At 45.2% G+C, this 52204-nt stretch overlaps 17 non-coding genes across 17 annotated transcripts; all 17 read right to left on the bottom strand.

Moving 5' to 3' along the window:
• Window positions 1–444: 444 nt before the first annotated feature.
• On the bottom strand, window positions 445–608 carry LOC147080839 (U1 spliceosomal RNA). The gene has a single exon (XR_015077029.1). It is a non-coding gene; the product is annotated as a U1 spliceosomal RNA (small nuclear RNA).
• A 3010-nt stretch (window positions 609–3618) lies between these two features.
• Window positions 3619–3782, bottom strand: LOC147080838 (U1 spliceosomal RNA). The gene has a single exon (XR_015077025.1). It is a non-coding gene; the product is annotated as a U1 spliceosomal RNA (small nuclear RNA).
• A 3012-nt stretch (window positions 3783–6794) lies between these two features.
• On the bottom strand, window positions 6795–6958 carry LOC147080837 (U1 spliceosomal RNA). Its single transcript, XR_015077018.1, has one exon. It is a non-coding gene; the product is annotated as a U1 spliceosomal RNA (small nuclear RNA).
• A 2992-nt stretch (window positions 6959–9950) lies between these two features.
• On the bottom strand, window positions 9951–10114 carry LOC147080836 (U1 spliceosomal RNA). The gene has a single exon (XR_015077024.1). It is a non-coding gene; the product is annotated as a U1 spliceosomal RNA (small nuclear RNA).
• A 3009-nt stretch (window positions 10115–13123) lies between these two features.
• On the bottom strand, window positions 13124–13287 carry LOC147080835 (U1 spliceosomal RNA). Its single transcript, XR_015077023.1, has one exon. It is a non-coding gene; the product is annotated as a U1 spliceosomal RNA (small nuclear RNA).
• Window positions 13288–16296: 3009 nt separating this feature from the next.
• LOC147080834 (U1 spliceosomal RNA) lies at window positions 16297–16460 on the bottom strand. Its single transcript, XR_015077022.1, has one exon. It is a non-coding gene; the product is annotated as a U1 spliceosomal RNA (small nuclear RNA).
• A 3009-nt stretch (window positions 16461–19469) lies between these two features.
• LOC147080833 (U1 spliceosomal RNA) lies at window positions 19470–19633 on the bottom strand. The gene has a single exon (XR_015077021.1). It is a non-coding gene; the product is annotated as a U1 spliceosomal RNA (small nuclear RNA).
• Window positions 19634–22644: 3011 nt separating this feature from the next.
• On the bottom strand, window positions 22645–22808 carry LOC147080832 (U1 spliceosomal RNA). The gene has a single exon (XR_015077020.1). It is a non-coding gene; the product is annotated as a U1 spliceosomal RNA (small nuclear RNA).
• A 3009-nt stretch (window positions 22809–25817) lies between these two features.
• Window positions 25818–25981, bottom strand: LOC147080831 (U1 spliceosomal RNA). The gene has a single exon (XR_015077019.1). It is a non-coding gene; the product is annotated as a U1 spliceosomal RNA (small nuclear RNA).
• A 2990-nt stretch (window positions 25982–28971) lies between these two features.
• Window positions 28972–29135, bottom strand: LOC147080830 (U1 spliceosomal RNA). The gene has a single exon (XR_015077034.1). It is a non-coding gene; the product is annotated as a U1 spliceosomal RNA (small nuclear RNA).
• Window positions 29136–32142: 3007 nt separating this feature from the next.
• LOC147080829 (U1 spliceosomal RNA) lies at window positions 32143–32306 on the bottom strand. The gene has a single exon (XR_015077030.1). It is a non-coding gene; the product is annotated as a U1 spliceosomal RNA (small nuclear RNA).
• Window positions 32307–35296: 2990 nt separating this feature from the next.
• Window positions 35297–35460, bottom strand: LOC147080828 (U1 spliceosomal RNA). The gene has a single exon (XR_015077033.1). It is a non-coding gene; the product is annotated as a U1 spliceosomal RNA (small nuclear RNA).
• Window positions 35461–38450: 2990 nt separating this feature from the next.
• Window positions 38451–38614, bottom strand: LOC147080827 (U1 spliceosomal RNA). Its single transcript, XR_015077032.1, has one exon. It is a non-coding gene; the product is annotated as a U1 spliceosomal RNA (small nuclear RNA).
• A 2990-nt stretch (window positions 38615–41604) lies between these two features.
• On the bottom strand, window positions 41605–41768 carry LOC147080826 (U1 spliceosomal RNA). The gene has a single exon (XR_015077028.1). It is a non-coding gene; the product is annotated as a U1 spliceosomal RNA (small nuclear RNA).
• Window positions 41769–44758: 2990 nt separating this feature from the next.
• Window positions 44759–44922, bottom strand: LOC147080825 (U1 spliceosomal RNA). The gene has a single exon (XR_015077027.1). It is a non-coding gene; the product is annotated as a U1 spliceosomal RNA (small nuclear RNA).
• A 2990-nt stretch (window positions 44923–47912) lies between these two features.
• LOC147080824 (U1 spliceosomal RNA) lies at window positions 47913–48076 on the bottom strand. The gene has a single exon (XR_015077031.1). It is a non-coding gene; the product is annotated as a U1 spliceosomal RNA (small nuclear RNA).
• A 2989-nt stretch (window positions 48077–51065) lies between these two features.
• Window positions 51066–51229, bottom strand: LOC147080823 (U1 spliceosomal RNA). Its single transcript, XR_015077026.1, has one exon. It is a non-coding gene; the product is annotated as a U1 spliceosomal RNA (small nuclear RNA).
• Between the last annotated feature and the right edge of the window lie 975 nt (window positions 51230–52204).

Raw genomic sequence — 52204 nt, 5'->3', positions numbered from 1 at the left:
GGAGTAGGATTAATTGGATAGCCCTTTGAAAGAGCCGGCAGAGACACGATGGGCCGAATGGCCTGGTTGTGTGCTGTATGATTGTTTCTGTAGTGAATAAGGTTGAACATTTTGCCAAAGTGCAGAGTTGGCATGCAGCTTTGAAACATTTTTTGTATGCTGTGTATAATTGTTGATTTTTTGTGGAAAATGTGTAATTTCTTAGTAGTAAGGATGAATATAACTGTGAGTGTAAAGATGAAATGAAATGTGAGCGTTAGGATGGGTTATGATGCGATTTGAATAGGCCATTATGCAGAGTTATATTGTGTCACAGCTCCCTGTGTTGGGAATAAAGCGCAGTTAGAATTGAAAACAAAGCAAACGATATATATATATAACGGTATCTTTGACAGTTTAGTTGAAAAGAGAATGCTGTTGAAATTCTATTTTTTATTGTAAAGCCAGGGGAGAGCGCGAACGCAGTCCCCCACTACCACAAATTTTGCAGTCGAGTATCCCGCATTTGGGGACATCGCAGGCGTCAGCACACCCGAAGTGCAATGGGCTAGCCTCGTCCTGGGAGAACCACCTTCTTGATCATGGTCTCTCCCCTGCCAGGTAAGTATGCTTTCCAGCTGCACACACTGCCTCGCCACATCATTCACTGCCTCTTACCGTCTCAACGACTCCTTTTTTTAAATCACAATGTCCCTTCATTCAGAAAGTGCTGCTGTTTTCTCATGTCGATTCTGCTAAAATATTGCAATATATAATGATATACCCTTTGACAAAACGCTGCAATAATACAGAGCCGGCCATGCATATTTGCATATTGCCCTTAAAAGGAAACGAACGCTCCCTCAGTAACTGTCCTTCAGGCCACGGAAAGTTTTCTGGAAATAAATCTCTCCTTATATTTATTGCATCTGAAGTAAATGTTTGTCATATCTTCATATGAACAATAATTCGGAATCTGATGTCTTTGAAAAAGCAATTTTCAAGTTTTGCCCATAAAGACCGATAAGAGACATAGTGAGGTTCTGGCCCATCAAGTCTTCATCACTTGTCACATTCACTCACTGTGGTTGAAATATTTCACCAACAAACCCACCTTCATTTCTTTAAGCGGGTTTCACATTTTTTGTCTTATAATAGTCCTGTGAAGGGCCTTGGGACGTTTTTACTACGTTAAAGACGCTATATAAAGACAAGTTGTTGTTGGTGTTGTTGTTGTTTTTGTTTGCAATCTTTCTCACTCTTTTCAGTATGATCATTGTCCTCATAGTGAGTAAATGATATAAGGAAAAGCCACATTAAGAGCTTAAACGCGGAGCTGGGAATTAAATGTTCCTTAATGTTGTTATATGTAAGGGAGACACTGGAAATATTGAGGTACTCGAGCCAACGGTGCAGCAATCCTAACTTCCTCCAGCATGGTCAGTGCTTCCAGTAAGACTTTCTCCTGTTCCGTTTCAGTCATGCCGTAAATCAAAATGATGTCCTGTGGCAGGGAATATCACCAGGACCTTCTAAGAACCGTGGCATTTTCCTTTGCAAACAACATGAGAGGGCTGTCCTACGATGAGAGATTGTGTAGAATGGGCCTATACTCTCGGCAGTTTAGAAGAATGAGAGGTGATCTCATTGAAACATGCAAGATTCTGAAGGGGGTTGGCAGGGTAGATACTGAGAGGTTGTTTCCCCTGGCTGGAGTGTCTAGAACTAGGGGGCATAGTCCCAGGATAAGGGGTAGGCCATTTAAGACCGAGATGAGGAGGAATTTCTTCACTCAGAAGGTTGTGAACCTTTGGAGTTCTCTGCCCCAGAGGGCTGTGAATGCCGAGTCTTTGGGTATATTCAAGGCTGAGATTGATAGATTTTTGGACTCTAGGGTTATGGAGATCGAGCGGGAAAGTGGAGTTGAGGTCGATGACCGGCCATGATCTTATTGAATGGCGGAGCCGGCTCGAGGGGCCGCATGGCCTACTCCTGCTCTTATTTCTTATTTCTTAACCACATGCCGTCATCCACAAATAAAGAAGTAACAGAAAGGGTTACTTCTCCAAGAACTCTGCTGCCCGTATCCTAAGTCGCACCAAGTCCCATTTACCCATCACCCCCTGTGCTCGCTGACCTGCATTGGCTCATGGTCCAGCAACGCCTCGATTTTTAAATTCTCTTGTTTTCAAATCCCTCCACGGCATCGCCCCCCCCCTTTCCCTGTAACCTCCTCCAGCCCTGCAACCAATGCACTCTTTAAAGCCGCGTGGAAACGCAGAGCGCTGCAGGTCCCGCGCATCCGGTGAGCCGGCTTTTGAATAGAAAAAACGTGCACGTGCTGAATTTTGAATGGGCCGCACAGCCCGTTGACGGGGCGTGCGGGCCAAAGAAACAAATTAGAGGGACCGTTGCCTACAACCCTCCGAGGTCATATAATAGAACGATTGCAGCACAGAGGGAGGCCATTCGGCCCGTCGAGCCCGTGCCGACTCTCTGCAAGAGCACTTCAGCTAGTCCCACCCCCCTGCCTTTTCCCCGTAGCCCTGCAAATTCTTTTCTTTCAGGTACTTACCCAATTCTCTTCTGAAAGCCACAATTGAATTTGTCTCCAGCACCCTTTCAAGCAGTGATTTCCAGATGCTAACCGCTCGCTGCGTAAGAACATTTTCCCTCATGTCGCCTTTGATCTCTGTGATCATGCAATTTGGGCGTCTTGCGTATCCCCTACTTTATTCGCTCCGCCGGTGGCGGGCGTGCTTTCAGCTGCCTAGGCCCTAAACTCTGGAATTCCCTCCCGAAACCTCTCCGCCTCTCTCTCTCTCCTCCTTTCAGACGCTCCTTAAAACCTACCTTTTCGAGCAAGCTTTTGGTCATCTGTCCTAATATCTCCTTGTGCGGCTGGGTGTCAAATTTAGTTTGCTAACACTCCTGTGGAGTGCCTTGGGACGTTTCACTATGTTAAAGACGCTATATAAATACAAGATGATGAGTAAATAAGGATAAACTGTTTCCAGTGTCGGAAGGGTCAGTAACCAGGAGACACAGATTGAAGAAAATTTGCAAAAGAAGCAGAGGCGACAGTAGGATGTTTCCCCGCCTTCCCCACCCCAGCTCGAGGTGACCTAAGGTAAAAAGGTAATTTGGATAATATTTGAAGGTAAAATAATTGCAGGGCTTTGGTGAAAGAAGAGAGGAGTAGGATTAATTGGATAGCCCTTTGAAAGAGCCGGCAGAGACACGATGGGCCGAATGGCCTGGTTGTGTGCTGTATGATTGTTTCTGTAGTGAATAAGGTTGAACATTTTGCCAAAGTGCAGAGTTGGCATGCAGCTTTGAAACATTTTTTGTATGCTGTGTATAATTGTTGATTTTTTGTGGAAAATGTGTAATTTCTTAGTAGTAAGGATGAATATAACTGTGAGTGTAAAGATGAAATGAAATGTGAGCGTTAGGATGGGTTATGATGCGATTTGAATAGGCCATTATGCAGAGTTATATTGTGTCACAGCTCCCTGTGTTGGGAATAAAGCGCAGTTAGAATTGAAAACAAAGCAAACGATATATATATATAACGGTATCTTTGACAGTTTAGTTGAAAAGAGAATGCTGTTGAAATTCTATTTTTTATTGTAAAGCCAGGGGAGAGCGCGAACGCAGTCCCCCACTACCACAAATTTTGCAGTCGAGTATCCCGCATTTGGGGACATCGCAGGCGTCAGCACACCCGAAGTGCAATGGGCTAGCCTCGTCCTGGGAGAACCACCTTCTTGATCATGGTGTCTCCCCTGCCAGGTAAGTATGCTTTCCAGCTGCACACACTGCCTCGCCACATCATTCACTGCCTCTTACCGTCTCAACGACTCCTTTTTTTAAATCACAATGTCCCTTCATTCAGAAAGTGCTGCTGTTTTCTCATGTCGATTCTGCTAAAATATTGCAATATATAATGATATACCCTTTGACAAAACGCTGCAATAATACAGAGCCGGCCATGCATATTTGCATATTGCCCTTAAAAGGAAACGAACGCTCCCTCAGTAACTGTCCTTCAGGCCACGGAAAGTTTTCTGGAAATAAATCTCTCCTTATATTTATTGCATCTGAAGTAAATGTTTGTCATATCTTCATATGAACAATAATTCGGAATCTGATGTCTTTGAAAAAGCAATTTTCAAGTTTTGCCCATAAAGACCGATAAGAGACATAGTGAGGTTCTGGCCCATCAAGTCTTCATCACTTGTCACATTCACTCACTGTGGTTGAAATATTTCACCAACAAACCCACCTTCATTTCTTTAAGCGGGTTTCACATTTTTTGTCTTATAATAGTCCTGTGAAGGGCCTTGGGACGTTTTTACTACGTTAAAGACGCTATATAAAGACAAGTTGTTGTTGGTGTTGTTGTTGTTTTTGTTTGCAATCTTTCTCACTCTTTTCAGTATGATCATTGTCCTCATAGTGAGTAAATGATATAAGGAAAAGCCACATTAAGAGCTTAAACGCGGAGCTGGGAATTAAATGTTCCTTAATGTTGTTATATGTAAGGGAGACACTGGAAATATTGAGGTACTCGAGCCAACGGTGCAGCAATCCTAACTTCCTCCAGCATGGTCAGTGCTTCCAGTAAGACTTTCTCCTGTTCCGTTTCAGTCATGCCGTAAATCAAAATGATGTCCTGTGGCAGGGAATATCACCAGGACCTTCTAAGAACCATGGCATTTTCCTTTGCAAACAACATGAGAGGGCTGTCCTACGATGAGAGATTGTGTAGAATGGGCCTATACTCTCGGCAGTTTAGAAGAATGAGAGGTGATCTCATTGAAACATGCAAGATTCTGAAGGGGGTTGGCAGGGTAGATACTGAGAGGTTGTTTCCCCTGGCTGGAGTGTCTAGAACTAGGGGGCATAGTCCCAGGATAAGGGGTAGGCCATTTAAGACCGAGATGAGGAGGAATTTCTTCACTCAGAAGGTTGTGAACCTTTGGAGTTCTCTGCCCCAGAGGGCTGTGAATGCCGAGTCTTTGGGTATATTCAAGGCTGAGATTGATAGATTTTTGGACTCTAGGGTTATGGAGATCGAGCGGGAAAGTGGAGTTGAGGTCGATGACCGGCCATGATCTTATTGAATGGCGGAGCCGGCTCGAGGGGCCGCATGGCCTACTCCTGCTCTTATTTCTTATTTCTTAACCACATGCCGTCATCCACAAATAAAGAAGTAACAGAAAGGGTTACTTCTCCAAGAACTCTGCTGCCCGTATCCTAAGTCGCACCAAGTCCCATTTACCCATCACCCCCTGTGCTCGCTGACCTGCATTGGCTCATGGTCCAGCAACGCCTCGATTTTTAAATTCTCTTGTTTTCAAATCCCTCCACGGCATCGCCCCCCCCCCTTTCCCTGTAACCTCCTCCAGCCCTGCAACCAATGCACTCTTTAAAGCCGCGTGGAAACGCAGAGCGCTGCAGGTCCCGCGCATCCGGTGAGCCGGCTTTTGAATAGAAAAAACGTGCACGTGCTGAATTTTGAATGGGCCGCACAGCCCGTTGACGGGGCGTGCGGGCCAAAGAAACAAATTAGAGGGACCGTTGCCTACAACCCTCCGAGGTCATATAATAGAACGATTGCAGCACAGAGGGAGGCCATTCGGCCCGTCGAGCCCGTGCCGACTCTCTGCAAGAGCACTTCAGCTAGTCCCACCCCCCTGCCTTTTCCCCGTAGCCCTGCAAATTCTTTTCTTTCAGGTACTTACCCAATTCTCTTCTGAAAGCCACAATTGAATTTGTCTCCAGCACCCTTTCAAGCAGTGATTTCCAGATGCTAACCGCTCGCTGCGTAAGAACATTTTCCCTCATGTCGCCTTTGATCTCTGTGATCATGCAATTTGGGCGTCTTGCGTATCCCCTACTTTATTCGCTCCGCCGGTGGCGGGCGTGCTTTCAGCTGCCTAGGCCCTAAACTCTGGAATTCCCTCCCGAAACCTCTCCGCCTCTCTCTCTCTCCTCCTTTCAGACGCTCCTTAAAACCTACCTTTTCGAGCAAGCTTTTGGTCATCTGTCCTAATATCTCCTTGTGCGGCTGGGTGTCAAATTTAGTTTGCTAACACTCCTGTGGAGTGCCTTGGGACGTTTCACTATGTTAAAGACGCTATATAAATACAAGATGATGAGTAAATAAGGATAAACTGTTTCCAGTGTCGGAAGGGTCAGTAACCAGGAGACACAGATTGAAGAAAATTTGCAAAAGAAGCAGAGGCGACAGTAGGATGTTTCCCCGCCTTCCCCACCCCAGCTCGAGGTGACCTAAGGTAAAAAGGTAATTTGGATAATATTTGAAGGTAAAATAATTGCAGGGCTTTGGTGAAAGAAGAGAGGAGTAGGATTAATTGGATAGCCCTTTGAAAGAGCCGGCAGAGACACGATGGGCCGAATGGCCTGGTTGTGTGCTGTATGATTGTTTCTGTAGTGAATAAGGTTGAACATTTTGCCAAAGTGCAGAGTTGGCATGCAGCTTTGAAACATTTTTTGTATGCGGTGTATAATTGTTGATTTTTTTGTGGAAAATGTGTAATTTCTTAGTAGTAAGGATGAATATAACTGTGAGTGTAAAGATGAAATGAAATGTGAGCGTTAGGATGGGTTATGATGCGATTTGAATAGGCCATTATGCAGAGTTGTATTGTGTCACAGCTCCCTGTGTTGGGAATAAAGCGCAGTTAGAATTGAAAACAAAGCAAACGATATATATATATAACGGTATCTTTGACAGTTTAGTTGAAAAGAGAATGCTGTTGAAATTCTATTTTTTATTGTAAAGCCAGGGGAGAGCGCGAACGCAGTCCCCCACTACCACAAATTTTGCAGTCGAGTATCCCGCATTTGGGGACATCGCAGGCGTCAGCACACCCGAAGTGCAATGGGCTAGCCTCGTCCTGGGAGAACCACCTTCTTGATCATGGTCTCTCCCCTGCCAGGTAAGTATGCTTTCCAGCTGCACACACTGCCTCGCCACATCATTCACTGCCTCTTACCGTCTCAACGACTCCTTTTTTTAAATCACAATGTCCCTTCATTCAGAAAGTGCTGCTGTTTTCTCATGTCGATTCTGCTAAAATATTGCAATATATAATGATATACCCTTTGACAAAACGCTGCAATAATACAGAGCCGGCCATGCATATTTGCATATTGCCCTTAAAAGGAAACGAACGCTCCCTCAGTAACTGTCCTTCAGGCCACGGAAAGTTTTCTGGAAATAAATCTCTCCTTATATTTATTGCATCTGAAGTAAATGTTTGTCATATCTTCATATGAACAATAATTCGGAATCTGATGTCTTTGAAAAAGCAATTTTCAAGTTTTGCCCATAAAGACCGATAAGAGACATAGTGAGGTTCTGGCCCATCAAGTCTTCATCACTTGTCACATTCACTCACTGTGGTTGAAATATTTCACCAACAAACCCACCTTCATTTCTTTAAGCGGGTTTCACATTTTTTGTCTTATAATAGTCCTGTGAAGGGCCTTGGGACGTTTTTACTACGTTAAAGACGCTATATAAAGACAAGTTGTTGTTGGTGTTGTTGTTGTTTTTGTTTGCAATCTTTCTCACTCTTTTCAGTATGATCATTGTCCTCATAGTGAGTAAATGATATAAGGAAAAGCCACATTAAGAGCTTAAACGCGGAGCTGGGAATTAAATGTTCCTTAATGTTGTTATATGTAAGGGAGACACTGGAAATATTGAGGTACTCGAGCCAACGGTGCAGCAATCCTAACTTCCTCCAGCATGGTCAGTGCTTCCAGTAAGACTTTCTCCTGTTCCGTTTCAGTCATGCCGTAAATCAAAATGATGTCCTGTGGCAGGGAATATCACCAGGACCTTCTAAGAACCGTGGCATTTTCCTTTGCAAACAACATGAGAGGGCTGTCCTACGATGAGAGATTGTGTAGAATGGGCCTATACTCTCGGCAGTTTAGAAGAATGAGAGGTGATCTCATTGAAGGGGGTTGGCAGGGTAGATACTGAGAGGTTGTTTCCCCTGGCTGGAGTGTCTAGAACTAGGGGGCATAGTCTCAGGATAAGGGGTAGGCCATTTAAGACCGAGATGAGGAGGAATTTCTTCACTCAGAAGGTTGTGAACCTTTGGAGTTCTCTGCCCCAGAGGGCTGTGAATGCCGAGTCTTTGGGTATATTCAAGGCTGAGATTGATAGATTTTTGGACTCTAGGGTTATGGAGATCGAGCGGGAAAGTGGAGTTGAGGTCGATGACCGGCCATGATCTTATTGAATGGCGGAGCCGGCTCGAGGGGCCGCATGGCCTACTCCTGCTCTTATTTCTTATTTCTTAACCACATGCCGTCATCCACAAATAAAGAAGTAACAGAAAGGGTTACTTCTCCAAGAACTCTGCTGCCCGTATCCTAAGTCGCACCAAGTCCCATTTACCCATCACCCCCTGTGCTCGCTGACCTGCATTGGCTCATCGTCCAGCAACACCTCGATTTTTAAATTCTCTTGTTTTCAAATCCCTCCACGGCATCGCCCCCCCCTTTCCCTGTAACCTCCTCCAGCCCTGCAACCAATGCACTCTTTAAAGCCGCGTGGAAACGCAGAGCGCTGCAGGTCCCGCGCATCCGGTGAGCCGGCTTTTGAATAGAAAAAACGTGCACGTGCTGAATTTTGAATGGGCCGCACAGCCCGTTGACGGGGCGTGCGGGCCAAAGAAACAAATTAGAGGGACCGTTGCCTACAACCCTCCGAGGTCATATAATAGAACGATTGCAGCACAGAGGGAGGCCATTCGGCCCGTCGAGCCCGTGCTGACTCTCTGCAAGAGCACTTCAGCTAGTCCCACCCCCCTGCCTTTTCCCCGTAGCCCTGCAAATTCTTTTCTTTCAGGTACTTACCCAATTCTCTTCTGAAAGCCACAATTGAATTTGTCTCCAGCACCCTTTCAAGCAGTGATTTCCAGATGCTAACCGCTCGCTGCGTAAGAACATTTTCCCTCATGTCGCCTTTGATCTCTGTGATCATGCAATTTGGGCGTCTTGCGTATCCCCTACTTTATTCGCTCCGCCGGTGGCGGGCGTGCTTTCAGCTGCCTAGGCCCTAAACTCTGGAATTCCCTCCCGAAACCTCTCCGCCTCTCTCTCTCTCCTCCTTTCAGACGCTCCTTAAAACCTACCTTTTCGAGCAAGCTTTTGGTCATCTGTCCTAATATCTCCTTGTGCGGCTGGGTGTCAAATTTAGTTTGCTAACACTCCTGTGGAGTGCCTTGGGACGTTTCACTATGTTAAAGACGCTATATAAATACAAGATGATGAGTAAATAAGGATAAACTGTTTCCAGTGTCGGAAGGGTCAGTAACCAGGAGACACAGATTGAAGAAAATTTGCAAAAGAAGCAGAGGCGACAGTAGGATGTTTCCCCGCCTTCCCCACCCCAGCTCGAGGTGACCTAAGGTAAAAAGGTAATTTGGATAATATTTGAAGGTAAAATAATTGCAGGGCTTTGGTGAAAGAAGAGAGGAGTAGGATTAATTGGATAGCCCTTTGAAAGAGCCGGCAGAGACACGATGGGCCGAATGGCCTGGTTGTGTGCTGTATGATTGTTTCTGTAGTGAATAAGGTTGAACATTTTGCCAAAGTGCAGAGTTGGCATGCAGCTTTGAAACATTTTTTGTATGCTGTGTATAATTGTTGATTTTTTGTGGAAAATGTGTAATTTCTTAGTAGTAAGGATGAATATAACTGTGAGTGTAAAGATGAAATGAAATGTGAGCGTTAGGATGGGTTATGATGCGATTTGAATAGGCCATTATGCAGAGTTATATTGTGTCACAGCTCCCTGTGTTGGGAATAAAGCGCAGTTAGAATTGAAAACAAAGCAAACGATATATATATATAACGGTATCTTTGACAGTTTAGTTGAAAAGAGAATGCTGTTGAAATTCTATTTTTTATTGTAAAGCCAGGGGAGAGCGCGAACGCAGTCCCCCACTACCACAAATTTTGCAGTCGAGTATCCCGCATTTGGGGACATCGCAGGCGTCAGCACACCCGAAGTGCAATGGGCTAGCCTCGTCCTGGGAGAACCACCTTCTTGATCATGGTGTCTCCCCTGCCAGGTAAGTATGCTTTCCAGCTGCACACACTGCCTCGCCACATCATTCACTGCCTCTTACCGTCTCAACGACTCCTTTTTTTAAATCACAATGTCCCTTCATTCAGAAAGTGCTGCTGTTTTCTCATGTCGATTCTGCTAAAATATTGCAATATATAATGATATACCCTTTGACAAAACGCTGCAATAATACAGAGCCGGCCATGCATATTTGCATATTGCCCTTAAAAGGAAACGAACGCTCCCTCAGTAACTGTCCTTCAGGCCACGGAAAGTTTTCTGGAAATAAATCTCTCCTTATATTTATTGCATCTGAAGTAAATGTTTGTCATATCTTCATATGAACAATAATTCGGAATCTGATGTCTTTGAAAAAGCAATTTTCAAGTTTTGCCCATAAAGACCGATAAGAGACATAGTGAGGTTCTGGCCCATCAAGTCTTCATCACTTGTCACATTCACTCACTGTGGTTGAAATATTTCACCAACAAACCCACCTTCATTTCTTTAAGCGGGTTTCACATTTTTTGTCTTATAATAGTCCTGTGAAGGGCCTTGGGACGTTTTTACTACGTTAAAGACGCTATATAAAGACAAGTTGTTGTTGGTGTTGTTGTTGTTTTTGTTTGCAATCTTTCTCACTCTTTTCAGTATGATCATTGTCCTCATAGTGAGTAAATGATATAAGGAAAAGCCACATTAAGAGCTTAAACGCGGAGCTGGGAATTAAATGTTCCTTAATGTTGTTATATGTAAGGGTGACACTGGAAATATTGAGGTACTCGAGCCAACGGTGCAGCAATCCTAACTTCCTCCAGCATGGTCAGTGCTTCCAGTAAGACTTTCTCCTGTTCCGTTTCAGTCATGCCGTAAATCAAAATGATGTCCTGTGGCAGGGAATATCACCAGGACCTTCTAAGAACCGTGGCATTTTCCTTTGCAAACAACATGAGAGGGCTGTCCTACGATGAGAGATTGTGTAGAATGGGCCTATACTCTCGGCAGTTTAGAAGAATGAGAGGTGATCTCATTGAAACATGCAAGATTCTGAAGGGGGTTGGCAGGGTAGATACTGAGAGGTTGTTTCCCCTGGCTGGAGTGTCTAGAACTAGGGGGCATAGTCCCAGGATAAGGGGTAGGCCATTTAAGACCGAGATGAGGAGGAATTTCTTCACTCAGAAGGTTGTGAACCTTTGGAGTTCTCTGCCCCAGAGGGCTGTGAATGCCGAGTCTTTGGGTATATTCAAGGCTGAGATTGATAGATTTTTGGACTCTAGGGTTATGGAGATCGAGCGGGAAAGTGGAGTTGAGGTCGATGACCGGCCATGATCTTATTGAATGGCGGAGCCGGCTCGAGGGGCCGCATGGCCTACTCCTGCTCTTATTTCTTATTTCTTAACCACATGCCGTCATCCACAAATAAAGAAGTAACAGAAAGGGTTACTTCTCCAAGAACTCTGCTGCCCGTATCCTAAGTCGCACCAAGTCCCATTTACCCATCACCCCCTGTGCTCGCTGACCTGCATTGGCTCATGGTCCAGCAACGCCTCGATTTTTAAATTCTCTTGTTTTCAAATCCCTCCACGGCATCGCCCCCCCCTTTCCCTGTAACCTCCTCCAGCCCTGCAACCAATGCACTCTTTAAAGCCGCGTGGAAACGCAGAGCGCTGCAGGTCCCGCGCATCCGGTGAGCCGGCTTTTGAATAGAAAAAACGTGCACGTGCTGAATTTTGAATGGGCCGCACAGCCCGTTGACGGGGCGTGCGGGCCAAAGAAACAAATTAGAGGGACCGTTGCCTACAACCCTCCGAGGTCATATAATAGAACGATTGCAGCACAGAGGGAGGCCATTCGGCCCGTCGAGCCCGTGCCGACTCTCTGCAAGAGCACTTCAGCTAGTCCCACCCCCCTGCCTTTTCCCCGTAGCCCTGCAAATTCTTTTCTTTCAGGTACTTACCCAATTCTCTTCTGAAAGCCACAATTGAATTTGTCTCCAGCACCCTTTCAAGCAGTGATTTCCAGATGCTAACCGCTCGCTGCGTAAGAACATTTTCCCTCATGTCGCCTTTGATCTCTGTGATCATGCAATTTGGGCGTCTTGCGTATCCCCTACTTTATTCGCTCCGCCGGTGGCGGGCGTGCTTTCAGCTGCCTAGGCCCTAAACTCTGGAATTCCCTCCCGAAACCTCTCCGCCTCTCTCTCTCTCCTCCTTTCAGACGCTCCTTAAAACCTACCTTTTCGAGCAAGCTTTTGGTCATCTGTCCTAATATCTCCTTGTGCGGCTGGGTGTCAAATTTAGTTTGCTAACACTCCTGTGGAGTGCCTTGGGACGTTTCACTATGTTAAAGACGCTATATAAATACAAGATGATGAGTAAATAAGGATAAACTGTTTCCAGTGTCGGAAGGGTCAGTAACCAGGAGACACAGATTGAAGAAAATTTGCAAAAGAAGCAGAGGCGACAGTAGGATGTTTCCCCGCCTTCCCCACCCCAGCTCGAGGTGACCTAAGGTAAAAAGGTAATTTGGATAATATTTGAAGGTAAAATAATTGCAGGGCTTTGGTGAAAGAAGAGAGGAGTAGGATTAATTGGATAGCCCTTTGAAAGAGCCGGCAGAGACACGATGGGCCGAATGGCCTGGTTGTGTGCTGTATGATTGTTTCTGTAGTGAATAAGGTTGAACATTTTGCCAAAGTGCAGAGTTGGCATGCAGCTTTGAAACATTTTTTGTATGCTGTGTATAATTGTTGATTTTTTGTGGAAAATGTGTAATTTCTTAGTAGTAAGGATGAATATAACTGTGAGTGTAAAGATGAAATGAAATGTGAGCGTTAGGATGGGTTATGATGCGATTTGAATAGGCCATTATGCAGAGTTGTATTGTGTCACAGCTCCCTGTGTTGGGAATAAAGCGCAGTTAGAATTGAAAACAAAGCAAACGATATATATATATAACGGTATCTTTGACAGTTTAGTTGAAAAGAGAATGCTGTTGAAATTCTATTTTTTATTGTAAAGCCAGGGGAGAGCGCGAACGCAGTCCCCCACTACCACAAATTTTGCAGTCGAGTATCCCGCATTTGGGGACATCGCAGGCGTCAGCACACCCGAAGTGCAATGGGCTAGCCTCGTCCTGGGAGAACCACCTTCTTGATCATGGTGTCTCCCCTGCCAGGTAAGTATGCTTTCCAGCTGCACACACTGCCTCGCCACATCATTCACTGCCTCTTACCGTCTCAACGACTCCTTTTTTTAAATCACAATGTCCCTTCATTCAGAAAGTGCTGCTGTTTTCTCATGTCGATTCTGCTAAAATATTGCAATATATAATGATATACCCTTTGACAAAACGCTGCAATAATACAGAGCCGGCCATGCATATTTGCATATTGCCCTTAAAAGGAAACGAACGCTCCCTCAGTAACTGTCCTTCAGGCCACGGAAAGTTTTCTGGAAATAAATCTCTCCTTATATTTATTGCATCTGAAGTAAATGTTTGTCATATCTTCATATGAACAATAATTCGGAATCTGATGTCTTTGAAAAAGCAATTTTCAAGTTTTGCCCATAAAGACCGATAAGAGACATAGTGAGGTTCTGGCCCATCAAGTCTTCATCACTTGTCACATTCACTCACTGTGGTTGAAATATTTCACCAACAAACCCACCTTCATTTCTTTAAGCGGGTTTCACATTTTTTGTCTTATAATAGTCCTGTGAAGGGCCTTGGGACGTTTTTACTACGTTAAAGACGCTATATAAAGACAAGTTGTTGTTGGTGTTGTTGTTGTTTTTGTTTGCAATCTTTCTCACTCTTTTCAGTATGATCATTGTCCTCATAGTGAGTAAATGATATAAGGAAAAGCCACATTAAGAGCTTAAACGCGGAGCTGGGAATTAAATGTTCCTTAATGTTGTTATATGTAAGGGAGACACTGGAAATATTGAGGTACTCGAGCCAACGGTGCAGCAATCCTAACTTCCTCCAGCATGGTCAGTGCTTCCAGTAAGACTTTCTCCTGTTCCGTTTCAGTCATGCCGTAAATCAAAATGATGTCCTGTGGCAGGGAATATCACCAGGACCTTCTAAGAACCATGGCATTTTCCTTTGCAAACAACATGAGAGGGCTGTCCTACGATGAGAGATTGTGTAGAATGGGCCTATACTCTCGGCAGTTTAGAAGAATGAGAGGTGATCTCATTGAAACATGCAAGATTCTGAAGGGGGTTGGCAGGGTAGATACTGAGAGGTTGTTTCCCCTGGCTGGAGTGTCTAGAACTAGGGGGCATAGTCCCAGGATAAGGGGTAGGCCATTTAAGACCGAGATGAGGAGGAATTTCTTCACTCAGAAGGTTGTGAACCTTTGGAGTTCTCTGCCCCAGAGGGCTGTGAATGCCGAGTCTTTGGGTATATTCAAGGCTGAGATTGATAGATTTTTGGACTCTAGGGTTATGGAGATCGAGCGGGAAAGTGGAGTTGAGGTCGATGACCGGCCATGATCTTATTGAATGGCGGAGCCGGCTCGAGGGGCCGCATGGCCTACTCCTGCTCTTATTTCTTATTTCTTAACCACATGCCGTCATCCACAAATAAAGAAGTAACAGAAAGGGTTACTTCTCCAAGAACTCTGCTGCCCGTATCCTAAGTCGCACCAAGTCCCATTTACCCATCACCCCCTGTGCTCGCTGACCTGCATTGGCTCATGGTCCAGCAACGCCTCGATTTTTAAATTCTCTTGTTTTCAAATCCCTCCACGGCATCGCCCCCCCCCCTTTCCCTGTAACCTCCTCCAGCCCTGCAACCAATGCACTCTTTAAAGCCGCGTGGAAACGCAGAGCGCTGCAGGTCCCGCGCATCCGGTGAGCCGGCTTTTGAATAGAAAAAACGTGCACGTGCTGAATTTTGAATGGGCCGCACAGCCCGTTGACGGGGCGTGCGGGCCAAAGAAACAAATTAGAGGGACCGTTGCCTACAACCCTCCGAGGTCATATAATAGAACGATTGCAGCACAGAGGGAGGCCATTCGGCCCGTCGAGCCCGTGCCGACTCTCTGCAAGAGCACTTCAGCTAGTCCCACCCCCCTGCCTTTTCCCCGTAGCCCTGCAAATTCTTTTCTTTCAGGTACTTACCCAATTCTCTTCTGAAAGCCACAATTGAATTTGTCTCCAGCACCCTTTCAAGCAGTGATTTCCAGATGCTAACCGCTCGCTGCGTAAGAACATTTTCCCTCATGTCGCCTTTGATCTCTGTGATCATGCAATTTGGGCGTCTTGCGTATCCCCTACTTTATTCGCTCCGCCGGTGGCGGGCGTGCTTTCAGCTGCCTAGGCCCTAAACTCTGGAATTCCCTCCCGAAACCTCTCCGCCTCTCTCTCTCTCCTCCTTTCAGACGCTCCTTAAAACCTACCTTTTCGAGCAAGCTTTTGGTCATCTGTCCTAATATCTCCTTGTGCGGCTGGGTGTCAAATTTAGTTTGCTAACACTCCTGTGGAGTGCCTTGGGACGTTTCACTATGTTAAAGACGCTATATAAATACAAGATGATGAGTAAATAAGGATAAACTGTTTCCAGTGTCGGAAGGGTCAGTAACCAGGAGACACAGATTGAAGAAAATTTGCAAAAGAAGCAGAGGCGACAGTAGGATGTTTCCCCGCCTTCCCCACCCCAGCTCGAGGTGACCTAAGGTAAAAAGGTAATTTGGATAATATTTGAAGGTAAAATAATTGCAGGGCTTTGGTGAAAGAAGAGAGGAGTAGGATTAATTGGATAGCCCTTTGAAAGAGCCGGCAGAGACACGATGGGCCGAATGGCCTGGTTGTGTGCTGTATGATTGTTTCTGTAGTGAATAAGGTTGAACATTTTGCCAAAGTGCAGAGTTGGCATGCAGCTTTGAAACATTTTTTGTATGCGGTGTATAATTGTTGATTTTTTGTGGAAAATGTGTAATTTCTTAGTAGTAAGGATGAATATAACTGTGAGTGTAAAGATGAAATGAAATGTGAGCGTTAGGATGGGTTATGATGCGATTTGAATAGGCCATTATGCAGAGTTGTATTGTGTCACAGCTCCCTGTGTTGGGAATAAAGCGCAGTTAGAATTGAAAACAAAGCAAACGATATATATAACGGTATATATTTGACAGCTTAGTTGAAAAGAGAATGCTGTTGAAATTCTATTTTTTATTGTAAAGCCAGGGGAGAGCGCGAACGCAGTCCCCCACTACCACAAATTTTGCAGTCGAGTATCCCGCATTTGGGGACATCGCAGGCGTCAGCACACCCGAAGTGCAATGGGCTAGCCTCGTCCTGGGAGAACCACCTTCTTGATCATGGTGTCTCCCCTGCCAGGTAAGTATGCTTTCCAGCTGCACACACTGCCTCGCCACATCATTCACTGCCTCTTACCGTCTCAACGACTCCTTTTTTAAAATCACAATGTCCCTTCATTCAGAAAGTGCTGCTGTTTTCTCATGTCGATTCTGCTAAAATATTGCAATATATAATGATATACCCTTTGACAAAACGCTGCAATAATACAGAGCCGGCCATGCATATTTGCAAATTGCCCTTAAAAGGAAACGAATGCTCCCTCAGTAACTGTCCTTCAGGCCACGGAAAGTTTTCTGGAAATAAATCTCTCCTTATATTTATTGCATCTGAAGTAAATGTTTGTCATATCTTCATATGAACAATAATTCGGAATCTGATGTCTTTGAAAAAGCAATTTTCAAGTTTTGCCCATAAAGACCGATAAGAGACATAGTGAGGTTCTGGCCCATCAAGTCTTCATCACTTGTCACATTCACTCACTGTGGTTGAAATATTTCACCAACAAACCCACCTTCATTTCTTTAAGCGGGTTTCACATTTTTTGTCTTATAATAGTCCTGTGAAGGGCCTTGGGACGTTTTTACTACGTTAAAGACGCTATATAAAGACAAGTTGTTGTTGGTGTTGTTGTTGTTTTTGTTTGCAATCTTTCTCACTCTTTTCAGTATGATCATTGTCCTCATAGTGAGTAAATGATATAAGGAAAAGCCACATTAAGAGCTTAAACGCGGAGCTGGGAATTAAATGTTCCTTAATGTTGTTATATGTAAGGGAGACACTGGAAATATTGAGGTACTCGAGCCAACGGTGCAGCAATCCTAACTTCCTCCAGCATGGTCAGTGCTTCCAGTAAGACTTTCTCCTGTTCCGTTTCAGTCATGCCGTAAATCAAAATGATGTCCTGTGGCAGGGAATATCACCAGGACCTTCTAAGAACCGTGGCATTTTCCTTTGCAAACAACATGAGAGGGCTGTCCTACGATGAGAGATTGTGTAGAATGGGCCTATACTCTCGGCAGTTTAGAAGAATGAGAGGTGATCTCATTGAAACATGCAAGATTCTGAAGGGGGTTGGCAGGGTAGATACTGAGAGGTTGTTTCCCCTGGCTGGAGTGTCTAGAACTAGGGGGCATAGTCCCAGGATAAGGGGTAGGCCATTTAAGACCGAGATGAGGAGGAATTTCTTCACTCAGAAGGTTGTGAACCTTTGGAGTTCTCTGCCCCAGAGGGCTGTGAATGCCGAGTCTTTGGGTATATTCAAGGCTGAGATTGATAGATTTTTGGACTCTAGGGTTATGGAGATCGAGCGGGAAAGTGGAGTTGAGGTCGATGACCGGCCATGATCTTATTGAATGGCGGAGCCGGCTCGAGGGGCCGCATGGCCTACTCCTGCTCTTATTTCTTATTTCTTAACCACATGCCGTCATCCACAAATAAAGAAGTAACAGAAAGGGTTACTTCTCCAAGAACTCTGCTGCCCGTATCCTAAGTCGCACCAAGTCCCATTTACCCATCACCCCCTGTGCTCGCTGACCTGCATTGGCTCATCGTCCAGCAACACCTCGATTTTTAAATTCTCTTGTTTTCAAATCCCTCCACGGCATCGCCCCCCCCTTTCCCTGTAACCTCCTCCAGCCCTGCAACCAATGCACTCTTTAAAGCCGCGTGGAAACGCAGAGCGCTGCAGGTCCCGCGCATCCGGTGAGCCGGCTTTTGAATAGAAAAAACGTGCACGTGCTGAATTTTGAATGGGCCGCACAGCCCGTTGACGGGGCGTGCGGGCCAAAGAAACAAATTAGAGGGACCGTTGCCTACAACCCTCCGAGGTCATATAATAGAACGATTGCAGCACAGAGGGAGGCCATTCGGCCCGTCGAGCCCGTGCTGACTCTCTGCAAGAGCACTTCAGCTAGTCCCACCCCCCTGCCTTTTCCCCGTAGCCCTGCAAATTCTTTTCTTTCAGGTACTTACCCAATTCTCTTCTGAAAGCCACAATTGAATTTGTCTCCAGCACCCTTTCAAGCAGTGATTTCCAGATGCTAACCGCTCGCTGCGTAAGAACATTTTCCCTCATGTCGCCTTTGATCTCTGTGATCATGCAATTTGGGCGTCTTGCGTATCCCCTACTTTATTCGCTCCGCCGGTGGCGGGCGTGCTTTCAGCTGCCTAGGCCCTAAACTCTGGAATTCCCTCCCGAAACCTCTCCGCCTCTCTCTCTCTCCTCCTTTCAGACGCTCCTTAAAACCTACCTTTTCGAGCAAGCTTTTGGTCATCTGTCCTAATATCTCCTTGTGCGGCTGGGTGTCAAATTTAGTTTGCTAACACTCCTGTGGAGTGCCTTGGGACGTTTCACTATGTTAAAGACGCTATATAAATACAAGATGATGAGTAAATAAGGATAAACTGTTTCCAGTGTCGGAAGGGTCAGTAACCAGGAGACACAGATTGAAGAAAATTTGCAAAAGAAGCAGAGGCGACAGTAGGATGTTTCCCCGCCTTCCCCACCCCAGCTCGAGGTGACCTAAGGTAAAAAGGTAATTTGGATAATATTTGAAGGTAAAATAATTGCAGGGCTTTGGTGAAAGAAGAGAGGAGTAGGATTAATTGGATAGCCCTTTGAAAGAGCCGGCAGAGACACGATGGGCCGAATGGCCTGGTTGTGTGCTGTATGATTGTTTCTGTAGTGAATAAGGTTGAACATTTTGCCAAAGTGCAGAGTTGGCATGCAGCTTTGAAACATTTTTTGTATGCTGTGTATAATTGTTGATTTTTTGTGGAAAATGTGTAATTTCTTAGTAGTAAGGATGAATATAACTGTGAGTGTAAAGATGAAATGAAATGTGAGCGTTAGGATGGGTTATGATGCGATTTGAATAGGCCATTATGCAGAGTTATATTGTGTCACAGCTCCCTGTGTTGGGAATAAAGCGCAGTTAGAATTGAAAACAAAGCAAACGATATATATATATAACGGTATCTTTGACAGTTTAGTTGAAAAGAGAATGCTGTTGAAATTCTATTTTTTATTGTAAAGCCAGGGGAGAGCGCGAACGCAGTCCCCCACTACCACAAATTTTGCAGTCGAGTATCCCGCATTTGGGGACATCGCAGGCGTCAGCACACCCGAAGTGCAATGGGCTAGCCTCGTCCTGGGAGAACCACCTTCTTGATCATGGTGTCTCCCCTGCCAGGTAAGTATGCTTTCCAGCTGCACACACTGCCTCGCCACATCATTCACTGCCTCTTACCGTCTCAACGACTCCTTTTTTTAAATCACAATGTCCCTTCATTCAGAAAGTGCTGCTGTTTTCTCATGTCGATTCTGCTAAAATATTGCAATATATAATGATATACCCTTTGACAAAACGCTGCAATAATACAGAGCCGGCCATGCATATTTGCATATTGCCCTTAAAAGGAAACGAACGCTCCCTCAGTAACTGTCCTTCAGGCCACGGAAAGTTTTCTGGAAATAAATCTCTCCTTATATTTATTGCATCTGAAGTAAATGTTTGTCATATCTTCATATGAACAATAATTCGGAATCTGATGTCTTTGAAAAAGCAATTTTCAAGTTTTGCCCATAAAGACCGATAAGAGACATAGTGAGGTTCTGGCCCATCAAGTCTTCATCACTTGTCACATTCACTCACTGTGGTTGAAATATTTCACCAACAAACCCACCTTCATTTCTTTAAGCGGGTTTCACATTTTTTGTCTTATAATAGTCCTGTGAAGGGCCTTGGGACGTTTTTACTACGTTAAAGACGCTATATAAAGACAAGTTGTTGTTGGTGTTGTTGTTGTTTTTGTTTGCAATCTTTCTCACTCTTTTCAGTATGATCATTGTCCTCATAGTGAGTAAATGATATAAGGAAAAGCCACATTAAGAGCTTAAACGCGGAGCTGGGAATTAAATGTTCCTTAATGTTGTTATATGTAAGGGAGACACTGGAAATATTGAGGTACTCGAGCCAACGGTGCAGCAATCCTAACTTCCTCCAGCATGGTCAGTGCTTCCAGTAAGACTTTCTCCTGTTCCGTTTCAGTCATGCCGTAAATCAAAATGATGTCCTGTGGCAGGGAATATCACCAGGACCTTCTAAGAACCGTGGCATTTTCCTTTGCAAACAACATGAGAGGGCTGTCCTACGATGAGAGATTGTGTAGAATGGGCCTATACTCTCGGCAGTTTAGAAGAATGAGAGGTGATCTCATTGAAACATGCAAGATTCTGAAGGGGGTTGGCAGGGTAGATACTGAGAGGTTGTTTCCCCTGGCTGGAGTGTCTAGAACTAGGGGGCATAGTCCCAGGATAAGGGGTAGGCCATTTAAGACCGAGATGAGGAGGAATTTCTTCACTCAGAAGGTTGTGAACCTTTGGAGTTCTCTGCCCCAGAGGGCTGTGAATGCCGAGTCTTTGGGTATATTCAAGGCTGAGATTGATAGATTTTTGGACTCTAGGGTTATGGAGATCGAGCGGGAAAGTGGAGTTGAGGTCGATGACCGGCCATGATCTTATTGAATGGCGGAGCCGGCTCGAGGGGCCGCATGGCCTACTCCTGCTCTTATTTCTTATTTCTTAACCACATGCCGTCATCCACAAATAAAGAAGTAACAGAAAGGGTTACTTCTCCAAGAACTCTGCTGCCCGTATCCTAAGTCGCACCAAGTCCCATTTACCCATCACCCCCTGTGCTCGCTGACCTGCATTGGCTCATGGTCCAGCAACGCCTCGATTTTTAAATTCTCTTGTTTTCAAATCCCTCCACGGCATCGCCCCCCCCCCTTTCCCTGTAACCTCCTCCAGCCCTGCAACCAATGCACTCTTTAAAGCCGCGTGGAAACGCAGAGCGCTGCAGGTCCCGCGCATCCGGTGAGCCGGCTTTTGAATAGAAAAAACGTGCACGTGCTGAATTTTGAATGGGCCGCACAGCCCGTTGACGGGGCGTGCGGGCCAAAGAAACAAATTAGAGGGACCGTTGCCTACAACCCTCCGAGGTCATATAATAGAACGATTGCAGCACAGAGGGAGGCCATTCGGCCCGTCGAGCCCGTGCTGACTCTCTGCAAGAGCACTTCAGCTAGTCCCACCCCCCTGCCTTTTCCCCGTAGCCCTGCAAATTCTTTTCTTTCAGGTACTTACCCAATTCTCTTCTGAAAGCCACAATTGAATTTGTCTCCAGCACCCTTTCAAGCAGTGATTTCCAGATGCTAACCGCTCGCTGCGTAAGAACATTTTCCCTCATGTCGCCTTTGATCTCTGTGATCATGCAATTTGGGCGTCTTGCGTATCCCCTACTTTATTCGCTCCGCCGGTGGCGGGCGTGCTTTCAGCTGCCTAGGCCCTAAACTCTGGAATTCCCTCCCGAAACCTCTCCGCCTCTCTCTCTCTCCTCCTTTCAGACGCTCCTTAAAACCTACCTTTTCGAGCAAGCTTTTGGTCATCTGTCCTAATATCTCCTTGTGCGGCTGGGTGTCAAATTTAGTTTGCTAACACTCCTGTGGAGTGCCTTGGGACGTTTCACTATGTTAAAGACGCTATATAAATACAAGATGATGAGTAAATAAGGATAAACTGTTTCCAGTGTCGGAAGGGTCAGTAACCAGGAGACACAGATTGAAGAAAATTTGCAAAAGAAGCAGAGGCGACAGTAGGATGTTTCCCCGCCTTCCCCACCCCAGCTCGAGGTGACCTAAGGTAAAAAGGTAATTTGGATAATATTTGAAGGTAAAATAATTGCAGGGCTTTGGTGAAAGAAGAGAGGAGTAGGATTAATTGGATAGCCCTTTGAAAGAGCCGGCAGAGACACGATGGGCCGAATGGCCTGGTTGTGTGCTGTATGATTGTTTCTGTAGTGAATAAGGTTGAACATTTTGCCAAAGTGCAGAGTTGGCATGCAGCTTTGAAACATTTTTTGTATGCTGTGTATAATTGTTGATTTTTTGTGGAAAATGTGTAATTTCTTAGTAGTAAGGATGAATATAACTGTGAGTGTAAAGATGAAATGAAATGTGAGCGTTAGGATGGGTTATGATGCGATTTGAATAGGCCATTATGCAGAGTTATATTGTGTCACAGCTCCCTGTGTTGGGAATAAAGCGCAGTTAGAATTGAAAACAAAGCAAACGATATATATATATAACGGTATCTTTGACAGTTTAGTTGAAAAGAGAATGCTGTTGAAATTCTATTTTTTATTGTAAAGCCAGGGGAGAGCGCGAACGCAGTCCCCCACTACCACAAATTTTGCAGTCGAGTATCCCGCATTTGGGGACATCGCAGGCGTCAGCACACCCGAAGTGCAATGGGCTAGCCTCGTCCTGGGAGAACCACCTTCTTGATCATGGTGTCTCCCCTGCCAGGTAAGTATGCTTTCCAGCTGCACACACTGCCTCGCCACATCATTCACTGCCTCTTACCGTCTCAACGACTCCTTTTTTTAAATCACAATGTCCCTTCATTCAGAAAGTGCTGCTGTTTTCTCATGTCGATTCTGCTAAAATATTGCAATATATAATGATATACCCTTTGACAAAACGCTGCAATAATACAGAGCCGGCCATGCATATTTGCATATTGCCCTTAAAAGGAAACGAACGCTCCCTCAGTAACTGTCCTTCAGGCCACGGAAAGTTTTCTGGAAATAAATCTCTCCTTATATTTATTGCATCTGAAGTAAATGTTTGTCATATCTTCATATGAACAATAATTCGGAATCTGATGTCTTTGAAAAAGCAATTTTCAAGTTTTGCCCATAAAGACCGATAAGAGACATAGTGAGGTTCTGGCCCATCAAGTCTTCATCACTTGTCACATTCACTCACTGTGGTTGAAATATTTCACCAACAAACCCACCTTCATTTCTTTAAGCGGGTTTCACATTTTTTGTCTTATAATAGTCCTGTGAAGGGCCTTGGGACGTTTTTACTACGTTAAAGACGCTATATAAAGACAAGTTGTTGTTGGTGTTGTTGTTGTTTTTGTTTGCAATCTTTCTCACTCTTTTCAGTATGATCATTGTCCTCATAGTGAGTAAATGATATAAGGAAAAGCCACATTAAGAGCTTAAACGCGGAGCTGGGAATTAAATGTTCCTTAATGTTGTTATATGTAAGGGAGACACTGGAAATATTGAGGTACTCGAGCCAACGGTGCAGCAATCCTAACTTCCTCCAGCATGGTCAGTGCTTCCAGTAAGACTTTCTCCTGTTCCGTTTCAGTCATGCCGTAAATCAAAATGATGTCCTGTGGCAGGGAATATCACCAGGACCTTCTAAGAACCGTGGCATTTTCCTTTGCAAACAACATGAGAGGGCTGTCCTACGATGAGAGATTGTGTAGAATGGGCCTATACTCTCGGCAGTTTAGAAGAATGAGAGGTGATCTCATTGAAACATGCAAGATTCTGAAGGGGGTTGGCAGGGTAGATACTGAGAGGTTGTTTCCCCTGGCTGGAGTGTCTAGAACTAGGGGGCATAGTCCCAGGATAAGGGGTAGGCCATTTAAGACCGAGATGAGGAGGAATTTCTTCACTCAGAAGGTTGTGAACCTTTGGAGTTCTCTGCCCCAGAGGGCTGTGAATGCCGAGTCTTTGGGTATATTCAAGGCTGAGATTGATAGATTTTTGGACTCTAGGGTTATGGAGATCGAGCGGGAAAGTGGAGTTGAGGTCGATGACCGGCCATGATCTTATTGAATGGCGGAGCCGGCTCGAGGGGCCGCATGGCCTACTCCTGCTCTTATTTCTTATTTCTTAACCACATGCCGTCATCCACAAATAAAGAAGTAACAGAAAGGGTTACTTCTCCAAGAACTCTGCTGCCCGTATCCTAAGTCGCACCAAGTCCCATTTACCCATCACCCCCTGTGCTCGCTGACCTGCATTGGCTCATGGTCCAGCAACGCCTCGATTTTTAAATTCTCTTGTTTTCAAATCCCTCCACGGCATCGCCCCCCCCCCTTTCCCTGTAACCTCCTCCAGCCCTGCAACCAATGCACTCTTTAAAGCCGCGTGGAAACGCAGAGCGCTGCAGGTCCCGCGCATCCGGTGAGCCGGCTTTTGAATAGAAAAAACGTGCACGTGCTGAATTTTGAATGGGCCGCACAGCCCGTTGACGGGGCGTGCGGGCCAAAGAAACAAATTAGAGGGACCGTTGCCTACAACCCTCCGAGGTCATATAATAGAACGATTGCAGCACAGAGGGAGGCCATTCGGCCCGTCGAGCCCGTGCCGACTCTCTGCAAGAGCACTTCAGCTAGTCCCACCCCCCTGCCTTTTCCCCGTAGCCCTGCAAATTCTTTTCTTTCAGGTACTTACCCAATTCTCTTCTGAAAGCCACAATTGAATTTGTCTCCAGCACCCTTTCAAGCAGTGATTTCCAGATGCTAACCGCTCGCTGCGTAAGAACATTTTCCCTCATGTCGCCTTTGATCTCTGTGATCATGCAATTTGGGCGTCTTGCGTATCCCCTACTTTATTCGCTCCGCCGGTGGCGGGCGTGCTTTCAGCTGCCTAGGCCCTAAACTCTGGAATTCCCTCCCGAAACCTCTCCGCCTCTCTCTCTCTCCTCCTTTCAGACGCTCCTTAAAACCTACCTTTTCGAGCAAGCTTTTGGTCATCTGTCCTAATATCTCCTTGTGCGGCTGGGTGTCAAATTTAGTTTGCTAACACTCCTGTGGAGTGCCTTGGGACGTTTCACTATGTTAAAGACGCTATATAAATACAAGATGATGAGTAAATAAGGATAAACTGTTTCCAGTGTCGGAAGGGTCAGTAACCAGGAGACACAGATTGAAGAAAATTTGCAAAAGAAGCAGAGGCGACAGTAGGATGTTTCCCCGCCTTCCCCACCCCAGCTCGAGGTGACCTAAGGTAAAAAGGTAATTTGGATAATATTTGAAGGTAAAATAATTGCAGGGCTTTGGTGAAAGAAGAGAGGAGTAGGATTAATTGGATAGCCCTTTGAAAGAGCCGGCAGAGACACGATGGGCCGAATGGCCTGGTTGTGTGCTGTATGATTGTTTCTGTAGTGAATAAGGTTGAACATTTTGCCAAAGTGCAGAGTTGGCATGCAGCTTTGAAACATTTTTTGTATGCGGTGTATAATTGTTGATTTTTTGTGGAAAATGTGTAATTTCTTAGTAGTAAGGATGAATATAACTGTGAGTGTAAAGATGAAATGAAATGTGAGCGTTAGGATGGGTTATGATGCGATTTGAATAGGCCATTATGCAGAGTTGTATTGTGTCACAGCTCCCTGTGTTGGGAATAAAGCGCAGTTAGAATTGAAAACAAAGCAAACGATATATATAACGGTATATATTTGACAGCTTAGTTGAAAAGAGAATGCTGTTGAAATTCTATTTTTTATTGTAAAGCCAGGGGAGAGCGCGAACGCAGTCCCCCACTACCACAAATTTTGCAGTCGAGTATCCCGCATTTGGGGACATCGCAGGCGTCAGCACACCCGAAGTGCAATGGGCTAGCCTCGTCCTGGGAGAACCACCTTCTTGATCATGGTGTCTCCCCTGCCAGGTAAGTATGCTTTCCAGCTGCACACACTGCCTCGCCACATCATTCACTGCCTCTTACCGTCTCAACGACTCCTTTTTTAAAATCACAATGTCCCTTCATTCAGAAAGTGCTGCTGTTTTCTCATGTCGATTCTGCTAAAATATTGCAATATATAATGATATACCCTTTGACAAAACGCTGCAATAATACAGAGCCGGCCATGCATATTTGCAAATTGCCCTTAAAAGGAAACGAACGCTCCCTCAGTAACTGTCCTTCAGGCCACGGAAAGTTTTCTGGAAATAAATCTCTCCTTATATTTATTGCATCTGAAGTAAATGTTTGTCATATCTTCATATGAACAATAATTCGGAATCTGATGTCTTTGAAAAAGCAATTTTCAAGTTTTGCCCATAAAGACCGATAAGAGACATAGTGAGGTTCTGGCCCATCAAGTCTTCATCACTTGTCACATTCACTCACTGTGGTTGAAATATTTCACCAACAAACCCACCTTCATTTCTTTAAGCGGGTTTCACATTTTTTGTCTTATAATAGTCCTGTGAAGGGCCTTGGGACGTTTTTACTACGTTAAAGACGCTATATAAAGACAAGTTGTTGTTGGTGTTGTTGTTGTTTTTGTTTGCAATCTTTCTCACTCTTTTCAGTATGATCATTGTCCTCATAGTGAGTAAATGATATAAGGAAAAGCCACATTAAGAGCTTAAACGCGGAGCTGGGAATTAAATGTTCCTTAATGTTGTTATATGTAAGGGAGACACTGGAAATATTGAGGTACTCGAGCCAACGGTGCAGCAATCCTAACTTCCTCCAGCATGGTCAGTGCTTCCAGTAAGACTTTCTCCTGTTCCGTTTCAGTCATGCCGTAAATCAAAATGATGTCCTGTGGCAGGGAATATCACCAGGACCTTCTAAGAACCGTGGCATTTTCCTTTGCAAACAACATGAGAGGGCTGTCCTACGATGAGAGATTGTGTAGAATGGGCCTATACTCTCGGCAGTTTAGAAGAATGAGAGGTGATCTCATTGAAGGGGGTTGGCAGGGTAGATACTGAGAGGTTGTTTCCCCTGGCTGGAGTGTCTAGAACTAGGGGGCATAGTCTCAGGATAAGGGGTAGGCCATTTAAGACCGAGATGAGGAGGAATTTCTTCACTCAGAAGGTTGTGAACCTTTGGAGTTCTCTGCCCCAGAGGGCTGTGAATGCCGAGTCTTTGGGTATATTCAAGGCTGAGATTGATAGATTTTTGGACTCTAGGGTTATGGAGATCGAGCGGGAAAGTGGAGTTGAGGTCGATGACCGGCCATGATCTTATTGAATGGCGGAGCCGGCTCGAGGGGCCGCATGGCCTACTCCTGCTCTTATTTCTTATTTCTTAACCACATGCCGTCATCCACAAATAAAGAAGTAACAGAAAGGGTTACTTCTCCAAGAACTCTGCTGCCCGTATCCTAAGTCGCACCAAGTCCCATTTACCCATCACCCCCTGTGCTCGCTGACCTGCATTGGCTCATGGTCCAGCAACGCCTTGATTTTTAAATTCTCTTGTTTTCAAATCCCTCCACGGCATCGCCCCCCCCTTTCCCTGTAACCTCCTCCAGCCCTGCAACCAATGCACTCTTTAAAGCCGCGTGGAAACGCAGAGCGCTGCAGGTCCCGCGCATCCGGTGAGCCGGCTTTTGAATAGAAAAAACGTGCACGTGCTGAATTTTGAATGGGCCGCACAGCCCGTTGACGGGGCGTGCGGGCCAAAGAAACAAATTAGAGGGACCGTTGCCTACAACCCTCCGAGGTCATATAATAGAACGATTGCAGCACAGAGGGAGGCCATTCGGCCCGTCGAGCCCGTGCCGACTCTCTGCAAGAGCACTTCAGCTAGTCCCACCCCCCTGCCTTTTCCCCGTAGCCCTGCAAATTCTTTTCTTTCAGGTACTTACCCAATTCTCTTCTGAAAGCCACAATTGAATTTGTCTCCAGCACCCTTTCAAGCAGTGATTTCCAGATGCTAACCGCTCGCTGCGTAAGAACATTTTCCCTCATGTCGCCTTTGATCTCTGTGATCATGCAATTTGGGCGTCTTGCGTATCCCCTACTTTATTCGCTCCGCCGGTGGCGGGCGTGCTTTCAGCTGCCTAGGCCCTAAACTCTGGAATTCCCTCCCGAAACCTCTCCGCCTCTCTCTCTCTCCTCCTTTCAGACGCTCCTTAAAACCTACCTTTTCGAGCAAGCTTTTGGTCATCTGTCCTAATATCTCCTTGTGCGGCTGGGTGTCAAATTTAGTTTGCTAACACTCCTGTGGAGTGCCTTGGGACGTTTCACTATGTTAAAGACGCTATATAAATACAAGATGATGAGTAAATAAGGATAAACTGTTTCCAGTGTCGGAAGGGTCAGTAACCAGGAGACACAGATTGAAGAAAATTTGCAAAAGAAGCAGAGGCGACAGTAGGATGTTTCCCCGCCTTCCCCACCCCAGCTCGAGGTGACCTAAGGTAAAAAGGTAATTTGGATAATATTTGAAGGTAAAATAATTGCAGGGCTTTGGTGAAAGAAGAGAGGAGTAGGATTAATTGGATAGCCCTTTGAAAGAGCCGGCAGAGACACGATGGGCCGAATGGCCTGGTTGTGTGCTGTATGATTGTTTCTGTAGTTAATAAGGTTGAACATTTTGCCAAAGTGCAGAGTTGGCATGCAGCTTTGAAACATTTTTTGTATGCGGTGTATAATTGTTGATCTTTTGTGGAAAATGTGTAATTTCTTAGTAGTAAGGATGAATATAACTGTGAGTGTAAAGATGAAATGAAATGTGAGCGTTAGGATGGGTTATGATGCGATTTGAATAGGCCATTATGCAGAGTTGTATTGTGTCACAGCTCCCTGTGTTGGGAATAAAGCGCAGTTAGAATTGAAAACAAAGCAAACGATATATATATAACGGTATCTTTGACAGCTTAGTTGAAAAGAGAATGCTGTTGAAATTCTATTTTTTATTGTAAAGCCAGGGGAGAGCGCGAACGCAGTCCCCCACTACCACAAATTTTGCAGTCGAGTATCCCGCATTTGGGGACATCGCAGGCGTCAGCACACCCGAAGTGCAATGGGCTAGCCTCGTCCTGGGAGAACCACCTTCTTGATCATGGTGTCTCCCCTGCCAGGTAAGTATGCTTTCTAGCTGCACACACTGCCTCGCCACATCATTCACTGCCTCTTACCGTCTCAACGACTCCTTTTTTTAAATCACAATGTCCCTTCATTCAGAAAGTGCTGCTGTTTTCTCATGTCGATACTGCTAAAATATTGCAATATATAATGATATACCCTTTGACAAAACGCTGCAATAATACAGAGCCGGCCATGCATATTTGCAAATTGCCCTTAAAAGGAAACGAACGCTCCCTCAGTAACTGTCCTTCAGGCCACGGAAAGTTTTCTGGAAATAAATCTCTCCTTATATTTATTGCATCTGAAGTAAATGTTTGTCATATCTTCATATGAACAATAATTCGGAATCTGATGTCTTTGAAAAAGCAATTTTCAAGTTTTGCCCATAAAGACCGATAAGAGACATAGTGAGGTTCTGGCCCATCAAGTCTTCATCACTTGTCACATTCACTCACTGTGGTTGAAATATTTCACCAACAAACCCACCTTCATTTCTTTAAGCGGGTTTCACATTTTTTGTCTTATAATAGTCCTGTGAAGGGCCTTGGGACGTTTTTACTACGTTAAAGACGCTATATAAAGACAAGTTGTTGTTGGTGTTGTTGTTGTTTTTGTTTGCAATCTTTCTCACTCTTTTCAGTATGATCATTGTCCTCATAGTGAGTAAATGATATAAGGAAAAGCCACATTAAGAGCTTAAACGCGGAGCTGGGAATTAAATGTTCCTTAATGTTGTTATATGTAAGGGAGACACTGGAAATATTGAGGTACTCGAGCCAACGGTGCAGCAATCCTAATTTCCTCCAGCATGGTCAGTGCTTCCAGTAAGACTTTCTCCTGTTCCGTTTCAGTCATGCCGTAAATCAAAATGATGTCCTGTGGCAGGGAATATCACCAGGACCTTCTAAGAACCGTGGCATTTTCCTTTGCAAACAACATGAGAGGGCTGTCCTACGATGAGAGATTGTGTACAATGGGCCTATACTCTCGGCAGTTTAGAAGAATGAGAGGTGATCTCATTGAAACATGCAAGATTCTGAAGGGGGTTGGCAGGGTAGATACTGAGAGGTTGTTTCCCCTGGCTGGAGTGTCTAGAACTAGGGGGCATAGTCTCAGGATAAGGGGTAGGCCATTTAAGACCGAGATGAGGAGGAATTTCTTCACTCAGAAGCTTGTGAACCTTTGGAGTTCTCTGCCCCAGAGGGCTGTGAATGCCGAGTCTTTGGGTATATTCAAGGCTGAGATTGATAGATTTTTGGACTCTAGGGTTATGGAGATCGAGCGGGAAAGTGGAGTTGAGGTCGATGACCGGCCATGATCTTATTGAATGGCGGAGCCGGCTCGAGGGGCCGCATGGCCTACTCCTGCTCTTATTTCTTATTTCTTAACCACATGCCGTCATCCACAAATAAAGAAGTAACAGAAAGGGTTACTTCTCCAAGAACTCTGCTGCCCGTATCCTAAGTCGCACCAAGTCCCATTTACCCATCACCCCCTGTGCTCGCTGACCTGCATTGGCTCATGGTCCAGCAACGCCTCGATTTTTAAATTCTCTTGTTTTCAAATCCCTCCACGGCATCGCCCCCCCCTTTCCCTGTAACCTCCTCCAGCCCTGCAACCAATGCACTCTTTAAAGCCGCGTGGAAACGCAGAGCGCTGCAGGTCCCGCGCATCCGGTGAGCCGGCTTTTGAATAGAAAAAACGTGCACGTGCTGAATTTTGAATGGGCCGCACAGCCCGTTGACGGGGCGTGCGGGCCAAAGAAACAAATTAGAGGGACCGTTGCCTACAACCCTCCGAGGTCATATAATAGAACGATTGCAGCACAGAGGGAGGCCATTCGGCCCGTCGAGCCCGTGCCGACTCTCTGCAAGAGCACTTCAGCTAGTCCCACCCCCCTGCCTTTTCCCCGTAGCCCTGCAAATTCTTTTCTTTCAGGTACTTACCCAATTCTCTTCTGAAAGCCACAATTGAATTTGTCTCCAGCACCCTTTCAAGCAGTGATTTCCAGATGCTAACCGCTCGCTGCGTAAGAACATTTTCCCTCATGTCGCCTTTGATCTCTGTGATCATGCAATTTGGGCGTCTTGCGTATCCCCTACTTTATTCGCTCCGCCGGTGGCGGGCGTGCTTTCAGCTGCCTAGGCCCTAAACTCTGGAATTCCCTCCCGAAACCTCTCCGCCTCTCTCTCTCTCCTCCTTTCAGACGCTCCTTAAAACCTACCTTTTCGAGCAAGCTTTTGGTCATCTGTCCTAATATCTCCTTGTGCGGCTGGGTGTCAAATTTAGTTTGCTAACACTCCTGTGGAGTGCCTTGGGACGTTTCACTATGTTAAAGACGCTATATAAATACAAGATGATGAGTAAATAAGGATAAACTGTTTCCAGTGTCGGAAGGGTCAGTAACCAGGAGACACAGATTGAAGAAAATTTGCAAAAGAAGCAGAGGTGACAGTAGGATGTTTCCCCGCCTTCCCCACCCCAGCTCGAGGTGACCTAAGGTAAAAAGGTAATTTGGATAATATTTGAAGGTAAAATAATTGCAGGGCTTTGGTGAAAGAAGAGAGGAGTAGGATTAATTGGATAGCCCTTTGAAAGAGCCGGCAGAGACACGATGGGCCGAATGGCCTGGTTGTGTGCTGTATGATTGTTTCTGTAGTGAATAAGGTTGAACATTTTGCCAAAGTGCAGAGTTGGCATGCAGCTTTGAAACATTTTTTGTATGCGGTGTATAATTGTTGATTTTTTGTGGAAAATGTGTAATTTCTTAGTAGTAAGGATGAATATAACTGTGAGTGTAAAGATGAAATGAAATGTGAGCGTTAGGATGGGTTATGATGCGATTTGAATAGGCCATTATGCAGAGTTGTATTGTGTCACAGCTCCCTGTGTTGGGAATAAAGCGCAGTTAGAATTGAAAACAAAGCAAACGATATATATATAACGGTATCTTTGACAGCTTAGTTGAAAAGAGAATGCTGTTGAAATTCTATTTTTTATTGTAAAGCCAGGGGAGAGCGCGAACGCAGTCCCCCACTACCACAAACTTTGCAGTCGAGTATCCCGCATTTGGGGACATCGCAGGCGTCAGCACACCCGAAGTGCAATGGGCTAGCCTCGTCCTGGGAGAACCACCTTCTTGATCATGGTGTCTCCCCTGCCAGGTAAGTATGCTTTCCAGCTGCACACACTGCCTCGCCACATCATTCACTGCCTCTTACCGTCTCAACGACTCCTTTTTTAAAATCACAATGTCCCTTCATTCAGAAAGTGCTGCTGTTTTCTCATGTCGATTCTGCTAAAATATTGCAATATATAATGATATACCCTTTGACAAAACGCTGCAATAATACAGAGCCGGCCATGCATATTTGCATATTGCCCTTAAAAGGAAACGATCGCTCCCTCAGTAACTGTCCTTCAGGCCACGGAAAGTTTTCTGGAAATAAATCTCTCCTTATATTTATTGCATCTGAAGTAAATGTTTGTCATATCTTCATATGAACAATAATTCGGAATCTGATGTCTTTGAAAAAGCAATTTTCAAGTTTTGCCCATAAAGACCGATAAGAGACATAGTGAGGTTCTGGCCCATCAAGTCTTCATCACTTGTCACATTCACTCACTGTGGTTGAAATATTTCACCAACAAACCCACCTTCATTTCTTTAAGCGGGTTTCACATTTTTTGTCTTATAATAGTCCTGTGAAGGGCCTTGGGACGTTTTTACTACGTTAAAGACGCTATATAAAGACAAGTTGTTGTTGGTGTTGTTGTTGTTTTTGTTTGCAATCTTTCTCACTCTTTTCAGTATGATCATTGTCCTCATAGTGAGTAAATGATATAAGGAAAAGCCACATTAAGAGCTTAAACGCGGAGCTGGGAATTAAATGTTCCTTAATGTTGTTATATGTAAGGGAGACACTGGAAATATTGAGGTACTCGAGCCAACGGTGCAGCAATCCTAACTTCCTCCAGCATGGTCAGTGCTTCCAGTAAGACTTTCTCCTGTTCCGTTTCAGTCATGCCGTAAATCAAAATGATGTCCTGTGGCAGGGAATATCACCAGGACCTTCTAAGAACCGTGGCATTTTCCTTTGCAAACAACATGAGAGGGCTGTCCTACGATGAGAGATTGTGTACAATGGGCCTATACTCTCGGCAGTTTAGAAGAATGAGAGGTGATCTCATTGAAGGGGGTTGGCAGGGTAGATACTGAGAGGTTGTTTCCCCTGGCTGGAGTGTCTAGAACTAGGGGGCATAGTCTCAGGATAAGGGGTAGGCCATTTAAGACCGAGATGAGGAGGAATTTCTTCACTCAGAAGGTTGTGAACCTTTGGAGTTCTCTGCCCCAGAGGGCTGTGAATGCCGAGTCTTTGGGTATATTCAAGGCTGAGATTGATAGATTTTTGGACTCTAGGGTTATGGAGATCGAGCGGGAAAGTGGAGTTGAGGTCGATGACCGGCCATGATCTTATTGAATGGCGGAGCCGGCTCGAGGGGCCGCATGGCCTACTCCTGCTCTTATTTCTTATTTCTTAACCACATGCCGTCATCCACAAATAAAGAAGTAACAGAAAGGGTTACTTCTCCAAGAACTCTGCTGCCCGTATCCTAAGTCGCACCAAGTCCCATTTACCCATCACCCCCTGTGCTCGCTGACCTGCATTGGCTCATGGTCCAGCAACGCCTCGATTTTTAAATTCTCTTGTTTTCAAATCCCTCCACGGCATCGCCCCCCCCTTTCCCTGTAACCTCCTCCAGCCCTGCAACCAATGCACTCTTTAAAGCCGCGTGGAAACGCAGAGCGCTGCAGGTCCCGCGCATCCGGTGAGCCGGCTTTTGAATAGAAAAAACGTGCACGTGCTGAATTTTGAATGGGCCGCACAGCCCGTTGACGGGGCGTGCGGGCCAAAGAAACAAATTAGAGGGACCGTTGCCTACAACCCTCCGAGGTCATATAATAGAACGATTGCAGCACAGAGGGAGGCCATTCGGCCCGTCGAGCCCGTGCCGACTCTCTGCAAGAGCACTTCAGCTAGTCCCACCCCCCTGCCTTTTCCCCGTAGCCCTGCAAATTCTTTTCTTTCAGGTACTTACCCAATTCTCTTCTGAAAGCCACAATTGAATTTGTCTCCAGCACCCTTTCAAGCAGTGATTTCCAGATGCTAACCGCTCGCTGCGTAAGAACATTTTCCCTCATGTCGCCTTTGATCTCTGTGATCATGCAATTTGGGCGTCTTGCGTATCCCCTACTTTATTCGCTCCGCCGGTGGCGGGCGTGCTTTCAGCTGCCTAGGCCCTAAACTCTGGAATTCCCTCCCGAAACCTCTCCGCCTCTCTCTCTCTCCTCCTTTCAGACGCTCCTTAAAACCTACCTTTTCGAGCAAGCTTTTGGTCATCTGTCCTAATATCTCCTTGTGCGGCTGGGTGTCAAATTTAGTTTGCTAACACTCCTGTGGAGTGCCTTGGGACGTTTCACTATGTTAAAGACGCTATATAAATACAAGATGATGAGTAAATAAGGATAAACTGTTTCCAGTGTCGGAAGGGTCAGTAACCAGGAGACACAGATTGAAGAAAATTTGCAAAAGAAGCAGAGGTGACAGTAGGATGTTTCCCCGCCTTCCCCACCCCAGCTCGAGGTGACCTAAGGTAAAAAGGTAATTTGGATAATATTTGAAGGTAAAATAATTGCAGGGCTTTGGTGAAAGAAGAGAGGAGTAGGATTAATTGGATAGCCCTTTGAAAGAGCCGGCAGAGACACGATGGGCCGAATGGCCTGGTTGTGTGCTGTATGATTGTTTCTGTAGTGAATAAGGTTGAACATTTTGCCAAAGTGCAGAGTTGGCATGCAGCTTTGAAACATTTTTTGTATGCGGTGTATAATTGTTGATTTTTTGTGGAAAATGTGTAATTTCTTAGTAGTAAGGATGAATATAACTGTGAGTGTAAAGATGAAATGAAATGTGAGCGTTAGGATGGGTTATGATGCGATTTGAATAGGCCATTATGCAGAGTTGTATTGTGTCACAGCTCCCTGTGTTGGGAATAAAGCGCAGTTAGAATTGAAAACAAAGCAAACGATATATATATAACGGTATCTTTGACAGCTTAGTTGAAAAGAGAATGCTGTTGAAATTCTATTTTTTATTGTAAAGCCAGGGGAGAGCGCGAACGCAGTCCCCCACTACCACAAATTTTGCAGTCGAGTATCCCGCATTTGGGGACATCGCAGGCGTCAGCACACCCGAAGTGCAATGGGCTAGCCTCGTCCTGGGAGAACCACCTTCTTGATCATGGTGTCTCCCCTGCCAGGTAAGTATGCTTTCCAGCTGCACACACTGCCTCGCCACATCATTCACTGCCTCTTACCGTCTCAACGACTCCTTTTTTAAAATCACAATGTCCCTTCATTCAGAAAGTGCTGCTGTTTTCTCATGTCGATTCTGCTAAAATATTGCAATATATAATGATATACCCTTTGACAAAACGCTGCAATAATACAGAGCCGGCCATGCATATTTGCATATTGTCCTTAAAAGGAAACGAACGCTCCCTCAGTAACTTTCCTTCAGGCCACGGAAAGTTTTCTGGAAATAAATCTCTCCTTATATTTATTGCATCTGAAGTAAATGTTTGTCATATCTTCATATGAACAATAATTCGGAATCTGATGTCTTTGAAAAAGCAATTTTCAAGTTTTGCCCATAAAGACCGATAAGAGACATAGTGAGGTTCTGGCCCATCAAGTCTTCATCACTTGTCACATTCACTCACTGTGGTTGAAATATTTCACCAACAAACCCACCTTCATTTCTTTAAGCGGGTTTCACATTTTTTGTCTTATAATAGTCCTGTGAAGGGCCTTGGGACGTTTTTACTACGTTAAAGACGCTATATAAAGACAAGTTGTTGTTGGTGTTGTTGTTGTTTTTGTTTGCAATCTTTCTCACTCTTTTCAGTATGATCATTGTCCTCATAGTGAGTAAATGATATAAGGAAAAGCCACATTAAGAGCTTAAACGCGGAGCTGGGAATTAAATGTTCCTTAATGTTGTTATATGTAAGGGAGACACTGGAAATATTGAGGTACTCGAGCCAACGGTGCAGCAATCCTAACTTCCTCCAGCATGGTCAGTGCTTCCAGTAAGACTTTCTCCTGTTCCGTTTCAGTCATGCCGTAAATCAAAATGATGTCCTGTGGCAGGGAATATCACCAGGACCTTCTAAGAACCGTGGCATTTTCCTTTGCAAACAACATGAGAGGGCTGTCCTACGATGAGAGATTGTGTACAATGGGCCTATACTCTCGGCAGTTTAGAAGAATGAGAGGTGATCTCATTGAAGGGGGTTGGCAGGGTAGATACTGAGAGGTTGTTTCCCCTGGCTGGAGTGTCTAGAACTAGGGGGCATAGTCTCAGGATAAGGGGTAGGCCATTTAAGACCGAGATGAGGAGGAATTTCTTCACTCAGAAGGTTGTGAACCTTTGGAGTTCTCTGCCCCAGAGGGCTGTGAATGCCGAGTCTTTGGGTATATTCAAGGCTGAGATTGATAGATTTTTGGACTCTAGGGTTATGGAGATCGAGCGGGAAAGTGGAGTTGAGGTCGATGACCGGCCATGATCTTATTGAATGGCGGAGCCGGCTCGAGGGGCCGCATGGCCTACTCCTGCTCTTATTTCTTATTTCTTAACCACATGCCGTCATCCACAAATAAAGAAGTAACAGAAAGGGTTACTTCTCCAAGAACTCTGCTGCCCGTATCCTAAGTCGCACCAAGTCCCATTTACCCATCACCCCCTGTGCTCGCTGACCTGCATTGGCTCATGGTCCAGCAACGCCTCGATTTTTAAATTCTCTTGTTTTCAAATCCCTCCACGGCATCGCCCCCCCCTTTCCCTGTAACCTCCTCCAGCCCTGCAACCAATGCACTCTTTAAAGCCGCGTGGAAACGCAGAGCGCTGCAGGTCCCGCGCATCCGGTGAGCCGGCTTTTGAATAGAAAAAACGTGCACGTGCTGAATTTTGAATGGGCCGCACAGCCCGTTGACGGGGCGTGCGGGCCAAAGAAACAAATTAGAGGGACCGTTGCCTACAACCCTCCGAGGTCATATAATAGAACGATTGCAGCACAGAGGGAGGCCATTCGGCCCGTCGAGCCCGTGCCGACTCTCTGCAAGAGCACTTCAGCTAGTCCCACCCCCCTGCCTTTTCCCCGTAGCCCTGCAAATTCTTTTCTTTCAGGTACTTACCCAATTCTCTTCTGAAAGCCACAATTGAATTTGTCTCCAGCACCCTTTCAAGCAGTGATTTCCAGATGCTAACCGCTCGCTGCGTAAGAACATTTTCCCTCATGTCGCCTTTGATCTCTGTGATCATGCAATTTGGGCGTCTTGCGTATCCCCTACTTTATTCACTCCGCCGGTGGCGGGCGTGCTTTCAGCTGCCTAGGCCCTAAACTCTGGAATTCCCTCCCGAAACCTCTCCGCCTCTCTCTCTCTCCTCCTTTCAGACGCTCCTTAAAACCTACCTTTTCGAGCAAGCTTTTGGTCATCTGTCCTAATATCTCCTTGTGCGGCTGGGTGTCAAATTTAGTTTGCTAACACTCCTGTGGAGTGCCTTGGGACGTTTCACTATGTTAAAGACGCTATATAAATACAAGATGATGAGTAAATAAGGATAAACTGTTTCCAGTGTCGGAAGGGTCAGTAACCAGGAGACACAGATTGAAGAAAATTTGCAAAAGAAGCAGAGGTGACAGTAGGATGTTTCCCCGCCTTCCCCACCCCAGCTCGAGGTGACCTAAGGTAAAAAGGTAATTTGGATAATATTTGAAGGTAAAATAATTGCAGGGCTTTGGTGAAAGAAGAGAGGAGTAGGATTAATTGGATAGCCCTTTGAAAGAGCCGGCAGAGACACGATGGGCCGAATGGCCTGGTTGTGTGCTGTATGATTGTTTCTGTAGTGAATAAGGTTGAACATTTTGCCAAAGTGCAGAGTTGGCATGCAGCTTTGAAACATTTTTTGTATGCGGTGTATAATTGTTGATTTTTTGTGGAAAATGTGTAATTTCTTAGTAGTAAGGATGAATATAACTGTGAGTGTAAAGATGAAATGAAATGTGAGCGTTAGGATGGGTTATGATGCGATTTGAATAGGCCATTATGCAGAGTTGTATTGTGTCACAGCTCCCTGTGTTGGGAATAAAGCGCAGTTAGAATTGAAAACAAAGCAAACGATATATATATAACGGTATCTTTGACAGCTTAGTTGAAAAGAGAATGCTGTTGAAATTCTATTTTTTATTGTAAAGCCAGGGGAGAGCGCGAACGCAGTCCCCCACTACCACAAATTTTGCAGTCGAGTATCCCGCATTTGGGGACATCGCAGGCGTCAGCACACCCGAAGTGCAATGGGCTAGCCTCGTCCTGGGAGAACCACCTTCTTGATCATGGTGTCTCCCCTGCCAGGTAAGTATGCTTTCCAGCTGCACACACTGCCTCGCCACATCATTCACTGCCTCTTACCGTCTCAACGACTCCTTTTTTAAAATCACAATGTCCCTTCATTCAGAAAGTGCTGCTGTTTTCTCATGTCGATTCTGCTAAAATATTGCAATATATAATGATATACCCTTTGACAAAACGCTGCAATAATACAGAGCCGGCCATGCATATTTGCATATTGTCCTTAAAAGGAAACGAACGCTCCCTCAGTAACTTTCCTTCAGGCCACGGAAAGTTTTCTGGAAATAAATCTCTCCTTATATTTATTGCATCTGAAGTAAATGTTTGTCATATCTTCATATGAACAATAATTCGGAATCTGATGTCTTTGAAAAAGCAATTTTCAAGTTTTGCCCATAAAGACCGATAAGAGACATAGTGAGGTTCTGGCCCATCAAGTCTTCATCACTTGTCACATTCACTCACTGTGGTTGAAATATTTCACCAACAAACCCACCTTCATTTCTTTAAGCGGGTTTCACATTTTTTGTCTTATAATAGTCCTGTGAAGGGCCTTGGGACGTTTTTACTACGTTAAAGACGCTATATAAAGACAAGTTGTTGTTGGTGTTGTTGTTGTTTTTGTTTGCAATCTTTCTCACTCTTTTCAGTATGATCATTGTCCTCATAGTGAGTAAATGATATAAGGAAAAGCCACATTAAGAGCTTAAACGCGGAGCTGGGAATTAAATGTTCCTTAATGTTGTTATATGTAAGGGAGACACTGGAAATATTGAGGTACTCGAGCCAACGGTGCAGCAATCCTAACTTCCTCCAGCATGGTCAGTGCTTCCAGTAAGACTTTCTCCTGTTCCGTTTCAGTCATGCCGTAAATCAAAATGATGTCCTGTGGCAGGGAATATCACCAGGACCTTCTAAGAACCGTGGCATTTTCCTTTGCAAACAACATGAGAGGGCTGTCCTACGATGAGAGATTGTGTACAATGGGCCTATACTCTCGGCAGTTTAGAAGAATGAGAGGTGATCTCATTGAAGGGGGTTGGCAGGGTAGATACTGAGAGGTTGTTTCCCCTGGCTGGAGTGTCTAGAACTAGGGGGCATAGTCTCAGGATAAGGGGTAGGCCATTTAAGACCGAGATGAGGAGGAATTTCTTCACTCAGAAGGTTGTGAACCTTTGGAGTTCTCTGCCCCAGAGGGCTGTGAATGCCGAGTCTTTGGGTATATTCAAGGCTGAGATTGATAGATTTTTGGACTCTAGGGTTATGGAGATCGAGCGGGAAAGTGGAGTTGAGGTCGATGACCGGCCATGATCTTATTGAATGGCGGAGCCGGCTCGAGGGGCCGCATGGCCTACTCCTGCTCTTATTTCTTATTTCTTAACCACATGCCGTCATCCACAAATAAAGAAGTAACAGAAAGGGTTACTTCTCCAAGAACTCTGCTGCCCGTATCCTAAGTCGCACCAAGTCCCATTTACCCATCACCCCCTGTGCTCGCTGACCTGCATTGGCTCATGGTCCAGCAACGCCTCGATTTTTAAATTCTCTTGTTTTCAAATCCCTCCACGGCATCGCCCCCCCCTTTCCCTGTAACCTCCTCCAGCCCTGCAACCAATGCACTCTTTAAAGCCGCGTGGAAACGCAGAGCGCTGCAGGTCCCGCGCATCCGGTGAGCCGGCTTTTGAATAGAAAAAACGTGCACGTGCTGAATTTTGAATGGGCCGCACAGCCCGTTGACGGGGCGTGCGGGCCAAAGAAACAAATTAGAGGGACCGTTGCCTACAACCCTCCGAGGTCATATAATAGAACGATTGCAGCACAGAGGGAGGCCATTCGGCCCGTCGAGCCCGTGCCGACTCTCTGCAAGAGCACTTCAGCTAGTCCCACCCCCCTGCCTTTTCCCCGTAGCCCTGCAAATTCTTTTCTTTCAGGTACTTACCCAATTCTCTTCTGAAAGCCACAATTGAATTTGTCTCCAGCACCCTTTCAAGCAGTGATTTCCAGATGCTAACCGCTCGCTGCGTAAGAACATTTTCCCTCATGTCGCCTTTGATCTCTGTGATCATGCAATTTGGGCGTCTTGCGTATCCCCTACTTTATTCGCTCCGCCGGTGGCGGGCGTGCTTTCAGCTGCCTAGGCCCTAAACTCTGGAATTCCCTCCCGAAACCTCTCCGCCTCTCTCTCTCTCCTCCTTTCAGACGCTCCTTAAAACCTACCTTTTCGAGCAAGCTTTTGGTCATCTGTCCTAATATCTCCTTGTGCGGCTGGGTGTCAAATTTAGTTTGCTAACACTCCTGTGGAGTGCCTTGGGACGTTTCACTATGTTAAAGACGCTATATAAATACAAGATGATGAGTAAATAAGGATAAACTGTTTCCAGTGTCGGAAGGGTCAGTAACCAGGAGACACAGATTGAAGAAAATTTGCAAAAGAAGCAGAGGTGACAGTAGGATGTTTCCCCGCCTTCCCCACCCCAGCTCGAGGTGACCTAAGGTAAAAAGGTAATTTGGATAATATTTGAAGGTAAAATAATTGCAGGGCTTTGGTGAAAGAAGAGAGGAGTAGGATTAATTGGATAGCCCTTTGAAAGAGCCGGCAGAGACACGATGGGCCGAATGGCCTGGTTGTGTGCTGTATGATTGTTTCTGTAGTGAATAAGGTTGAACATTTTGCCAAAGTGCAGAGTTGGCATGCAGCTTTGAAACATTTTTTGTATGCGGTGTATAATTGTTGATTTTTTGTGGAAAATGTGTAATTTCTTAGTAGTAAGGATGAATATAACTGTGAGTGTAAAGATGAAATGAAATGTGAGCGTTAGGATGGGTTATGATGCGATTTGAATAGGCCATTATGCAGAGTTGTATTGTGTCACAGCTCCCTGTGTTGGGAATAAAGCGCAGTTAGAATTGAAAACAAAGCAAACGATATATATATAACGGTATCTTTGACAGCTTAGTTGAAAAGAGAATGCTGTTGAAATTCTATTTTTTATTGTAAAGCCAGGGGAGAGCGCGAACGCAGTCCCCCACTACCACAAATTTTGCAGTCGAGTATCCCGCATTTGGGGACATCGCAGGCGTCAGCACACCCGAAGTACAATGGGCTAGCCTCGTCCTGGGAGAACCACCTTCTTGATCATGGTGTCTCCCCTGCCAGGTAAGTATGCTTTCCAGCTGCACACACTGCCTCGCCACATCATTCACTGCCTCTTACCGTCTCAACGACTCCTTTTTTAAAATCACAATGTCCCTTCATTCAGAAAGTGCTGCTGTTTTCTCATGTCGATTCTGCTAAAATATTGCAATATATAATGATATACCCTTTGACAAAACGCTGCAATAATACAGAGCCGGCCATGCATATTTGCATATTGTCCTTAAAAGGAAACGAACGCTCCCTCAGTAACTTTCCTTCAGGCCACGGAAAGTTTTCTGGAAATAAATCTCTCCTTATATTTATTGCATCTGAAGTAAATGTTTGTCATATCTTCATATGAACAATAATTCGGAATCTGATGTCTTTGAAAAAGCAATTTTCAAGTTTTGCCCATAAAGACCGATAAGAGACATAGTGAGGTTCTGGCCCATCAAGTCTTCATCACTTGTCACATTCACTCACTGTGGTTGAAATATTTCACCAACAAACCCACCTTCATTTCTTTAAGCGGGTTTCACATTTTTTGTCTTATAATAGTCCTGTGAAGGGCCTTGGGACGTTTTTACTACGTTAAAGACGCTATATAAAGACAAGTTGTTGTTGGTGTTGTTGTTGTTTTTGTTTGCAATCTTTCTCACTCTTTTCAGTATGATCATTGTCCTCATAGTGAGTAAATGATATAAGGAAAAGCCACATTAAGAGCTTAAACGCGGAGCTGGGAATTAAATGTTCCTTAATGTTGTTATATGTAAGGGAGACACTGGAAATATTGAGGTACTCGAGCCAACGGTGCAGCAATCCTAACTTCCTCCAGCATGGTCAGTGCTTCCAGTAAGACTTTCTCCTGTTCCGTTTCAGTCATGCCGTAAATCAAAATGATGTCCTGTGGCAGGGAATATCACCAGGACCTTCTAAGAACCGTGGCATTTTCCTTTGCAAACAACATGAGAGGGCTGTCCTACGATGAGAGATTGTGTAGAATGGGCCTATACTCTCGGCAGTTTAGAAGAATGAGAGGTGATCTCATTGAAGGGGGTTGGCAGGGTAGATACTGAGAGGTTGTTTCCCCTGGCTGGAGTGTCTAGAACTAGGGGGCATAGTCTCAGGATAAGGGGTAGGCCATTTAAGACCGAGATGAGGAGGAATTTCTTCACTCAGAAGGTTGTGAACCTTTGGAGTTCTCTGCCCCAGAGGGCTGTGAATGCCGAGTCTTTGGGTATATTCAAGGCTGAGATTGATAGATTTTTGGACTCTAGGGTTATGGAGATCGAGCGGGAAAGTGGAGTTGAGGTCGATGACCGGCCATGATCTTATTGAATGGCGGAGCCGGCTCGAGGGGCCGCATGGCCTACTCCTGCTCTTATTTCTTATTTCTTAACCACATGCCGTCATCCACAAATAAAGAAGTAACAGAAAGGGTTACTTCTCCAAGAACTCTGCTGCCCGTATCCTAAGTCGCACCAAGTCCCATTTACCCATCACCCCCTGTGCTCGCTGACCTGCATTGGCTCATGGTCCAGCAACGCCTCGATTTTTAAATTCTCTTGTTTTCAAATCCCTCCACGGCATCGCCCCCCCCTTTCCCTGTAACCTCCTCCAGCCCTGCAACCAATGCACTCTTTAAAGCCGCGTGGAAACGCAGAGCGCTGCAGGTCCCGCGCATCCGGTGAGCCGGCTTTTGAATAGAAAAAACGTGCACGTGCTGAATTTTGAATGGGCCGCACAGCCCGTTGACGGGGCGTGCGGGCCAAAGAAACAAATTAGAGGGACCGTTGCCTACAACCCTCCGAGGTCATATAATAGAACGATTGCAGCACAGAGGGAGGCCATTCGGCCCGTCGAGCCCGTGCCGACTCTCTGCAAGAGCACTTCAGCTAGTCCCACCCCCCTGCCTTTTCCCCGTAGCCCTGCAAATTCTTTTCTTTCAGGTACTTACCCAATTCTCTTCTGAAAGCCACAATTGAATTTGTCTCCAGCACCCTTTCAAGCAGTGATTTCCAGATGCTAACCGCTCGCTGCGTAAGAACATTTTCCCTCATGTCGCCTTTGATCTCTGTGATCATGCAATTTGGGCGTCTTGCGTATCCCCTACTTTATTCGCTCCGCCGGTGGCGGGCGTGCTTTCAGCTGCCTAGGCCCTAAACTCTGGAATTCCCTCCCGAAACCTCTCCGCCTCTCTCTCTCTCCTCCTTTCAGACGCTCCTTAAAACCTACCTTTTCGAGCAAGCTTTTGGTCATCTGTCCTAATATCTCCTTGTGCGGCTGGGTGTCAAATTTAGTTTGCTAACACTCCTGTGGAGTGCCTTGGGACGTTTCACTATGTTAAAGACGCTATATAAATACAAGATGATGAGTAAATAAGGATAAACTGTTTCCAGTGTCGGAAGGGTCAGTAACCAGGAGACACAGATTGAAGAAAATTTGCAAAAGAAGCAGAGGCGACAGTAGGATGTTTCCCCGCCTTCCCCACCCCAGCTCGAGGTGACCTAAGGTAAAAAGGTAATTTGGATAATATTTGAAGGTAAAATAATTGCAGGGCTTTGGTGAAAGAAGAGAGGAGTAGGATTAATTGGATAGCCCTTTGAAAGAGCCGGCAGAGACACGATGGGCCGAATGGCCTGGTTGTGTGCTGTATGATTGTTTCTGTAGTGAATAAGGTTGAACATTTTGCCAAAGTGCAGAGTTGGCATGCAGCTTTGAAACATTTTTTGTATGCGGTGTATAATTGTTGATTTTTTGTGGAAAATGTGTAATTTCTTAGTAGTAAGGATGAATATAACTGTGAGTGTAAAGATGAAATGAAATGTGAGCGTTAGGATGGGTTATGATGCGATTTGAATAGGCCATTATGCAGAGTTGTATTGTGTCACAGCTCCCTGTATTGGGAATAAAGCGCAGTTAGAATTGAAAACAAAGCAAACGATATATATAACGGTATATATTTGACAGCTTAGTTGAAAAGAGAATGCTGTTGAAATTCTATTTTTTATTGTAAAGCCAGGGGAGAGCGCGAACGCAGTCCCCCACTACCACAAATTTTGCAGTCGAGTATCCCGCATTTGGGGACATCGCAGGCGTCAGCACACCCGCAGTGCAATGGGCTAGCCTCGTCCTGGGAGAACCACCTTCTTGATCATGGTGTCTCCCCTGCCAGGTAAGTATGCTTTCCAGCTGCACACACTGCCTCGCCACATCATTCACTGCCTCTTACCGTCTCAACGACTCCTTTTTTAAAATCACAATGTCCCTTCATTCAGAAAGTGCTGCTGTTTTCTCATGTCGATTCTGCTAAAATATTGCAATATATAATGATATACCCTTTGACAAAACGCTGCAATAATACAGAGCCGGCCATGCATATGTGCATATTGCCCTTAAAAGGAAACGAACGCTCCCTCAGTAACTGTCCTTCAGGCCACGGAAAGTTTTCTGGAAATAAATCTCTCCTTATATTTATTGCATCTGAAGTAAATGTTTGTCATATCTTCATATGAACAATAATTCGGAATCTGATGTCTTTGAAAAAGCAATTTTCAAGTTTTGCCCATAAAGACCGATAAGAGACATAGTGAGGTTCTGGCCCATCAAGTCTTCATCACTTGTCACATTCACTCACTGTGGTTGAAATATTTCACCAACAAACCCACCTTCATTTCTTTAAGCGGGTTTCACATTTTTTGTCTTATAATAGTCCTGTGAAGGGCCTTGGGACGTTTTTACTACGTTAAAGACGCTATATAAAGACAAGTTGTTGTTGGTGTTGTTGTTGTTTTTGTTTGCAATCTTTCTCACTCTTTTCAGTATGATCATTGTCCTCATAGTGAGTAAATGATATAAGGAAAAGCCACATTAAGAGCTTAAACGCGGAGCTGGGAATTAAATGTTCCTTAATGTTGTTATATGTAAGGGAGACACTGGAAATATTGAGGTACTCGAGCCAACGGTGCAGCAATCCTAACTTCCTCCAGCATGGTCAGTGCTTCCAGTAAGACTTTCTCCTGTTCCGTTTCAGTCATGCCGTAAATCAAAATGATGTCCTGTGGCAGGGAATATCACCAGGACCTTCTAAGAACCGTGGCATTTTCCTTTGCAAACAACATGAGAGGGCTGTCCTACGATGAGAGATTGTGTAGAATGGGCCTATACTCTCGGCAGTTTAGAAGAATGAGAGGTGATCTCATTGAAGGGGGTTGGCAGGGTAGATACTGAGAGGTTGTTTCCCCTGGCTGGAGTGTCTAGAACTAGGGGGCATAGTCTCAGGATAAGGGGTAGGCCATTTAAGACCGAGATGAGGAGGAATTTCTTCACTCAGAAGGTTGTGAACCTTTGGAGTTCTCTGCCCCAGAGGGCTGTGAATGCCGAGTCTTTGGGTATATTCAAGGCTGAGATTGATAGATTTTTGGACTCTAGGGTTATGGAGATCGAGCGGGAAAGTGGAGTTGAGGTCGATGACCGGCCATGATCTTATTGAATGGCGGAGCCGGCTCGAGGGGCCGCATGGCCTACTCCTGCTCTTATTTCTTATTTCTTAACCACATGCCGTCATCCACAAATAAAGAAGTAACAGAAAGGGTTACTTCTCCAAGAACTCTGCTGCCCGTATCCTAAGTCGCACCAAGTCCCATTTACCCATCACCCCCTGTGCTCGCTGACCTGCATTGGCTCATGGTCCAGCAACGCCTCGATTTTTAAATTCTCTTGTTTTCAAATCCCTCCACGGCATCGCCCCCCCCTTTCCCTGTAACCTCCTCCAGCCCTGCAACCAATGCACTCTTTAAAGCCGCGTGGAAACGCAGAGCGCTGCAGGTCCCGCGCATCCGGTGAGCCGGCTTTTGAATAGAAAAAACGTGCACGTGCTGAATTTTGAATGGGCCGCACAGCCCGTTGACGGGGCGTGCGGGCCAAAGAAACAAATTAGAGGGACCGTTGCCTACAACCCTCCGAGGTCATATAATAGAACGATTGCAGCACAGAGGGAGGCCATTCGGCCCGTCGAGCCCGTGCCGACTCTCTGCAAGAGCACTTCAGCTAGTCCCACCCCCCTGCCTTTTCCCCGTAGCCCTGCAAATTCTTTTCTTTCAGGTACTTACCCAATTCTCTTCTGAAAGCCACAATTGAATTTGTCTCCAGCACCCTTTCAAGCAGTGATTTCCAGATGCTAACCGCTCGCTGCGTAAGAACATTTTCCCTCATGTCGCCTTTGATCTCTGTGATCATGCAATTTGGGCGTCTTGCGTATCCCCTACTTTATTCGCTCCGCCGGTGGCGGGCGTGCTTTCAGCTGCCTAGGCCCTAAACTCTGGAATTCCCTCCCGAAACCTCTCCGCCTCTCTCTCTCTCCTCCTTTCAGACGCTCCTTAAAACCTACCTTTTCGAGCAAGCTTTTGGTCATCTGTCCTAATATCTCCTTGTGCGGCTGGGTGTCAAATTTAGTTTGCTAACACTCCTGTGGAGTGCCTTGGGACGTTTCACTATGTTAAAGACGCTATATAAATACAAGATGATGAGTAAATAAGGATAAACTGTTTCCAGTGTCGGAAGGGTCAGTAACCAGGAGACACAGATTGAAGAAAATTTGCAAAAGAAGCAGAGGCGACAGTAGGATGTTTCCCCGCCTTCCCCACCCCAGCTCGAGGTGACCTAAGGTAAAAAGGTAATTTGGATAATATTTGAAGGTAAAATAATTGCAGGGCTTTGGTGAAAGAAGAGAGGAGTAGGATTAATTGGATAGCCCTTTGAAAGAGCCGGCAGAGACACGATGGGCCGAATGGCCTGGTTGTGTGCTGTATGATTGTTTCTGTAGTGAATAAGGTTGAACATTTTGCCAAAGTGCAGAGTTGGCATGCAGCTTTGAAACATTTTTTGTATGCGGTGTATAATTGTTGATTTTTTGTGGAAAATGTGTAATTTCTTAGTAGTAAGGATGAATATAACTGTGAGTGTAAAGATGAAATGAAATGTGAGCGTTAGGATGGGTTATGATGCGATTTGAATAGGCCATTATGCAGAGTTGTATTGTGTCACAGCTCCCTGTGTTGGGAATAAAGCGCAGTTAGAATTGAAAACAAAGCAAACGATATATATAACGGTATATATTTGACAGCTTAGTTGAAAAGAGAATGCTGTTGAAATTCTATTTTTTATTGTAAAGCCAGGGGAGAGCACGAACGCAGTCCCCCACTACCACAAATTTTGCAGTCGAGTATCCCGCATTTGGGGACATCGCAGGCGTCAGCACACCCGCTGTGCAATGGGCTAGCCTCGTCCTGGGAGAACCACCTTCTTGATCATGGTCTCTCCCCTGCCAGGTAAGTATGCTTTCCAGCTGCACACACTGCCTCGCCACATCATTCACTGCCTCTTACCGTCTCAACGACTCCTTTTTTAAAATCACAATGTCCCTTCATTCAGAAAGTGCTGCTGTTTTCTCATGTCGATTCTGCTAAAATATTGCAATATATAATGATATACCCTTTGACAAAACGCTGCAATAATACAGAGCCGGCCATGCATATGTGCATATTGCCCTTAAAAGGAAACGAACGCTCCCTCAGTAACTGTCCTTCAGGCCACGGAAAGTTTTCTGGAAATAAATCTCTCCTTATATTTATTGCATCTGAAGTAAATGTTTGTCATATCTTCATATGAACAATAATTCAGAATCTGATGTCTTTGAAAAAGCAATTTTCAAGTTTTGCCCATAAAGACCGATAAGAGACATAGTGAGGTTCTGGCCCATCAAGTCTTCATCACTTGTCACATTCACTCACTGTGGTTGAAATATTTCACCAACAAACCCACCTTCATTTCTTTAAGCGGGTTTCACATTTTTTGTCTTATAATAGTCCTGTGAAGGGCCTTGGGACGTTTTTACTACGTTAAAGACGCTATATAAAGACAAGTTGTTGTTGGTGTTGTTGTTGTTTTTGTTTGCAATCTTTCTCACTCTTTTCAGTATGATCATTGTCCTCATAGTGAGTAAATGATATAAGGAAAAGCCACATTAAGAGCTTAAACGCGGAGCTGGGAATTAAATGTTCCTTAATGTTGTTATATGTAAGGGAGACACTGGAAATATTGAGGTACTCGAGCCAACGGTGCAGCAATCCTAACTTCCTCCAGCATGGTCAGTGCTTCCAGTAAGACTTTCTCCTGTTCCGTTTCAGTCATGCCGTAAATCAAAATGATGTCCTGTGGCAGGGAATATCACCAGGACCTTCTAAGAACCGTGGCATTTTCCTTTGCAAACAACATGAGAGGGCTGTCCTACGATGAGAGATTGTGTAGAATGGGCCTATACTCTCGGCAGTTTAGAAGAATGAGAGGTGATCTCATTGAAGGGGGTTGGCAGGGTAGATACTGAGAGGTTGTTTCCCCTGGCTGGAGTGTCTAGAACTAGGGGGCATAGTCTCAGGATAAGGGGTAGGCCATTTAAGACCGAGATGAGGAGGAATTTCTTCACTCAGAAGGTTGTGAACCTTTGGAGTTCTCTGCCCCAGAGGGCTGTGAATGCCGAGTCTTTGGGTATATTCAAGGCTGAGATTGATAGATTTTTGGACTCTAGGGTTATGGAGATCGAGCGGGAAAGTGGAGTTGAGGTCGATGACCGGCCATGATCTTATTGAATGGCGGAGCCGGCTCGAGGGGCCGCATGGCCTACTCCTGCTCTTATTTCTTATTTCTTAACCACATGCCGTCATCCACAAATAAAGAAGTAACAGAAAGGGTTACTTCTCCAAGAACTCTGCTGCCCGTATCCTAAGTCGCACCAAGTCCCATTTACCCATCACCCCCTGTGCTCGCTGACCTGCATTGGCTCATGGTCCAGCAACGCCTCGATTTTTAAATTCTCTTGTTTTCAAATCCCTCCACGGCATCGCCCCCCCCTTTCCCTGTAACCTCCTCCAGCCCTGCAACCAATGCACTCTTTAAAGCCGCGTGGAAACGCAGAGCGCTGCAGGTCCCGCGCATCCGGTGAGCCGGCTTTTGAATAGAAAAAACGTGCACGTGCTGAATTTTGAATGGGCCGCACAGCCCGTTGACGGGGCGTGCGGGCCAAAGAAACAAATTAGAGGGACCGTTGCCTACAACCCTCCGAGGTCATATAATAGAACGATTGCAGCACAGAGGGAGGCCATTCGGCCCGTCGAGCCCGTGCCGACTCTCTGCAAGAGCACTTCAGCTAGTCCCACCCCCCTGCCTTTTCCCCGTAGCCCTGCAAATTCTTTTCTTTCAGGTACTTACCCAATTCTCTTCTGAAAGCCACAATTGAATTTCTCTCCAGCACCCTTTCAAGCAGTGATTTCCAGATGCTAACCGCTCGCTGCGTAAGAACATTTTCCCTCATGTCGCCTTTGATCTCTGTGATCATGCAATTTGGGCGTCTTGCGTATCCCCTACTTTATTCGCTCCGCCGGTGGCGGGCGTGCTTTCAGCTGCCTAGGCCCTAAACTCTGGAATTCCCTCCCGAAACCTCTCCGCCTCTCTCTCTCTCCTCCTTTCAGACGCTCCTTAAAACCTACCTTTTCGAGCAAGCTTTTGGTCATCTGTCCTAATATCTCCTTGTGCGGCTGGGTGTCAAATTTAGTTTGCTAACACTCCTGTGGAGTGCCTTGGGACGTTTCACTATGTTAAAGACGCTATATAAATACAAGATGATGAGTAAATAAGGATAAACTGTTTCCAGTGTCGGAAGGGTCAGTAACCAGGAGACACAGATTGAAGAAAATTTGCAAAAGAAGCAGAGGCGACAGTAGGATGTTTCCCCGCCTTCCCCACCCCAGCTCGAGGTGACCTAAGGTAAAAAGGTAATTTGGATAATATTTGAAGGTAAAATAATTGCAGGGCTTTGGTGAAAGAAGAGAGGAGTAGGATTAATTGGATAGCCCTTTGAAAGAGCCGGCAGAGACACGATGGGCCGAATGGCCTGGTTGTGTGCTGTATGATTGTTTCTGTAGTGAATAAGGTTGAACATTTTGCCAAAGTGCAGAGTTGGCATGCAGCTTTGAAACATTTTTTGTATGCGGTGTATAATTGTTGATTTTTTGTGGAAAATGTGTAATTTCTTAGTAGTAAGGATGAATATAACTGTGAGTGTAAAGATGAAATGAAATGTGAGCGTTAGGATGGGTTATGATGCGATTTGAATAGGCCATTATGCAGAGTTGTATTGTGTCACAGCTCCCTGTGTTGGGAATAAAGCGCAGTTAGAATTGAAAACAAAGCAAACGATATATATAACGGATATATTTGACAGCTTAGTTGAAAAGAGAATGCTGTTGAAATTCTATTTTTTATTGTAAAGCCAGGGGAGAGCGCGAACGCAGTCCCCCACTACCACAAATTTTGCAGTCGAGTATCCCGCATTTGGGGACATCGCAGGCGTCAGCACACCCGCAGTGCAATGGGCTAGCCTCGTCCTGGGAGAACCACCTTCTTGATCATGGTGTCTCCCCTGCCAGGTAAGTATGCTTTCCAGCTGCACACACTGCCTCGCCACATCATTCACTGCCTCTTACCGTCTCAACGACTCCTTTTTTAAAATCACAATGTCCCTTCATTCAGAAAGTGCTGCTGTTTTCTCATGTCGATTCTGCTAAAATATTGCAATATATAATGATATACCCTTTGACAAAACGCTGCAATAATACAGAGCCGGCCATGCATATGTGCATATTGCCCTTAAAAGGAAACGAACGCTCCCTCAGTAACTGTCCTTCAGGCCACGGAAAGTTTTCTGGAAATAAATCTCTCCTTATATTTATTGCATCTGAAGTAAATGTTTGTCATATCTTCATATGAACAATAATTCGGAATCTGATGTCTTTGAAAAAGCAATTTTCAAGTTTTGCCCATAAAGACCGATAAGAGACATAGTGAGGTTCTGGCCCATCAAGTCTTCATCACTTGTCACATTCACTCACTGTGGTTGAAATATTTCACCAACAAACCCACCTTCATTTCTTTAAGCGGGTTTCACATTTTTTGTCTTATAATAGTCCTGTGAAGGGCCTTGGGACGTTTTTACTACGTTAAAGACGCTATATAAAGACAAGTTGTTGTTGGTGTTGTTGTTGTTTTTGTTTGCAATCTTTCTCACTCTTTTCAGTATGATCATTGTCCTCATAGTGAGTAAATGATATAAGGAAAAGCCACATTAAGAGCTTAAACGCGGAGCTGGGAATTAAATGTTCCTTAATGTTGTTATATGTAAGGGAGACACTGGAAATATTGAGGTACTCGAGCCAACGGTGCAGCAATCCTAACTTCCTCCAGCATGGTCAGTGCTTCCAGTAAGACTTTCTCCTGTTCCGTTTCAGTCATGCCGTAAATCAAAATGATGTCCTGTGGCAGGGAATATCACCAGGACCTTCTAAGAACCGTGGCATTTTCCTTTGCAAACAACATGAGAGGGCTGTCCTACGATGAGAGATTGTGTAGAATG

This window comes from Somniosus microcephalus, unplaced genomic scaffold (assembly GCF_052327205.1).
Source record: "Somniosus microcephalus isolate GS21.2 unplaced genomic scaffold, FLI_Smic_1.0 scaffold1097, whole genome shotgun sequence".
NCBI classification, from domain to species: domain Eukaryota; kingdom Metazoa; phylum Chordata; class Chondrichthyes; order Squaliformes; family Somniosidae; genus Somniosus; species Somniosus microcephalus.
This window is presented reverse-complemented; position numbering and strand designations above follow the sequence as displayed.